The 72,089-nt window shown below is 48.2% G+C and overlaps 2 protein-coding genes and 1 non-coding gene across 7 annotated transcripts; all 3 read right to left on the minus strand.

The window, feature by feature from the left end:
* Positions 1-18,024: 18,024 nt before the first annotated feature.
* On the minus strand, positions 18,025-20,967 carry LOC124659750 (cysteine synthase-like). The gene is made up of 10 exons (XM_047197569.1): positions 20,716-20,967; positions 20,473-20,582; positions 20,312-20,369; positions 19,949-20,212; positions 19,677-19,814; positions 19,546-19,597; positions 19,388-19,467; positions 19,130-19,189; positions 18,332-18,412; positions 18,025-18,225 (listed from the first exon to the last, which is right to left on the minus strand). Exons 1-10 carry the CDS (start codon positions 20,950-20,952, stop codon positions 18,133-18,135), a joined length of 1,173 nt encoding a protein of 390 aa, XP_047053525.1. The 5' UTR covers positions 20,953-20,967; the 3' UTR covers positions 18,025-18,132.
* A 1,445-nt stretch (positions 20,968-22,412) lies between these two features.
* On the minus strand, positions 22,413-22,485 carry TRNAE-CUC. Its single transcript has one exon. It is a non-coding gene; the product is annotated as a tRNA-Glu (tRNA).
* Positions 22,486-22,922: 437 nt separating this feature from the next.
* Positions 22,923-30,715, minus strand: LOC124667083 (probable glycosyltransferase At3g07620). Of its 5 annotated transcripts, none has more exons than XM_047204406.1 (9): positions 30,443-30,715; positions 29,975-30,049; positions 27,843-27,917; positions 25,294-25,410; positions 24,952-24,990; positions 24,794-24,862; positions 24,570-24,700; positions 24,022-24,370; positions 22,923-23,897 (listed from the first exon to the last, which is right to left on the minus strand). In XM_047204406.1, exons 1-9 carry the CDS (start codon positions 30,713-30,715, stop codon positions 23,211-23,213), a joined length of 1,815 nt encoding a protein of 604 aa, XP_047060362.1. In that variant the 3' UTR covers positions 22,923-23,210. The 5 variants fall into 5 exon arrangements, with proteins under 5 accessions (XP_047060362.1, XP_047060361.1, XP_047060365.1 ...); XM_047204405.1 differs by having other exon boundaries at positions 24,570-24,703; XM_047204409.1 differs by having other exon boundaries at positions 24,570-24,703; positions 29,975-30,044; positions 30,443-30,568.
* Positions 30,716-72,089: the final 41,374 nt, after the last annotated feature.

Raw genomic sequence — 72,089 nt, forward strand, 5'->3', positions numbered from 1 at the left:
GATGATCGTGATACTTAACTATTATGCCTCGCAACAACAATATTCCTGGGATTGCAATGTACGGCATAATAGGCATTTGGACTTAAAAAACCGGGTGTTGACAGTGGTGTGCCCGGCTTCTCGGACATGGGGTTCCTACACTTAGGCGGATTCTCGCGCATGTATAGGGGGAACTCCTCGGAGGTGAACCGGAGAGAACCTTGGGATCATATGGGCTGATCCTTGTTTCCACATGTACCTATGACATAACCAAGCTCAAACGTAGGCATACGCCCACCGGGGGACCCCCGATGGGATGCGATCAAAGGGGTAGACGGCGTGGTCAACGAACTAGGGTTTCGTCGTAAATCGAGCATCGGACCTAGGGAATGGCCCCAAAAGTTGTGTGTGTCCACATGGCATGCACAAAAGTGATTTGAGATGGTTCTATATCCAATGCTACCCCTCCGGTGTGCCCGGCTTCTCGGACATGGGGTTCCTACACTTAGGCGGATCTCGCATGTATAGGGGGAACTCCCTCGGAGGTGAACCGGAGAGAACCTTGGGATCATAGGGTATGATCCTTGTTTCCACATGTACCTATGACCTAACCAAGCTCAAACGTAGGCATACGCCCACCGGGGACCCCGATGGGATGCGATCAAAGGGGTAGACTGGCGCGGTCAACGAACTAGGGTTTCGTCGGAAATCGAGCATCGGACCTAGGGAATGGCCCCAAAAGTTGTGTGTGTCCACATGGCGTGCACAATAGTGATTTGAGATGGTTCTATATCCAATGCTACCCCTCCGGGTGAGCCCGGCTTCTCGGACATGGGGTTCCTACACTTAGGCGTATTCTGCATGTATAGGGGGGAACTCCCTCGGAGTTGAACCGGAGAGAACCTTGGGATCATATGGGCTGATCCTTGTTTCCACATGTACCTATGACCTAACCAAGCTCAAACGTAGGCATACGCCCACCGGGGGACCCCCGATGGGATGCAGTCAAAGGGGTAGACGGCGCGGTCAACGGAACTAGGGTTTCGTCAGAAATCGAGCATCGGACCTAGGGAATGGCCCCAAAAGTTGTGTGTGTCCACATGGCATGCACAAAAGTGATTTGAGATGGTTCTATATCCAATGCTACCCCCTCCGGTGTGCCCGGTTTCTCGGACATTGGGTTCCTACACTTAGGCGTATTCTGCATGTATAGGTGGAACTCCCTCGAGGTGAACCGGAGAGAACCTTGGGATCATATGGGCTGATCCTTGTTTCCACATGTACCTATGACATAACCAAGCTCAAACGTAGGCATACGCCCACCGGGGACCCCCGATGGGATGCGACCAAAGGGGTAGACGGCGCGGTCAACGTAACTAGGGTTTCGTCGTAAATCGAGCATCGGACCTAGGGAATGGCCCCAAAAGTTGTGTGTGTCCACATGGCATGCACAATAGTGATTTTAGATGGTTCTATATCCAATGCTACCCCCTCCGGTGTGCCCGGCTTCTCGGACATGGGGTTCCTACACTTAGGCGATTCTCGCATGTATAGGGGGAACTCCCTCGAGGTGAACCGGAGAGAACCTTGGGATCATAGGGTATGATCCTTGTTTCCACATGTACCTATGACCTAACCAAGCTCAAACGTAGGCATACGCCCACCGGGGGACCCCGATGGGATGCGATCAAAGGGGTAGACTGCGCGGTCAACGAAACTAGGGTTTCTTCGTAAATCGAGCATCGGACCTAGGGAATGGCCCCAAAAGTTGTGTGTGTCCACATGGCATGCACAAAAGTGATTTGAGATGGTTCTATATCCAATGCTACCCCCTCCGGTGTGCCCGGCTTCTCGGACATGGGGTTCCTACACTTAGGCGATTCTCGCATGTATAGGGGGGAACTCCCTCGGAGGTGAACCGGAGAGAACCTTGGGATCATAGGGTATGATCCTTGTTTCCACATGTACCTATGACCTAACCAAGCTCAAACGTAGGCATACGCCCACCGGGGGACCCCCGATGGGATGCGGTCAAAGGGGTAGACGGCGCGGTCAACGTAACTAGGGTTTCGTCAAAAATCGAGCATCGGACCTAGGGAATGGCCCCAAAAGTTGTGTGTGTCCACATGGCATGCACAAAAGTGATTTGAGATGGTTCTATATCCAATGCTACCCCTCCGGTGTGCCCGCTTCTCGGACATGGGGTTCCTACACTTAGGCAGATTCTGCATGTATAGGTGGAACTCCCTCGAGGTGAACCGGAGAGAACCTTGGGATCATATGGGCTGATCCTTGTTTCCACATGTACCTATGACCTAACCAAGCTCAAACGTAGGCATACGCCCACCGGGGACCCCGATGGGATGCGATCAAAGGGGTAGACTGCGCGGTCACCGTAACTAGGGTTTCGTCGTAAATCGAGCATCGGACCTAGGGAATGGCCCCAAAAGTTGTGTGTGTCCACATGGCATGCACAATAGTGATTTGAGATGGTTCTATATCCAATGCTACCCCTCCGGTGTGCCCGGCTCTCGGACATGGGGTTCCTACACTTAGGCGGATTCTCGCATGTATAGGTGGAACTCCCTCGGAGGTGAACCGGAGAGAACCTTGGGATCATATGGGCTGATCCTTGTTTCCACATGTACCTATGACCTAACCAAGCTCAAACGTAGGCATACGCCCACCGGGGACCCCGATGGGACGCGATCAAAGGGGTAGACTGCGCGGTCACCGTAACTAGGGTTTCGTCGTAAATCGAGCATCGGACCTAGGGAATGGCCCCAAAAGTTGTGTGTGTCCACATGGCAAGCCCAATAGTGATCTGAGATGGTTCTATATCCAATGCTACCCCTCCGGTGTGCCCGGCTTCTCGGACATGGGGTTCCTACACTTAGGCGCATTCTCGCATGTATAAGGGGAACTCCCTCGGAGGTGAACCGGAGAGAACCTTGGGATCATATGGGCTGATCCTTGTTTCCACATGTACCTATGACATAACCAAGCTCAAACGTAGGCATACGCCCACCGGGGGAACCCCGATGGGATGCAGTCAAAGGGGTAGACGGCGCGGTCAACAGAACTAGGGTTTCGTCAGAAATCGAGCATCGGACCTAGGGAATGGCCCCAAAAGTTGTGTGTGTCCACATGGCATGCACAAAAGTGATTTGAGATGGTTCTATATCCAATGCTACCCCTCCGGTGTGCCCGCTTCTCGGACATGGGGTTCCTACACTTAGGCGAGTCTCGCATGTATAGTGGGAACTCCCTCGGAGGTGAACCGGAGAGAACCTTGGGATCATATGGGCTGATCCTTGTTTCCACAAGTACCTATGACCTAACCAAGCTCAAACGTAGGCATACGCCCACCGGGGACCCCGATGGGATGCGATCAAAGGGGTAGACTGGCGCGGTCAACGTAACTAGGGTTTCGTCGTAAATCGAGCATCGGACCTAGGGAATGGCCCCAAAAGTTGTGTGTGTCCACATGGCATGCACAAAAATGATTTGAGATGGTTCTATATCCAATGCTACCCCTCCGGTGTGCCCGCTTCTCGGACATGGGGTTCCTACACTTAGGCGATTCTCGCATGTATAGGGGGAACTCCCTCGGAGGTGAACCGGAGAGAACCTTGGGATCATATGGGCTGATCCTTGTTTCCACATGTACCTATGACCTAACCAAGCTCAAACGTAGGCATACGCCCACCGGGGACCCCGATGGGATGCGATCAAAGGGGTAGACTCGCGCGGTCAACGTAACTAGGGTTTCGTCGTAAATCGAGCATCGGACCTAGGGAATGGCCCCAAAAGTTGTGTGTGTCCACACGGCATGCACAAAAGTGATTTGATATGGTTCTATATCCACTCCTACCCCTCCGGTGTGCCCGGCTTCTGGACATGGGGTTCCTACACTTAGGCGGATTCTCGCATGTATAGGGGAACTCCCCGGAGGTGAACCGGAGAGAACCTTGGGATCATAGGGTATGATCCTTGTTTCCACATGTACCTATGACATAACCAAGCTCAAACGTAGGCATACGCCCACCGGGGGACCCCCGATGGGATGCAGTCAAAGGGGTAGACGGCGCGGTCAACAGAACTAGGGTTTCGTCAGAAATCGAGCATCGGACCTAGGGAATGGCCCCAAAAGTTGTGTGTGTCCACATGGCATGCACAAAAGTGATTTGAGATGGTTCTATATCCAATGCTACCCTCCGGTGTGCCCGGCTTCTCGGACATGGGGTTCCTACACTTAGGCAGTATTCTCGCATGTATAGGGGGAACTCTCTCGGAGGTGAACCGGAGAGAACCTTGGGATCATATGGGCTGATCCTTGTTTCCACATGTACCTATGACATAACCAAGCTCAAACGTAGGCATACGCCCACCGGGGGACCCCGATGGGATGCGAGTCAAAGGGGTAGACGGCGCGGTCAACGTAACTAGGGTTTCGTCGTAAATCGAGCATCGGACCTAGGGAATGGCCCCAAAAGTTGTGTGTGTCCACATGGCATGCACAAAAGTGATTTGAGATGGTTCTATATCCAATGCTACCCCCTCCGGTGTGCCCGGCTTCTCGGACATGGGGTTCCTACACTTAGGCGCAGTCTCGCATGTATAGGGGGAACTCCCTCGGAGGTGAACCGGAGAGAACCTTGGGATCATAGGGTATGATCCTTGTTTCCACATGTACCTATGACCTAACCAAGCTCAAACGTAGGCATACGCCCACCGGGGACCCCCGATGGGATGCAATCAAAGGGGTAGACGCGCGCGGTCAACAGAACTAGGGTTTCGTAAGAAATCGAGCATCGGACCTAGGGAATGGCCCCAAAAGTTGTGTGTGTCCACATGGCATGCACAAAAGTGATTTGAGATGGTTCTATATCCAATGCTACCCCTCCGGGTGTGCCCGGCTTCTCGGACATGGGGTTCCTACACTTAGGCGGATTCCCGCATGTATAGGGGGAACTCCCTCGGAGGTGAACCGGAGAGAACCTTGGGATCATATGGGCTGATCCTTGTTTCCACATGTACCTATGACCTAACCAAGCTCAAACGTAGGCATACGCCCACCGGGGGACCCCGATGGGATGCGATCAAAGGGGTAGACGGCGCGGTCAACAGAACTAGGGTTTCGTCAGAAATCGAGCATCGGACCTAGGGAATGGCCCCAAAAGTTGTGTGTGTCCACATGGCATGCACAATAGTGATTTGAGATGGTTCTATATCCAATGCTACCCCCTCCGGTGTGCCCGGCTTCTCGGACATGGGGTTCCTACACTTAGGCGGATTCGCATGTATAGGGGGAACTCCCTCGGAGGTGAACCGGAGAGAACCTTGGGATCATATGGGCTGATCCTTGTTTCCACATGTACCTATGACCTAACCAAGATCAAACGTAGGCATACGCCCACCGGGGACCCCCGATGGGATGCGATCAAAGGGGTAGACGGCGCGGTCAACGGAACTAGGGTTTCGTCGTAAATCGAGCATCGGACCTAGGGAATGGCCCCAAAAGTTGTGTGTGTCCACATGGCGTGCACAATAGTGATTTGAGATGGTTCTATATCCAATGCTACCCCTCCGGTGTGCCCGGCTTCTCGGACATGGGGTTCCTACACTTAGGCGGATTCCGCATGTATAGGGGAACTCCCTCGGAGGTGAACCGGAGAGAACCTTGGGATCATATGGGCTGATCCTTGTTTCCACATGTACCTATGACCTAACCAAGCTCAAACGTAGGCATACGCCCACCGGGGGACCCCGATGGGATGCGATCAAAGGGGTAGACGGCGCGGTCAACGGAACTAGGGTTTCGTCGTAAATCGAGCATCGGACCTAGGGAATGGCCCCAAAAGTTGTGTGTGTCCACATGGCATGCACAATAGTGCTTTGAGATGGTTCTATATCCAATGCTACCCCTCCGGGTGTGCCCGGCTTCTCGGACATGGGGTTCCTACACTTAGGCAGATTCTGCATGTATAGGGGGGAACTCCCTCGGAGGTGAACCGGAGAGAACCTTGGGATCATATGGGCTGATCCTTGTTTCCACATGTACCTATGACCTAACCAAGCTCAAACGTAGGCATACGCCCACCGGGGGACCCCCGATGGGATGCACTCAAAGGGGTAGATGGCGCGGTCAACAGAACTAGGGTTTCGTCGAAAATCGAGCATCGGATCTAGGGAATGGCCCCAAAAGTTGTGTGTGTCCACATGGCATGCACAAAAGTGATTTGAGATGGTTCTATATCCAATGCTACCCCCTCCGGCTGTGCCCGGCTTCTCGGACAGGGGGTTCCTACACTTAGGCGGATTCCGCATGTATGGGGGAACTCCCTCGGAGGTGAACCGGAGAGAACCTTGGGATCATATGGGCTGATCCTTGTTTCCACATGTACCTATGACATAACCAAGCTCAAACGTAGGCATACGCCCACCGGGGGACCCCCGATGGGATGCCGTCAAAGGGGTAGACGACGCGGTCAACAGAACTAGGGTTTCGTCAGAAATCGAGCATCGGACCTAGGGAATGGCCCCAAAAGTTGTGTGTGTCCACATGGCATGCACAAAAGTGATTTGAGATGGTTCTATATCCAATGCTACCCCCTCCGGGTGTGCCCGGCTTCTCGGACATGGGGTTCCTACACTTAGGCGGATTCCGCATGTATAGGGGGAACTCCTCGGAGGTGAACCGGAGAGAACCTTGGGATCATAGGGTATGATCCTTGTTTCCACATGTACCTATGACCTAACCAAGATCAAACGTAGGCATACGCCCACCGGGGACCCCCGATGGGATGCGATCAAAGGGGTAGACGGCGCGGTCAACGTAACTAGGGTTTCTTCGTAAATCGAGCATCGGACCTAGGGAATGGCCCCAAAAGTTGTGTGTGTCCACATGGCATGCACAAAAGTGATTTGAGATGGTTCTATATCCAATGCTACCCCTCCGGTGTGCCCGCTTCTCGGACATGGGGTTCCTACACTTAGGCGGATTCTCGCATGTATAGTGGGAACTCCCTCGGAGGTGAACCGGAGAGAACCTTGGGATCATAGGGTACGATCCTTGTTTCCACATGTACCAATGACCTAACCAAGCTCAAACGTAGGCATACGCCCACCGGGGACCCCCGATGGGATGCGATCAAAGGGGTAGACGCGCGGTCAACGTAACTAGGGTTTCGTCGGAAATCGAGCATCGGACCTAGGGAATGGCCCCAAAAGTTGTGTGTGTCCACATGGCATGCACAATAGTGATTTGAGATGATTCTATATCCAATTCTACCCCTCCGGTGTGCCCGGCTTCTCGGACATGGGGTTCCTACACTTAGGCAGATTCTGCATGTATAGGGGGAACTCCCTCGGAGGTGAACCGGAGAGAACCTTGGGATCATATGGGCTGATCCTTGTTTCCACATGTACCTATGACCTAACCAAGCTCAAACATAGGCATACGCCCACCGGGGACCCCCGATGGGATGCGATCAAAGGGGTAGACTGGCGCGGTCAACGTAACTAGGGTTTCGTCAGAAATCGAGCATCGGACCTAGGGAATGGCCCCAAAAGTTGTGTGTGTCCACATGGCGTGCACAATAGTGATTTGAGATGGTTCTATATCCAATGCTACCCCCTCCGGGTGTGCCCGGCTTCTCGGACATGGGGTTCCTACACTTAGGCAGATCTCGCATGTATAGGGGGAACTCCCTCGGAGGTGAACCGGAGAGAACCTTGGGATCATATGGGCTGATCCTTGTTTCCACATGTACCTATGACCTAACCAAGCTCAAACGTAGGCATACGCCCACCGGGGGACCCCGATGGGATGCGATCAAAGGGGTAGACGGCGCGGTCAACGTAACTAGGGTTTCGTCAAAAATCGAGCATCGGACCTAGGGAATGGCCCCAAAAGTTGTGTGTGTCCACATGGCATGCACAATAGTGATTTGAGATGGTTCTATATCCAATGCTACCCCCTCCGGGTGTGCCCGGCTTCTCGGACATGGGGTTCCTACACTTAGGCAGATTCTGCATGTATAAGGGGGAACTCCCTCGAGGTGAACCGGAGAGAACCTTGGGATCATATGGGCTGATCCTTGTTTCCACATGTACCTATGACATAACCAAGCTCAAACGTAGGCATACGCCCACCGGGGAACCCCGATGGGATGCGATCAAAGGGGTAGACGGCGCGGTCAACGTGAACTAGGGTTTCGTCGTAAATCGAGCATCGGACCTAGGAAATGACCCCAAAAGTTGTGTGTGTCCACATGGCATGCACATGTACCTATGACCTAACCGTCGGCACACTTTGAGGATGGACAAAGGAGGTCTAACTAGAAGACAACAAACATGCATAGATAGGAGTCCGCAACCATTTTTACATTACAAAGTGCGTTAGTCGGGGTTGAACTTGAGACCTCCCGACTCTTATATTATATTGAATTAATGCACTAGCTAATAATTCGAACGGTTACAAAGGACTAGGCTATATATTTTAGCGGGCGATAAATGAGCATGGATGAGCACCGAGGAGAAGAACATGTGCGGTGTAGCCGTAAACCCTAAACCTTGGTATTCTTGGCTTGAAGTTTTGATAAAAAAAACATGTATATACATATATGGATGCATACACACATCTATAATACAAATAGAAAAAGAGTCTAAAAAAAAAAGGTGTGCCGACGGTCACCGTCGGCACAATCGGGCCGTCGGCACAGAACCCCACTTAAGTGGGGTCGACGCGGGCCGGCAGGGCTGCCTCATCCCCAAACGCCCCCGCGCCCACGCCCTGCCCCCGCGCGCGCCGCCGCCGCCCTGCCCCCGCGCCGCCGCCGTCCTCCCGACCGCCGACGCCCCGTCGCCGCGCCGCCGCCGCCCGCCGCCGCGCGCGCCGCCGCCCTGCCGCACCCTCCCCCGGCCCACGCCCACGCCCTGCCCCCGCGCCGCCGCCGCCCTGCCCCGCGCCGCCGCCGTCCTCCCGGCCGCCGCCGCCCTGCCCCCGCGCCGTCCACGCCGCAGCCATCCGCCGCGCCGTCCCGGCAGCCCTGCCCCTGCCCCCGGTAAGATTTTTTTTTAGCTTTTTAGTTTTTGCAATTAGGTAGGTAATTCTAATTGTAATGTAATGTAAATTTGCAAATTGAAATTGAAATGAAGTAAAGAATTGAAAATAGAATTGTAATTGTAAATTTGCAAATTGAAATAGAATTTGCAAATTGAAATTGAAATTGAAATGAAGTAAAGAATTAGGAAATTGAAATTGAAATTGTAATGTAAATTGAAATGAAAATGAAGGAATAGAAATGGAAATTGAAATTTGCATTGACAAATTTTTATTATTTTAACTAGGTCCCGTAGTGAGCACCCCGCGTGACGACCCCGGATCTTGCGGCGCATAGCTACGGTCGTCGACATCGCCGGTTGTTCGACTACTTCCTCTACAGTCGAGGGTGAGCTGAATTGCCGACTCCCCCTCCGCATTTTTTATGTCATTAGATTTAATTTCTCCGTCAAGTCGCGTAACCTAGGTGTCAATTCCCATCCGCAAGCGTTACGCGGATAAATATGCATTAGTGGTCAGCATATTTTGAACCGTAACGCTTGTGGCATTTACGGGACAGTCGCCGGACCCGTAGTTGGGTACGTTTTCCATGTTGCTGCCGGGTGCGAGACAGATTTCGTCAGCGCCTCCCTGTTGTTCTCCGGATGCACATCCTCTCGGCTTTTTGCCGAGACGTGTATCGGGAGAGCAGCGGGGAGGTGCTGCCGAAATTCTGTCTCGCACCCGAGCAGAACGTGGAGAACGTACCCAACTACGGGTCCGGGGCTGCTAGGAGCCCACCTAGTAGAGATGTAGGTTGATGCACGCGTTTTCGCCGGTAGAAAAATAAAAATATGATGCATTCAATTTCATGCTACTATTTGTTGTTTGTCACGCAATAAAGCAGGATGGCTGATAATGAGTGGATGTACAGTGGCCGTGTTAGTTCGACTCAAGTGACAGATGAATGGAAATGGAAGACCGATTTGTTAGTGAAGGAGTTAGCTCGTGGTTCAAAGGGGATTGTTCGTCCCCGTTGCCCTCGCAATGTCCGCAGGAGGCGTCATCCTAAGGATATTCTAGAGATGACTAAACACCTTTGGTGGAATGGGTATATGCGTGACTACGACCCGCCGGTCGACTTTTCTCGGCACGAACGTGATAGAGGTGAGGTGATGCGGCAGCGGATCGATGGCAATGAGAACGATGGCATCTTAAACTTGCTAGATGATCTTCGGGATGCCGACATGCCGGAGTTACCATGGGACGAACAGTCCGAACCGGAGGAACCGCCCGAACCGGAGGGACCGCCACAACCGGAGGAACTTCTAGAGGAGGAACCCGAGCCAACCGCGAGGGCCTTCATTGATATGATGGCCTCAGCTAGGAGGCCTCTATACCCGGGTGCAAAAATGTCTCAACTTGATGGCATCACGCAGCTTGCTAGCCGACAAGTGCATGTTTGAGAGTACTCGAGCATCCTTTGAAAAGACTCGAACACGAGTAGGTAACATGTTGCCTCGAAGGTCATTGCTTGCCCAAGACCATGTACGAAACGAAGAAAATCTTGAAAGCATTGAAAATGGATTATGTAACATATGATGTCCGTCCAAAATTTTGCCTTTTGTTTTGGAAAGACTATGCGGATGACAAGTACTCGTGCCAAGTGTGGTCACTCTAGGTATCATGAGGTAGATGTAGGCAATGGTCGGAAGAGGCGGACAAAAGTAGCCATAAAGATTCTTCGTTATCTCCCATTCATCAAAAGAATCCAGCGGCTTTACATGTTCGAGGAGACCGCAAGCGGATGACATGGCATAAGACCGGGATAAGATTGCGGGACGAGAAGAAACGGGTACCCATGGTACATCCATCTGATGGTCAATCATGGAAGCACTTCGATGAAAAGCACCCAAATGAGGCAAGTGAGGCTCGGAATGTTAGAATTGCGATAGCAACCGATGGATTCAACCCATATGGTATGTCGACTTCCGCGTACAGCTGCTGGCCCGTGTTTGTTATTCCGCTCAATCTCCCTCCCGGAGTCGTAATGCAAAGGAAGAACATATTCTTGTCGATGATCCTTCCAGGGCCTGAATATCCAGGGAAGAAATTGAGTGTCTTAATGCAACCACTTGTGGATGATTTGCACCACTCGTGGCATCACGGTACATTGACATACGACCGAGCATCAAAGAGAAACTTCATCATGAAAGTTTGGTTCCACTATTCGATGCATGACCTACCCGGGTACGCCCTATTCTGTGGGCATAGTACAGCTGGTAAGTTTCCATGCCCGAGTGTGCGAGCACGAACTAGAATTCAGGCACCTAAAAGCTGGACACAAATATGTTGCCTTTGACAAACACCGCAAGTTCCTCGATCCAGGGCATCGGTTCGGATCCGACAAGAAAAACTTCACGAAAGGCGTAGTTGTGCTTGAACATAAAGAAATACCAAAGTTCAATGGTGCAACCGTTGATGCTGAGCTACGTGCTCTCCAGCCTAGTAAGGAACCCGGCCACCAATTTGAGGGATATGGTAAAACGCACAACTCGGACTCACATAGCGAGGCATAACAGAGCTCGAGTATTACAAGGACCTTGAACTTCCCCATAATATCGATATGATGCACACCGAAAAGAATTGTGGGGAGGCATTCCTTAACACCTGCTGCAACATACCAGGCAAGTCAAGGGATAATGTTTCAGCTAGAGTCGATATTGAGGAGATATGTGAAAGGGTGGCTCTACACATGCAGCCTCCTGAGGGCAATCGAAAAGGTTGGTTAAAGCCGCATGCCAAGTACTGTCTTGATAGCGCCGACAAGAAGGAGGCATTTACGTGGCTCAAATATGACGTGATGTTCCCTGATGGTTATTGTTCGAATATGAGTAAGGGAGTCAATCTTGCTACAGGAAAAATAAACGGGCTCAAGAGTCACGACTATCATATATGGATTGAGCGGCCGATGCCGGTGATGCTTCGAGGGTATCTCCCCGATCATGTCCGGCGAGTGCTTGCGGAGGTGAGCCATTTTTTCCGCACGATCCGTGCTAAGCGGATATGTACCGAGGTGATTGAGAAGCTGCAGGAGCAAGTGCCGGACATGCTATGCAAGTTAGAGATGATATTCCCCCGAGGCTTCTTCACTCCGATGTTACATCTCATCGTGCATCTCGCCAACGAGGCACTCTTGGGGGGACCGGTGCGGTATCGTTGGCAGTTTTGTATTGAGAGGGAGTTCAAATATATTCGGTACAAATGTGGAAACAAAAATAAGATTGAAGCATGCATAGCTGAGGCAACTCTCCTCCATGAGATGGCAGACGCCACGACAATGTACTATGCCAATGATGTGCCCACTAAGCATAACCCGGTCGCTCGGTACAATTCCGATGAGCCCAAGCGTGACCCAAAGCTCTTGCTCTTCAAATATCCCGGTGGCAAGGCCGGTGCCTCAAAAGTGGAGAACATTTCGCCAGAAGAGAAGGATTGCATAATGCTTTACGTGCTTATGAACATGGAGGAAGTGGTCGATTTCATGAGGTAAAATGATGAACCAATTACTTTGCAACCGGTAACTTGGTTTTGGTCTAATACGTATTTTCTCCTTTCAGCCAATTCCATGATGAAATGTGGTCGGGAAGAAATGGTCCCACTCCCACGCGAGTGGTACACTCTTCCGAAAGAGGGTGCCCCGCCCTTAAATAAAAGCTTCGTGAACTGGTTCCATGAAAAAGTAATTTCTCAAATGTTCCTCTTACTTTGCAATCCGTGACTTGTCTTATTACACGTAACTAATGCACTGAATAATCTGAACCGAACTTGTAGGGAGCTGATCCCAACGTTGAGATGACGAGATGAGTTGAGATGCGTTTCCCGGGGTTTTAACCGTAGAGTCCATACGCATGAGAAGTATGATGTAAATGGGTATCGCTTCCATACGGAGTTTCACCGGAAGAACCGGCCTAATGCAAAAACAATAAATACTGGGGTCTACACCCGCGGAGCCGATGATCTTGATTACTATGGAAGGTTACAAAAGGTATACGAGTTGACGTTCAACAACGCAAACATAGAACTCAAGCTCTTTGTGTTCAAATGCCATCTGGTTTGACCCACACGGTGGAATGAGAAGCACCCCCTCCATTGGTTTAGTTGAAGTTAGGCCTACAACCACCTACGAGCGGATCCGACGTCTATGTTGTGGCTCACCAAACCAAGCAAGTTTATTATTTGTCCTACCCATGTCGGAATGAGGAACTCATGGGCTGGGAAGTCGTGTTCCGGTATCGCCACATGGTAAGCTACCCATCCCCTCCGAGGACGATTACAACAACATTGACCCGGTAACATATGAGGGAATTTTCTATCAAGAGGAAGAGCAGTTCGGGGCTCTTCAAATAGACATAGGTCTTCAGGATCTCCACAACGATGTACAAATGCGTGGTGAGACCGTGGTGGACCTGAAGGACATAGCTATGCTCACCAAGCGCCATGCGAACAAAGACAACATTGTCGTGACTCAACCGGAACCCAATGCCGACCATGAATACTCATATGGTACTGATTTTGATAGTGACGCTGAGAACCCAATGCCTAGAGATGAGAGTGGTGATGAATGGTGAGGGTCTTTTATGCTTAGTACCTACATTATCATTATGCTTAATACATACATTTGTCATTATGCTTAGTACCTACATTATCATTATGCTTAATACATACATTTGTCATTATGCTTAATACCTACATTTTTCATTATGCTTAGTACCTATATTTGTCATTATGCTTAGTGTTTACTCATTTTCAACATGCTTATTAATTATTTTCTCTTTTCTTATGCGAGGTAATTGCCCAATATGAGCGGACGGAAGGCATCATCGAGCTCCTTGCTTGATCGGATGCATCGGCGGAAGCCGGGGCCGGGTGCTTCCGGACGGAGTGGAAGACCCATTGTTCCCACCCGGCGTTACGAAGACGCGGACGGGGGACGGGGAGGGACGAGGGGGAGGACGAGCTAGAGGGACGAGCCGGAGGACGAGGGGGAGGACGAGCCGGAGGACGAGGGGGAGGACGAGGCTGGAGGACGAGGGGGGATGCACGGCTCCTTCTAGGCGACATTCCCTGCGCTACGGCTCGGTGGCTTCACGGTCTATGGACGAGGAGGAGGACACTAGGGAGGAGGAGGAGGACACTAGGGAGGAGGAGGAGGAGTCTAGGGACGAGGAGGCTTCGACGGAGATGGCTCCGAAGAAGTTGCGGATTCGTGGGGAAGCGCAGGTTCCCGATGAGAGTAAGGAACCTGCTACGGAGGATGAGAAGTGGCTCCTTGTCCCGGGAAAGATAGAGTAAGTAGTAAGGTGATTTCATTTTCGTTATGACACTTAGCATTTTCTAATGTTTGATAATTGTGCAGGAATTTCACATACACGGGGAAGAATGTCCGCGTGCCGGGGAGTCCGATTGGAGCTGCTATTAGGAAGTACGGCCGGGGATGTACACTCCGGTCCTTGGGGGCGAGTCCAAGCTAGCCTACACTTGGGAAGACTTTGAGATAGCGCCTTACCCCGGCTTTACTTCCGCCGCCGACGCCGTGATCAAGAAGTTTTGGGTACGTAATGCATACTCTTTGGGTTTCGTTCATATGTAGTTGATAACCCCACCGTGATAACTCATGCCTCTCACACTTTCTGTTATGCTTGATTGCGGCGCAATTATAGGGTGGCGACTGAGCATAAGGAGAGGGCGGACGTGGTGCTCCGTAACATGTGTCGGAAGTTGACACGGCAGCAGTGGTACAACCAGAGGATCATGTGCATCGGCCACTTCTATGCTGAGCAGGGCGTAAGGTACACAAAACCTGAGATTGTGCAGGGACTCGCCCCGGCTATGACGATAGAGGACCTCATGTCGGTAAGTAATTGTCAATGCGATTCTATGTACTGCGGCTAACTTGCAATTATATTGTTTGTTCTTCAAATGAGTTTTGATTTTGCAGGTTATACCACATTGGGCTGATAATAATAAGAGGGCCGCCTTCATGGAGTTGGTCAAGAATTGGGTCGGCGAAAACCCCGATTTCAAGGCCGTGAGCGACCGGAACAAGGCCAACCGTGGGAATCGGGGAACACACGGTGCGGGAAGCAGCGAGCACCGATCGCTATCGGGAGCGTCTGGTACATATAAAAATGGAACAAGCTGCATTTTTTTGATTTTCGATGATATGCATAACATTTGTTTTGTGATGCAGGGGAAGAAGCTCGGGAGGGAACTTGGTGAGATGGAAGCGTGGACGCACATGAAGCTGGTGACGCCCCGTCCGAACGAGCCTCGGCCCGCGCCTGAGATGTACTACGGCAAGGCCAAAGAGAACAAGGAAAGATACTGCGAGGAGTACGCCAAGCTCCATCCGGAGGTGGAGGACCCTATGACCGAGCCGGTCGACGAGGTGGCGATGATGCCGACGGGGTCCGGCCAGCCGCATGGACGTCCCGCCCGCCTTGCTGGGGGTTTCAAGCCTCAGAGGAACTTCACGCAGATCAAGGCTACCCTCCCCTCCGGCAGCTACGCTACCTCCTCGCGGACTACATGCCGTTCTCGGGTAGAGGTAGATGTAAGTCATCCACACTTTCATCCTCTGTTTTGACTCTTGTTCCTGAATGGCTATGTTGATGAGACGCATTATTTCTGAAATTGTAGATTCAGCTCGAGGAGGCCTATGCAGTAGCTTACGAGGAGTATCTCGAGAAGATTAAGGAGCATGACCTTGTGAAAGATGCCTATGTCCGGTGGACGAGCAACCGAGATGGCGGTAAGTTTCAATCTCTATGGTTGCAAAACATCATAAGTCCCCATGTTTGAATCTGAGCTATCTCTCCCGTTTCTTGCGAGTTTCACTCGGTTCATGATGACTGGAGTGCGAGAGGAACCACTCCCAGAGCCACCTCATCCGGGGCCGACGCCGGTGTTCCCGTCCAAGGAGGAGTTCTATTGCATGTACAAGCGTCAGCGTCAGTTGACCCCGGTAAGTTGCTAACTTGGTGTGACATGGCTAAGTTGCTAACTCCCTCCAACATGTAGGGATTGGGAGAATCCGGGAACGACACTCCTTGTGGTACGCCGATGCACCCCGGTCGCCATTCTCCCGGTGCTTCGCCGAACCTCGGCATGGTTCCGCTTCCGGTGGCTCTCGTCGTGGTTCTACCTCCCCGAGCACCGTCGAAGTAGTGCGGCCTCGCTTCACCCGGTCGGAGCTAGATCAGTACTCGGGTCCGCCGGGTGGTGCACCACCATAGTTTCTACATTGTACTAGCACATGATGACACGCTCCATCTTTGTAGTGGATCCCGTGTATGTACCATGGTCTTGTATGCTATATTTGTGCTATTTGTGAGATTTGATGCTATATTTGTGAGATTTGGTGCTATACGGTGATATCTTTGTGCTATATGGTGCTATATATGTTACTGGATATTCAATGTTATAATATGTGCATTTTGTGCGATTTTCTGAGCAAATTGAGCCAAAATGGCAAAAATCTGAAAAAAAACTGGGCCGGCTGTGCCGACGGTGTCACCATCGGCACATGCCCATAGCTGCGCCAAATGGCAGGGTCTGTGCCGACGGTGACACCGTCGGCACAGCCGGCCCAGTTCGCGCGTTTTTTTCCAGCTCGAATGGCCACGTGTTTGGCGCCAAATCTGGAGAAAAAAAAGAAACGGTGCCGACGGTAACACCGTCGGCACAGCGTGGCAGCTAACGGCCGGAGCGTCACGGCGAGATGTCCTGTGCCGACGCCGGTAACGGCCGACGGCCACCGTCCAGCCGTCGGTACACGTGTGTGCCGACGGTGCCGTCCTGTGCCGACGGTGGGTGCCCCGTCCCCGACGCGAACTGTGCCGACGCTCAGACGCCGACGGTCACCGTCGGCAGAGAAGGTGCCGACGGTGGAAGAACCTGTGCCGACGGTGCGGGGCCGTCGGCCGACGGCGTCTCTCCCGTAGTGATGTAAAGAGGAGAGTGCATATTTTAATAGTAATCAGATTGTAAATCTGTTAGCAGCGCACCGTGACATATCAAAGTTGTAGTGCTAGTTATCCTTAAGAGGCTAGCTGATCTGTAAGTCCAAGCTGCATGGACTACTGAATCATTTATATACTGAATCACCTATATACTGCATGGTGCAAAACCACTACGGAAAACCTCACTGGATCTCCAGTACGAGAGGATGCAGGTACCGAACTGTGAAGAGATACTACGGAAAACCTCACTGACTCTCGAGTACAAAGGGATGCAGGTAAGGTACATTAGCCTATCAGTGTTGAACTATTTCCCAATGTCTCCCAAATCTAGATTTGAAGTTTGCATCGATGCTTAGTAGTTTACACCAAGGAAATTACAGGTGAACTTGCATGCAAAAGATGGCACCGATACACGGATTGTCTTTGCTCTCCGCCAAAGCAAGGAGATTTCTATAAATTATTGAAGCATATGTCTTTTACTCCTACCTTTTAAGGGCACTGGTCTTCAAGTGATCCGACCCAATGGCCGGGAGGTTGATGTTGTATTGATGGAAGCAGTCTGTATGTGCACTTGTTAGTGGTTGGTGCCAGATTACCTGCAACGACGACTGTGACAACGATTTGCATGATGGTGGTCTGTGATGATATATATGATCCATGGTGGTCGTAAAAACTTTTGCATCAGGTCGATTTTACATGAAACTATATATTTAAGGGCAAGATTCTCTAGGCTGCTCAAGAGGTGCTGATCATTACAGTAATGAGATTCCATCGGATACCAGAGCCATTACTAAAAAGTTCAATGTCATAGAAAAAGGATGAGCCTTTTTCTCTCGTGGGGTTCCGATTAACGATGCACACATGAGAGCCGATTTATTGTTTTTCAACTAATATTATTCAAAACCCCAACATAGCCAGCTTGTGCTGCCCGATTACTGCTTCTTTTTTAAAAGACCATTGCTCCTCCAATGGAAATGGACAAATAACTGTTTCCATACAAGCAATATAAAAAAAATCTGTGTGCAAGAGTTTCCATGCCGCCTTATTTATTCCAGCAAAAAACATGATACAGCAGTCTAAGTTCTATGCCTCAGCCTGCATCTGCTCGCACTCTTCTCTGATGGACTGGAACAGCACCGATGATAAGTACCGCTCGCCAAAGCTCGGGAAGATAACCTGGAATGTCGTCATCCACACGAAACAGCAGCGTCATTATTCAATGTTGCGAAAAAAATGTTCTAGCTCGTAAAAAAGTACACAATGTTGTTGCACGCTTAATTACCACTATCAGCTTCCCAGCGTTTTCTGGTCTCTTTGCGACCTTTATGGCGGCCGCAGCTGCTGCACCCGACGAGATTCCAACCTGCACAGCATCCATACATGCAACTTCAGCATTCATAAGGGACAATCAACAGGAGACCCATTCATAAGAAGGCTCCTACTGCTTAACCACTACAGATCATGAGAAATGCAATAGCCGTATATAACCATGGCTTTTAAGGCGGTAAGGCATCCTAAGACGCTGGAGGGGTGTTCTATCAAGGGCCTAGAGCAGACCTAAAGCAGGCAAAAATCTAATGCGCTGGGGGCGCTTCACCTAAACATTGCTTAATTGTCCTAAGGCGGACGCCTTAAAAGCAATGGTACATAACACACAGACTTGAGATTTTGCTAATATGAGATTACATGGTGATCTCCTACACCCTGGCATGTCTTGCATGAAGTAGTATGCCACTGAAGGTGAATATGATGCACCGTGACAAAATTGTACTGGAATGCATTGTAGATATAGCAGCATTGAGATGGGGAAATGGAGCAACTACACTGCCTCAAACATGGTGCCTACTTCATGTCAGTATATCTAGAAGATATATAAGGAAACCTGTGAGGTGCTTGCATTTAATAGAAAGCCAAGGGGGAAAACATGCATGGACTGGGATGATGTAAGTTATGATTCGCCTGCTTTTCTTTAAGCATATGCGCGTGTTTACAACGAAGTGACGATATATCAAATAGAACGCCACATCAATATAATGTATTCACCACACAAAAGAATGTATCAACATGTGAAATTACGTACCAGCAATCCTTCCTGGAGAGCCAACTGCTTTGCTGTCTCAACAGCCTCGTCGCTTGATATCTAGAACAAAAGCAGAACATAATCAGAGATAACCATAAGAAGAGAACGCCACAGTAATAATCCGAAGAAACTAGAACCACACAACAATACCAACAAATCTACAGTACCAACGAAAGCAAGAGGAGTGATTATTGTCTGATACAGAACCGAACACATAACTACACAGGTGGAATAGATAAGACTGGAATAAGCTCTGACCTCTATTACTTCGTTTAGAACGTCACTATCCAAGTTCCTTGGAACAAATCCAGCTCCAATGCCTTGAATCTTATGTGGGCCTGCACAAATGGGGTAACAGTTGTAAGGAAAAGAACATAAGTTTGACAAACTCAGAGGAAAACTGACAGCAAACATACCAGGTTTTCCACCAGAGAGAATGTTACTTTCAGTAGGCTCCACACCAATAACCTAGAAAAAGGTGGCTGTATGAGGACTACATATGTGGGGCAGACACAGTGCATTTTATTTGGGCAGAATTTGAAGAAACCTTGATATCAGGATTTTGCTCCTTGAGGAAACGACCAGCACCAGATATTGTCCCACCCGTTCCAATTCCACCAATGAATATATCCACCTTCCCTTTTGAATCCTCCCAGATTTCTGGCCCGGTAGTCTCATAATGTACCTGATTGAAAATTGGGCAAGCGGGTTAGACATTTCTAGAGGGCGTATAGATAGATTGAGAAATCTTTGTAGGTTAGACATGGCTAGAGGGCATATAGATGGATAGAGAAATTGCAGCTAGATGTCCTTTGTTACCTTTGGGTTGGCAGGGTTGTCAAACTGCTCGAGCATGTATGAGTTAGGTGTCTTATTCAAAATCTCTGTAGCTTTATCCAAGGCCCCTTTCATCCCCTTTGCGGCATCGGTAAGGACGAGCTCAGCACCAAAGGCTTTGAGCAGAACTCTCCTCTCCATGCTCATGGACGTGGGCATCGTCAGAATCAACTTGTATCCCCTGGAGGCAGCAATGAAAGCGAGACCGATGCCTGTGTTCCCACTCGTGGCTTCCACCAAAACACTCTGCGGATAGAACATGAAGCAATAATAATTATTAGCAAGAGAGATGCAGCATGAGAAAGCAAGCCAGCATAAAGGCAGAAGATGTGGCCAATCAATCACCTTCCCGGGTGTTATCAAGCCCTTCTCTTCGGCGTCGGATATCATGCTGATTCCAATCCTGAAACATAACCGGTCGGGAGCACGTTTAGCTGCTCGGTCTATCCATCAAAGGAATGAAATTGAAACGAGGAGGAGGAATATAAGAAGAATGTTGATGCAACCTGTCCTTGACACTGCAGCAGGGCTCCATGATCTCGAGCTTGGCGGCGACGTTGGCGACGCAGCCCTTGACGATCTTGTTGAGGTACACCATGGGCGTCTTGCCGATGAGCTGCCATCAAATCTAACAGAATTTACTTAGTCCATTCTAGGCTTGTGTCGTCAGTAACTGAGTTGACTAATCGAATCCTAGGTCTACGGCTGGGCGGCGGGGCGACTGGGGTGGGGCGGCCGGTGCTGGTTACCTGGGTGACGTCGTCGGCGATGTTGAGGCCCTCGACCTCGGTGGCCAGGGCGTGGCGCCTCCATGCCGGCGAGACGGGGGAGTTGGCGGCGGTGTTGACGGCGAGGAGGGGGATCCTGCGGGCGAGCGGCGGCGGCAGGAGGAGGGATTGCCGCGCGTGCGCCGGGCGGGCGGGCGAGAAGCCGAGCTGGGCCTGCGGGGCGGCGGCGGCGGCGACGGGAGGTGACCACGGCGCCATTCTCGGCTCTGGTGATAGTGGCGACTTGTGGGTCTCTGAGGGGATGGAGGAATCGAATTAGTGGGAATGTGGGATGGGATGTCACCTCCTTTTTATCTCGTGTTGTACGGAGTATTTTCTTTGTCGCGAGAAATACAAAAACAAAAGACGTTGATGGATGTATTGGGACCAAAGATTGGGCTTAATTCATTCATTCATCCCCCATGCAGAAAATACCTATATTCATGATTTGTTCTGTTTTTATATATGGAAAAAGACTCTTTAGCTACTACTGCCTTGGGTGATGCTAAGAGCATCTCCACGACGACCATGAATTTGTGCAGACAGTCCCAAATTATGCCCGTCCTCGAGGACGTACAAACACATACTTTGACATCTAGGAAGCTTTCAAGGCACAGAGATTTCGTGCATATTATAAAAAAATCATTCAAAAAGTGTAGATCTAAGTAGTCATTTTCAAATCTTCAAGACATTCCGGATTTTATCATTTTTATCTAGCACAAAATAAAAAAAAATTCGTGTTAAGATTTTGCAGGATTGTGGGATCTAACATTCACAATCTCCAGAATTATTTCCAAAATAAAAAAAAATTCAGGTGAAGATTTTCATCACGGAAGGTGCATCATAGCCTGGCTAATTAGTGAGGTCGTAGTGTCAGTTCGTTTTTAATCTTTTTTGCAGGACAAAAGTAAAAGTTGTGCTGAATTTGTGTCAAGGTAAGGTTATAGAGAGGGCCGACATGTTTGTGTATTGAGCTCTGTCATGTGTGGTACGTCCTTATGCTTCCAAACAATGCAATATAGATATTAGTACCAGGCGTGACCTTTTCCTAGGCTTCTTCTTCATTTGGTAATTTGAGTGTGACAAACCAGTTTTGGCACTACAAATAAACAAAGTTTGCACCGTGGTATAGTTAACTTGTGGTCTACCAGGCAGTAGCGGAGCTTGCCAAGGAATTATATAGCTCCGCCTCTGCTACCGGGGGAAATCCACTTTGGCTCATGGAAGCATATGACCCCGTTGTGTGATAATACATTTGAAAGTGTCAAAAAAAATTAAATTTTTTTTTTACATGTACATCCACGTATTTTATGTTGGTACACAAGTTTTCAGATTTTTTTTTTCTTTTTCTGTGCCTCCTGTAAAAAAGATAAATTTTGATGCTACAACATGACAACGTACATGCCATTTTTTTTTGTCTTTTTTATACATACCATATAAATATTGTTTTTCACGAAAACTTGTGTACGAATATAAAATGTCACGGTGTACATCATAAATTTTATGTTAGAATTTTTTAACATTTTTAAATTTTTTTCTAACTATTTTGCATTATAGGTGCAAATACTCCTATAAGCCATTACTTGATCCCATGGAGATCATGCGTTGTCCAGAAACAAAATGAAGGTCATGCAAGGGCTCTGACCAGCTGGCTGTACACCAGAGATGGCAGAAAAAAATTCCGTCGCCGGGACTTGAACCCGGGTCTCTCGGGTGAGAGCCGAGTATCCTAACCACCTAGACTACGACGGATTTGTGATAAAGTCACCTAGGAAGGTTTTAAATAGCATCTTCGACATATGAATGGCACGCTTCAGTTTTTCCTGAATTGTGCTGCGTTCTGTTGTGTTCATTTGACTATATAGGAAGAAAACTGGCCTGCCGAACGATAAAACGGACATAATTTTGTTAGACAGATAGGATTATCATGGTTCATTCACCTGTATTGCTATTGCTAAGTAACGGAGTACAACCTTAATCAAGCTTAGCTCTTTGTTCATTTTTTTTAGCTTAGCTCACAGTTATATTTTGGAAGCCTGGGTCATACTCCCTCCGTTCCATAATTCTTATTGTAGATTCAGATATATCTGTTCACAAAATATGTCTAGATGCATCCAAAATTTACAACAAGAATTATGAAATGGAGGAATACTACCTATCAAACCAGTCCCTGTTGTGAACTACTAATGTGAGGATCAATTATCAGACCAATAATAATGTCAAGGTTCCTGAAAATGTGTTACTCGACTTGACCTATACACATGTCGATGTTCTATTGGCATATTCAGTAATGTCAGGATCCCAACTCTTTCTTTTTTCCTTTTCGTTTTGAAGGCAAGGATCTCAACTCAGCACCTTCTCTGAGATCAAACCTGCACCTACTACACTAGTGTCCATAATCAGGTTACAGCTGCTCCTGCTGCCTTCAGACTAACAACACCTTACAAAAACGTGGACGACTAACTAGCTCTACACTGCTACTGTACTTGGAGCACTTGATTTACCCTGCTAAACCAAACCGAGTGCAGTATCATGTGGAAAATATCATACTTCACGGGCTTCGGATGCCACAGAAAGTGCCTCTGCACCTTCCTCACGTTGGACTGCATGGCCACGTACCGGCTCTCCGGAATCTCCAGCAGGATCTCCTTCAGTCTTGGCACGTCTCTCTCCGGCACCACCACGGAGAAGGCGCTCCAGTCGAGCACATCGTCGAAGGGTAGCACAAAGTTGTCGGCGATGATCACCGGTACACACTCGTAGTAGATCGCCTCGACGATCCGAGGGCTGTTCACCTCGTACCCCATCGGACAGATGCAGTACTTGGTCGATTTCATGTGCTGGACGTAGTTCATCCTCCTGGTGATCCGGCGTGGCAGCCGGCTGTATATTCTCATGTCTGCGTCGTCCTTGCCTCCCCAGTGCCGGAGAAGGATGGGCCGGACTCGGCCATGCATCTGCCCTGCGAAGAACGCGAGGATGGACCTCTTTGAGGCTGGTTTCCCACCAATGCCACCTAGAGGTTTCCTTGGAGATCTAACGAATGTTTCGGGAAGGGACACATCTCTTCCACGGATGAAAACTCCTTCCGAGAGGTCTGCATTGCAGAGAGCTTTGATGGCATTCTTCCGCAACTCGTCATGTAGTTTTGTCGTGTAAGGTCCCTGTCAAGAAGATCTCAAGTCAGTTACACAATGCTGGTTTCATATGTCATACAGTTTGCATCACCCAAATTCTTATTTTAGACGGTTGTTTGATTATTCAAATGCGCAGGCGAGAAAAACATACCCAGTCATGGCAAGCAACAAAGAAATGATCGGTGCCTTTCGTCCTATTCCAGTACGGAAACTTGGCAGAGATCATATCTATGTAATTCTTCACAAATATAGAGAGCGGTTCAAGTGTGTTTGATCCGGGCACATAAAGATTATGCTCCAGCTGACGAGAACTATATGGCAAATAGAACAGATGAGCTCTGTTTGGATCTCTCACAACAAAACTCTGATCCCCCTCAATTAATTTCATAAACCATCCCTCCGATGCATAAATGCCTTTCAAATATGGAGAATGAAAAATGGGCTTTGCTCCATCATGGTATATGTAAACCTTAAGAAGTCCTTCCATCAGCTCATAACTCCTGGAATCATGAGTTGAAAGCATTTAATAAGCCATCTTCTGAACTGAAGAAAACTAAGCATCATTTACTTTATGGACAAAATGGTAATAAAAGCGTCGTTTGCCACATATCCGGACAGTTAAGTCAATACTTAACAATTCATAGGCTGGCAAACCCCCATTTCTTGCTAGAGAATAATGGAGTAAGCCCAGCATCTTACCTCTTAAAGATAGACACATTTCGGAATAAAGGCGCATACAAGTCAGGTTGACCAGATACCAATGGTGCATTGGCAATCTCTTTCTTTGCATATATAAGATCTTCATCTGCTGCAGTTGACCAAAGTGGTATCTGCTAAATTGGCAATGCAACAAAGTTTTTCATCATATAGACTTTTAGATATCGAACATATCATTAGAGAGGTTACAAAGGTATATCATTAACCTCTGGGTCTGGAGGCAGCACTCTATCTGAGCTGACATCCGAGCTGCTTGTAGAATCACTGGACATAGGCTTCACAAGTATAGAAGTTAAATCCAGAAATGGACATAGGCTTCACAAGGTTATTCTAGCTACAAGTTCACCCAGCACTAGATATGTACCTCCTGGAGAAAAGGGGCAGATTCCTTTGGTGAATTTTCCTAATAAATAGTAACATTTCATTACAGGCCATAAAAAGAAATGGATACTCTATCTTTATAGAGAACAAAAGATAGCATGCAAATACTTCCTATTGTGCATTTACGTCCAACATAACTCAGTTACCAAAAAAAAACCATGCATACGTGTATACGATGGCTTCCATTTCTTTCCAGTAATGGAACAACAACACAGTTCAACAAGATTGAAGAAGTAAATAAGCAAGATGTCTAACAGAATTACAGAAACTAGAATAACCTGCAACATCTTACCCTAAGAAAGTAAATTTTCTCAGAGAGAAATACCTTTATATCTGGATGCTCAGGTTCCTCCATTGATCTATCATCAAAATTCTCCACCGGCGAAGATGCTGGTTCAAAAAACATGGAGGGGGATGGTGTAATCCTAGTTGAAAAAATAGCCTGCAAACAAAACAGATAATTTCATGCACTCAGATCCAACTATAGCACATTCTCCTACAATACATGAAAACTTAGCATGAGTCATCGTCAAATCACCCAAAATTTTCTTAGAATTCAGCACTACAACTATGAGAGAAGCGCAACTTCTGAAGATTTGACAAATTAGAGCATGGTAGTAAGTGAACAATGTATAGCATGGCATAGCCTACCTTGCCTTGTTTTTCACACGGTGGCTTCCACTAGTTTCCAATAATGGAACAACAACACAGTTCAAAAAGATAAAGTGAATTCTACAAAGAGAAATACTTTTATATCTAGATGCTTGGGTTCTGGTGCCCAAAACATGGAAGGGGCTGGTGGCAATCTTAGATGGAGAACTAGTCTGCAAAACAAACATATCAATTTGCGCACTCAGATCCAACTATAGCACATTCTCCTACTCCACATGCAAACTTAGTAGTAGTCCTTCCAATCACCGAAAAAATTCTTTACAGTTAATTCCTACTATAGCTATGAGAGCAGGCCATCAGGGAACACTTTAGAAGATTTGACAAATTAGAGCATGGTGGTACATTTCAACTTATCGGGATTGGCTGTGGGTTTGAACAAATTTAGCAATAGTCCAATTGTCCAAGTAGACAGAATTTGACCGCATTTCAACCGGTCTACTACCATCAATCAACTACCACATACAAAATCACGATGTTTTTTCAATTCTGCATTATGATCTTAGAGAGCATAGATCCATGCGGCGAAAACTCAGCACACACCTTGAAGGAAGGAGGCGGCGCTACAGCTGGCAGCAGCGAGGAACTCTCCGTGTAGCGCTTCGCTGCGGCCGCACGCAGCTCCTCATGAGGCCTCGAGGGTAGGGAATCACCCACCAGTAAGGCGCGGCTAGGGGGGCTCGGTGGTTGGAGCGGCTAGCAGAAGAATCGGGCTGCCGCAAGCACCGCGGCGGCGGTGCAAGCGACCACCGCAAGTTGCCGCTAGAGAAGCTTGTGCGGAAGAAGAGGGCGCACCGAGGACAGGTGGTGTGTCATTTCGGAGGAACTGGCCGCCGGAGACGTGGCCGGGTGCAGAGGAGGCAGCGGCGATGGGTGGGTAGTCAACCAGACCACGATGGTGACCGGTGGGCATGGAATTGACGGGTTTACCGTCCGTGACACATGGTCATTTATCAGTGATTTTTGTATTATCCTCCTATGAGTAGTTTGTAGCAATAGTTTGCTGAAAATAGGAAATATTTCCTGCTAGTTAATCATGATTTACCTTCATAGGGATACTGTGTACTTTATACATTCTCCACGCATTGAGATACCTCATACGTTCTCTACTATCCATGTCAAACCAATTGTTTGACCTCCCTTTTGTTTCAAGAACTAAAGTTTTGTTTTGAAACTATATGTGTGTGTATGATGTTTTATTCAAAAATATGTGTGTATACACTTCTAAACAGATACAGTTAGCCCACAGCTAAGGGACATCCCTATCTCTCTCGGCCATCCAAAAACCTGCATCTTCCTGTGGACACATTATTCTATATTTGCAACATTCTAGATTCAATAATGTCGCAAATCAACCATGTACAAAAACCTCTTCTCCGTCCCTAGCTCCCGACCCAACTGCCCCCACCTCCCCCTCTCTGTGTGCAGACCCTCCACTCGACCGCACAAGCTAACAAGTTTTACCCAAATGGAAAATCTTTGTTTTGAGAAAAAATGAGAATGAGCTACAGTAATTTATACTGAAGTAGAAATTGCTTTCTGTTACTACCTTTTTCACGTTAGCTCGAGCTTTCAATGTGAACTGCCTAGTGTGCACACCATATATTACTTAACAACATACCTATCATGATTCATGGCGTCGACCATATGGAAATAAATACATGCTGTACCAATTTCACATGTGTGAATAAATACTCTCACTTTATACAAAGTGCTCCAACTTCACCATATAAGTAGACATCGCGTTACATTATTTCATTTTGTTTTAGCTTTTGGGCAGCACTTATTTTGGTATATCATGTATAGGGTCTATCATGTAACAACAGGGAAGATATGTTAGATAAGAGCCTGAGAGTTTGAGAAAATATTTAGGAACATGAGGCTTCAGGAACATGAGCAACACTAGTATTCCCACTGTTGGATGAAGTTGACACAGAAGATGTAGCATGATCAGAAAGGAAGGCATATGCATACAAAAGGTTTTCCCGTTGGTCGAGAAAATTAGTTTTTGGCTACCTTGCATATATGTTCAACAGAATTCTGTGACAAAAACCCTCATGTGTAAGTGTAACTGAACAATGTATAGCATGACATAGCCTACCATGCCCATCTTTTCCTTTTTCGCACGGTTGCTTCCACTACTTTCCAATAATGGAACAATAACATAGTTCAAAAAGAGAAAGCAAATACTGCAAAGAGAAATACCTTTGTATCTAGATGCTCAGGTTCTGGTGCCGAAAGCATGGAAGGGACTGGTGCAATCTTAGATGGAAAACTACTCTGCAAAACAAACATAGTATCATTTTGCGCAGCAGAACCAACTGTAGCACATTCTCCTACCCCACATGCAAACTTAGTAGTAGTAGGTACTTCAAATCACCGGAAAAAAAAATTACAGCTAAGCCCTACCATAGCTATGAGAGCAGGGCACACTTTTGAAGATTTGACAAATTAGAGCACGGTGCTACATTTCAACTCATTAGGACTCTCTGTGAGTTTGAACAAATTTAGCAAGAGTTCAACTATCCAAGTAGACAGAATTTGACTGCATTTCAACCGGTCTACTACCATCAGTCAACTACCACATACGAAAGCACTATGCTTTTTCTAATCTGCGTTATGATCTTAGAGAGCATAGATCCGTGCGGCGGAAACAAAGCACACACCTTGAGGGAAGGAGGCGGCGCTTCGGCTGGCGGCAGCGAGGAACTCTCTGCGAATCGCTCAGCCGCGGCCGCATGCGGCTCCTCACGAGGCCTAGAGGGTAGGGAACCACCCACCAGTAAGGCGCGGCTAGGGGGCTCGGTGGTTGGAGCGGCTAGCAGAAGAATCGGGCTGCCGCGAACACCGCGACGGCGGCGCAGGCGACCACCGCGGGGCGCCGCTAGAGAAGCTTGTGCGGAAGAAGAGGGCGCACCAAGGACAGGTGGTTTGTCATTTCGGAGGAACTGGCCGCCGGAGACGTGGCCGGGACGCCGGGTGCAGAGGAGGCAGCGGCGATGGGTGGGTAGTCAACCAGACCAGGACATGGTGAGCAGTGGGCATGGAATTGACGGGTTTACCGTCCGTGACACATGGTCATTTATCAGTGATTTTTGTATTATCCTCCTATGAGTAGTTTGTAGCAATAGTTTGCTGAAAATAGGAAATATTTCCTGCTAGTTAATCGTGATTTACCTTCATAGGGATACTGTGTACTTTATACATTCTCCATGCATTGAGATACCTCATACGTTCTCTACTATCCATGTCAAACCAATTGTTTGACCTCCCTTTTGTTTCAAGAACTAAAGTTTTATTTTGAAACTATATGTGTGTGTATGATGTTTTATTCAAAAATATGTGTGTATACACTTCTAAACAAATACAGTTAGCCCACAGCCAAGGGACATCCCTATCTCTCTCGGCCATCCAAAAACCTGCATCTTCCTGTGGACACATTATTCTATATTTGCAACATTCTAGATTCAATAATGTCGCAAATCAACCATGTACAAAAACCTCTTCTCCGTCCCTAGCTCCCGACCCAACTGCCCCCACCTCCCCCTCTCTGTGTGCAGACCCTCCACTCGACCGCACAAGCTAACAAGTTTTACCCAAATGGAAAATCTTTGTTTTGAGAAAAAATGAGAATGAGCTACAGTAATTTATACTGAAGTAGAAATTGCTTTCTGTTACTACCTTTTTCACGTTAGCTCGAGCTTTCAATGTGAACTGCCTAGTGTGCACACCATATATTACTTAACAACATACCTATCATGATTCATGGCGTCGACCATATGGAAATAAATACATGCTGTACCAATTTCACATGTGTGAATAAATACTCTCACTTTATACAAAGTGCTCCAACTTCACCATATAAGTAGACATCGCGTTACATTATTTCATTTTGTTTTAGCTTTTGGGCAGCACTTATTTTGGTATATCATGTATAGGGTCTATCATGTAACAACAGGGAAGATATGTTAGATAAGAGCCAGAGAGTTTGAGAAAATATTTAGGAACATGAGGCTTCAGGAACATGAGCAAAACTAGTATTCCCACTGTTGGATGAAGTTGACACAGAAGATGTAGCATGATCAGAAAGGAAGGCATATGCATACAAAAGGTTTTCCCGTTGGTCGAGAAAATTAGTTTTTGGCTACCTTGCATATATGTTCAACAGAATTCTGTGACAAAAACCCTCATGTGTAAGTGTAACTGAACAATGTATAGCATGGCATAGCCTACCATGCCCATTTTTTCCTTTTTCGCACGGTGGCTTCCACTACTTTCCAATAATGGAACAATAACACAGTTCAAAAAGAGAAAGCAAATACTGCAAAGAGAAATACCTTTGTATCTAGATGTTCAGGTTCTGATGCCGAAAACATGGAAGGGACTGGTGCAATCTTAGATGGAAAACTACTCTGCAAAACAAAGTAACAAACAGAGTATCATTTTGCACAGTCATGACCAACTGTAGCACATTCTCCTACCCCACATGCAAACTTAGTAGTAGTAGTACTTCAAATCACCGAAAAAATTCTTACAGTTAAGCCCTACCATAGCTATGAGAGCAGGGCACACTTTTCAAGATTTGACAAATTAGAGCACGGTGCTACATTTCAACTCATTAGGATTCTCTGTGAGTTTGAACAAATTTAGCAAGAGTCCAACTATCCAAGTAGACAGAATTTGACCGTATTTCAACCGGTTTACTACCATCAGTCAACTACCACATACGAAAGCACTATGCTTTTTCTAATCTGCGTTATGATCTTAGAGAGCATAGATCCGTGCGGCGGAAACAAAGCACACACCTTGAGGGAAGGAGGCGGCGCTTCGGCTGGCGGCAGCGAGGAACTCTCCGCGAATCGCTCCGCCGCGGCCGCATGCGGCTCCTCACGAGGCCTAGAGGGTAGGGAACCACCGGCCAGTAAGGTCCGGCTGGGGGCCTCGGTGGTCGGCGCGGCTAGCAGCAGAATCGCGGCCGCCGCGAGCACCGCGACGGCGGCGCAGGCGACCACCGCGGGGCGCCGCTGGAGAATCTTGCGCGGAAGAAGAGGGCGCGGGGAGGATATGTGGTGCGGCATTTCGGAGGCGCCGGCCGCCGGAGACGCGGCGGAGCGGGAGGGGAGGCTGCGGCGGTGCAAAGAAGACGGCGATGGGTAGGTAGTCAACGAGACCTGGACAGCGGCGAGCGGTGGGCGCGGAATTGACGGGTTTGCCCTCCGTGACACATGGGTCATTTGTCAGTGATTTTTTTTGTATTATATCCTCCTGTGACTAGGATTTGTAACTGTAGTTAGCTGAAAAATAGGAAAGATTTTCAGCTAATTAGGTGGAGATACAGATACTGTGTACTTATACGTTCTCGACGCGCCGGAATACCTCGTATTTCTCTGCTCGCAACATATGCCAAACCATTTGACCTACTTTTGTTTTAAGAAGTAAAGTTATATTTTAAAACTATTCCCTCCATTTTAAAATAAGTGTCGCAACTTTTTTTAAATACTGTGTTTCAATCTAGACAAAACTATAACAGTTATTTTTAAATATATATGTATGCGCCTAAACTTATACACTTTGGGTGGAACATCCCCTCAACCTTTCTCGAACATCCAAAAGTATGCATCTGACAGTGAACACATTATTCTATATCAACAACATTTTAGCTTCAACATTGTTATTATTGATTGACAATCTCTTCTAGTTTCTTTTTTTATTAGGTTGTATATACTTTTGAGAAGTTAATAAAAGGCCGAGGGGGCTCCCCTAGAGTAGAAGTTTGGCATCAACCACATGAAAATAAATGAATACTCTACCAACTTTGACATGTGTAAATTACTTCTATCCTCAGATATAGTGCTCCAACTTAACTACATACAGCAGGTGTCATTCTATATCATGTATAGGTACTATCGTGCAATCCGGGAAGACTTGTTAGATAAGAAACAAAGAGTTGAAAAAACATGTAGGAACAGGAGACTTCAGGAAAATGGATAAAATTATGAGTTATAGTCATGGTTGGAGAGACACCCTAGGCAGGGCTATGGTGCAGGGTACGGTGATGGTGGGTAGGCCTATATGGGTCTTGCAGCGGTCCCTGTAGCACACTTGTAGCTATAGCGCATGAAGGTGTACCACTGCGAAGTGCTATGCTGCCTCCTCCCCTAGTAATACTGTCGGATGAAGTTGATCTAGAAGCTCCATCTTGATCACAAAGGAAGGAAAATGCGCAAAATATTCTTTCAGCCATCGTCTGAAATCGTGCACCTTTGGCTACCATGTGTTAGTTTTTTTTATTGTGATTCTGGATCAACATAGGGCAATTATCTTTAATATCATTGTATTTAAACCTAGTCGACCCCTAATGTTTCTATGAAACCATTGATTGGTTGCGGCAATCACAATGACGATGATGCTTCAGGTGATGTTCCCCTCTTCGGATGAGATGTTGAAGTCCATGCATCGTCCCCTCCTTCCCTACTCCTGAGTGAAAACCTTAAATCCCTCTTTCCAATCTCTATTAAAGTTGAACGTAATCCATTAAATTTAAGTGTACTCACTACAGATAATAGTTAAGGTGTCGAGCCATCGGCATATGCTATTTTGGTTGTCGGCATAGGCGAGTTTATCATCGGTGTAGCCGAGTTTACCGTTGGTGTAGGGTACCATCGGCATAGAGGTTAATGGTTGTTTGCCAGTTTTCATGAAAAAGAATTCACATTTTTCAAATTGTTTAACAGTTTAATCTCTAAGTATGCTTAACATCAAGTCGAAATACTTACTAATAGTCAAACTTCCCACTCGGTCATACATCCTTAAACTGCTCCCATCTCAGCACGATTAAGTTCTTCGTTCCTTCCGGATGAGCTTCCTGCAGAGAAGTTATACTCTGCTGACAATACACTAGTAGAAAAAGGGGCTTCGGTCCCGATTCGTAACGGGCTTTAGTCCCGGATTCGCAACCGGGACTAAATATGCGAGACTAAAAGCGCCCCCATTAGTCGCGGTTTCTTACGAACCGCGACTAAAGGCCCATCCACGTGGGCTACAGACGTGCGTTGGGGCGGAGTACCTTTAGTTCCGGTTGGTGTAACCAACTGAGACTAAAGGTCTCTGCAGGTTTAGGGTTTAAACCCCTAAGTCTGTTTTTATTTTGTTGTGTTTTCATTTCTTTTATATCTTTTTTGTGTTTTATTTTAATTTCAAAGAAGTTTCAGTACACATATTCTACGCTAGTATATACGTCACATGTTGATGCATATGAGTATACAATTCAAACAAGAAGAATTCAAGAAGAATATATATAATATTCAATCTCGGGTAACCATATATAACTTCAAATAAGTTTCCATATACAATTTACGGCATTAGAAGTTCTTCATCCTCGTAATAGTGTTATCCATTAGGATGGAGGAAGTCCCTCATCAAAAATCCTGCTAATTCCTCTTGAATTGGTCGGAAGCGAGCTTCAGGATTAAGCTTCTTCCCCAAGTTGATATCCTGAGGCCTCCGCTCAGAGGTGAGTCTCCGGATGAACTCACAAACATAGTATCCAAATAAATTGGTCCCCGGTGGCTGAGTTGGAACATTAGCTAACCTTCTTAATGTTAGCACCTCTTTGAGTTCACCGGTTACTTTCTTTTTGAACCGTTTCCAAACCCTGCAGGGCAAAGAAAATGAACAAGGGAGTTATTAGTTACTTAATATTAGGAAATGAAAAAAAGATGCCGATATAGTGCGCAAATGATTGAAAATAATTACTTTTGCAGCATTGCTCTTATGTCAGACCAATGCTTTGGGTCCATATTCAGAGAGTCCATGACTTCAACTCTAGAGTTGTCAAATTGAATTATTAGCAGAATCTAGTGGAACCTGCGGACACGTTACATGCACAGTCATGCATAACTCATTGATTAGACATAACATGGAGTAAACAAAAGAGAATGTTCACAAGACAGAAACACTCACCAAAAATGGTAAGGAAATAGAATTTTACTTTTGAGTTCCTAGTTTGTAAGAAACTTGTATAGGTCTCTCTCCATATCTTGGGTGTGATTTCGTAACACATATCCATTAATGATATGTGGTTCAATGAACCCAACATCATGGATGTTCCTTCTTTTGCATTCCCCAACCTTCATTCTGCATAATAGCATACACACGAATATAGTTATGATAATATAGTGCAGACAATGAACGAGACGAATAAAACCTGGTGATCAGGTGTATACGTGAGCACGCGCTGACTGACTGCCACGTGTATAACGGACGTTTGTTATCCGTGAGATTGAAAACCCAATCAGTGGTTTCACGTTTGCAACGTTACGAAGCAAAAGCTGAGCCCCACGTATAGTACAAGCCTTTTTTGCATTTACACATAAAACCTGCTATGTTCCAGCCCCCAATAATTCCCGGTCGCTCCAGCTAGCTAGCTGCTGGCCAGACTCCCGTGCTCGAGCCGGGGGGCCGACAGCCTCGCGCCGCCGGCGCCTCTCGCCACCGGCCGCTCGCCCATGCCTCTCGCCACCGGTATCCCGCCGAAGATCCTGCGCGGTGGGCTCCTCCGCTAGGCGAGCTCGCCCTGTTCAGGCCGAGGGAGGTCTCAAGCATTGCGTCTCCGGTCTTGTGCTTCCCTTCCACGCCTCTAGCCGCTGGACAATCTCTCGCGCCTCTTGCCGCCGGTCTCCTGCCGAAGCTCCTGCGCGCTGAGCTCCTCCGCGGGGCGAGCTCGCCCTGTTCCGACCGAAGGAGGTCTCGAGCAAGGCGATGGAGGCTAGAACCGGCCATGGGGTTCGCCTTTGGCGGCCTCTTCCTGATCAACGACGACTCCGGAGCTCCGAAGCTCTTCCGTGGTGAGCTCCAACTCTTTCCTTCGCCCAGGCCTCCGTCTCGGCCAGTTCTTGCTGAATGTCAACCATCTGCATATGATTTTAGCACAAGAAACATGGCTTTTAGCAGAACAATCATGTCAGTGCAGGAATGGTCTTTCACTATAAATCTGCTTGAGAATCTCTGACTGTAATATTCATACTGTAAAATTCCTTCAGAAATTCAGACTGCAAGTTTCAAATTAAGCAGAGACATACATTTTATTATGTCAGAGATAAAGAGAGACCATTTTATTATGATGCACACTAGTCACAGCAGTGTGATAATTGTGTAAAGACAGTTCACAACAGTGTGATAACAAAGGAGAATTTGATGCAGATGCAAGTTGTTCATATAAAGGGATGGTTGTATAAAACAAACCTGTCCTGTTTCAAAAATCTTCTACTCCTGCCATGGAGTATTTTATCCATAAGCCTGTCATTATCCTGAATAAGAGTAAAATTCACCACTTGATGCTGCTACGAGCAGGTAACCAAGCAAAGTCTCAGCCTGCAAATCACAAAACTGAAAATTAGTGACTCCAGAATTAATCTCAAGCACATGGTCCAGATTTCAGTAGAAGAGAGAGCACATACTGTTAACATGCAAAGCCTATTGCCTGAAATATGAGCAATTACACGAGAAGAACATGCAAGAAATAGATAAAGCATAATTCCCAGTGTGCCATGTTACAATCATATGCAAAGTCATATCTGAAGTACCGGATCAACACAGTAAGAAAAGCACACACTCAAAAGTATTGAGTAGCACAGTAGGATGGTGTTAGTATGGTTTAATCCTTGCAACCTTAGTCACTTCGCTGACAAAGTTGGCATGCATAAACCATTACAGTTGCAGATTGCCATTAACATTAGGAATCTATGAAGGGGATTCATAAATCTTCCTCCGAATATGATGTACTTAGCTGCAAGTGTAATTCAGAAATCTTCCTATTCATAATTTTGGAGATGCAATCAAGAGGGCTGGCCATGGCGACCCAAATTGAGTGCAACACCTGCTCGCATCTGGCCCACCGCTCCGTCGTCTCTCCAAATCGTCGGCGCGACGGCAGCCTAGGAGGTTTCTTCGGTGGGGAACTGGTGTCGCGGGCGCGGCCTTTGGAGGCGCGCGGGAGGCCAGTTCAGCCTGGAGCTCGTCGTGCAGCACCAGCTCGACGGGGGGTCGCCTGGATTCCACGCCACGGCCTGCAGAGCTTCCCAGTCCGGCCGATGCGCCCTCCTCCGGGAACGACGGGGCTCTCGAGACAACACAGCCCGGCACCCTCTGCCCATCTCTGGCCACGACGGCGCCCTCCGCCCAGTGTATTCCTCCGCACACCTGCAGTCTGTTCTTCCTTTCCGCTGGTGAGTGGCCGTCGTCACAGAGGGGCGTCGTCAGCGCCGGGCCCGGGCGGAGGTCGCCTTCACAGCAAGGCGGAGGGAGTCGTCGGCCCAGAGTGGAGGCCGTTGCAGCGTGCGGAGGGAGTCGCCAGGCCGGAAGATCCCACCGGAGCGGGCGGGCAGGAGGCTCTCGTCGGGGCGGGCGGAGGGTGCCGGCGGCAGGATCGTGCTCCCTTCCCCTTCCGCCTCCCCATCAACATCCGCGCGCCGCCACTGCGCCCAGCAACGCCCGCCGCCGCTTGCGCGGCACCCACCCACATGTAGGAGGCCCAAATTTGCATCTCTATTTGCTCTTTTCTCTCTCCCTGCTAGTATAGTAAATTGCGGTCCAGGACTAGTCAAGGGAGGAGGGGTCGGCCTCCTAGGCAACGAAAAAGTTACCAGCAGCTCGCCTTTTGAGAGAGAAATCGCTAAGAGCAAGTTTAATAGTATAGCCAGCTGCTGGCTATAAGCCATTTGCCATGTCATTTGTAGCTAACATAGAGCCAACATGTATAATAGTGAGCTATAATCATGTACTACTTTATCAATGGATGGCCCACATTTCACTCTCACAAAGTGCCTAGGAGCACGTGCTAGAGCTGGCTCTTGCATGAGAGCCCACTCCTCTTCTCTCTCCTCCTCTCTCTCCTCCAACTAAGCATGAATATATTATTTTAACATTTATAGCCAGCTGACTAGGACTTATTATACTTGCTCTAAGACTATGGGAGTAACTTCACTAGTAACTAAGTGTCCAACTCAGCAAATTTGCTTATGTGGCAGTGAGTTAATGAGGAGAGAGGAGAATGAAGTAACATAGCTAGTTACTGTAACATCACACTTCTCAAGATACAATGAGTCTATAAGCTAATTAATGAAGACATATATGATACTACTTTAATGTTACTAACCACTATGAAGGTAGTAACATAGAGTAGTAACATGTGCATGTTACTACTCTATGTTACTTCCCACTATGACTAGTCTAAGAGCAGAGTACCAGATGTTAGATAAAGCGTTCACGGAACCGTTAGTCGCCGTCTGTTCATAGGCTCAATCCAACGGTGCTATACAAGATCCAACGGTGATAAGCGCATACACACATATACACCTGATCACCAAATCCACTCTCATGAACGAGATGATGTAGAGATTTAATTATAGAAATAAATCACTTACAGAACGTAGCAACTCAGGAGAGATTTGTCGAGCTCGCGCAGATTGAACAACTAGAACAATTCACTCATATGAACTTGTGCATAGTATTGTTTGAAGTGATGCTCCTCTCTAACTATCGCATAAATATATTCTTTACCGGCCTTATTTTTTATGAAATCCTTTTACCATAGTAGCAGATTTCGCATTTGTGTTGGTAGAGTCGCTTCTTGTGCAGGCTCGACGAGTTGCCCATTCGGCACATATGTAAATGCTACCTCACTTATTGGCGCATCCTCAAGGCCTAACAATGCACAAAAAGTCACACCGAACTCGACCGCTTTTTCTTTGGCCGCCGTTACAGTCATTTGCTGTGCTCTAGCAGCTGCTAGGATAGCGGGGTCCAATAGTTTCATGTCCTTATCCATATCGGCTCTGAAGGACGTCGTAACGGAAGGACCGGCTTCCACTATGAGCGGGGGGGTCGATTGTTTTTTCTGTTCCCCGAGCTGGGGAACTTGTTTCCTGCATTTTTTACTTGTTGTTTTCTTCTCCGCCAAGACTTTTTCCAATAATGATTCTTGCCTAAGAAATTCACGTCCATAGTCGTCTGGCAGATTCTGCTGGATTTGGGACGGTGTCGTCAAAAACTCCTCAGCCCACTTCTTTTGTTTCTCAGTATATACCGGCTTGGGCTCAGGCTCTTTTTTCGCCTTGACTTCCGTCTTCCATTTCTCATGGTGAGCAGTCGCGGCCGCGTCATTTTCCTCGTCACTAACTTCCCAAGGTCTCGGGAGAAGAGGCTTCAGTGATGGCATTGGTACCCTTGTGTTCTTAGGTACATAAGGCTCCGGGTTACTAGGCTAGGAGGGGGTTGCCTTGCTGTCCTCCGTAACCCCCTGCTTCTGCTTCTTCGCTGGAGGTGGACTGGGTGGCGGCGTACCCGCCATAGGTGGACTAGAGGGGCGGCGGCTGCTTACCCGCCGGAGGAGGATTGGGGGGTGGCGTCAGCTGACGTGAAGGAGGTGTAGGTGCACCACCACCACCGGAGGGGGGTGAACTTGTTGGGTGATTCCTCGGGGTCGATGGCCTTGGCGCCGAGCCTGGAAACTTGATGTCCTTCTTTTGTGATCTCCAAGTCTCACATCCCCCTCAGGTGTAGCATAGTCAATCTCCAGGTCCTCATACCCTTCGACTACGCCATCTACCGTGACACGAGCATAGCCAGCTGGAATGAGATTACCGTGGTGGAGTGCTCCAAGTTTACAAGGTAAAGCGGTGCCGATCGCCACCTTCCAAGAAATGTTCCTCATTGGCTGATACAGCTCACATTCTTTTATATTGTCATGTATATCGTCCACGGGGTAGCGAGGCTCCAGTGCGCCATCGATCGTCGGTGCATTAGCACCACCCGGGGCCTCCGTAGAAGCCACGCTGCTTCTCCGCTGCTGGCTTCTGACATCCGCTGCATGATCTTCATGCAGCCCTTTCGATCTGTTTTTTGATAGTGCTTCACGCACCATCTGCTTCACATCAAATAGTTCCCTTTCCATCCTCCCCAGACGATCTGCATCCTGGTCCGTCTTTCTCTTACGGCTTTTGTAACTGTACGGGTCATTGTCCTGGGGAAACCCTTCTTTCCACGGAATGGCACATTTGCCTCGTACATGTCCTGGGTGTTCAGGATTCCCGAGGGCTATTGTCAGTGGGTCGTACTCTCTGTTGACCTTGATCTTCCCCGCTTGAGCTTCGGCCATTGCGGCAATAAGGGAGGCGGTGGGAGTAAACACTTTCTTCCGGTGAACACACCTCCCTATCTCCGGGTCTAGCGATCCTCCATGCCCGTACCACCAGCTTTTGGCCCTTGGGTCCCATCCCTCTGTACCTAGAGGGATTCCTCGCTCCCTCAGGCTGTTCTCCATCATCTCCCACTTAGGCTCCGAAGTGCGGGATCCTCCTGGGCCCATAATATGATTGTACTCTTTTTTAGCCGCATTTGCCTTATTTTTTCCCGATATGGCCTTGGCATGCTCCGATTCCTTTTGCTTCACAAATTCAGGCCACACATCTTTCAATTTCTCATATTGTCCTTTGAAATCCGGAGTCTTCTTCTTCGAGACATAGTCCCGGGCTAAATTTTTCTTGAAGTTCTGGAATGCTTCGCCTATCTTCTTAAGAGCGAATTCTTTGACTAGCCTTCTCCTCTCACGTCCACCCGGAATCACGTTACCCTCTTCATTGTGTTTGTTGTATTCCAGAGTTAGAACGAAATGTTCCATAAGTTTTCTCCACAATCCTTTTTCATTCTCTTGTCGACAAAAGTAAAACCAACATGTGCCTTCTTTGGCTCATTCCATTCCTGGAGGGTGATCGAGAGGTTGTCTCTAGAAACCACTATGCATTGGTTGATAAACTTTGTATAGTGCTTTTTGGGCTCCAACGGTTTGCCATGTTCATCGACAACATCGATGGTCAATGTTTCTCCAGGTTTCATCGTTTGGGTTTTTCCATGCGGCTTTGTACTCGATTTTCTCGACGATCCAGAGGGCTAAAAAAAGAAAGAGAGTCGCGTTAATACATATTTATTCAAATCAGTAATTTTGTATCACCAGAGGCTCAATGTATATATATACCTCGCCGGAGGTGGTTGCTTGCAATTTGAGATCGTTGTTTGTCGTTTGCCCTCCGGCAAACGTTTCAACAATGTCCATGCCTTCTTGACCTTCACCTTCGCCGTTAAGGTTTAGATAAGAAGAAACATCGCCTTCATCTTCTGGCGGCACATAAGGAATATCACCGTTTATGATGGCGTTTATATGTGCTTCATCTTCCGGATCATATTTTTCCAAAATCGGGTCTCTATCGGTATCGTCCGCCATATTTCACTCCTGAAGACATGTAGTATATATATGCAGTATAAGAACATCATTGTAACGAATGAATATACTCTGCTAAGTAAAGGAACATATTCTGTAAAAACTAATTCTATAAACATCTTGTAGTACTGTGGCATACGTGAGGACGCGCGCGGTGGCAGGAACTACTCCGAATGGTGGCGAAAGGTAATTAACGTGTGGCGTGAGGAGGCGGTGGTGGTGGCTCGCATCTATGTCTCGGTTTGCGTTGGGGACTGCCGAGATTGGTACGGCAATGTCGGGTAGGGTTAGTGCAAATACAGTGGCGTGGTGGTGGTGGCGGTGGCGGAAGTCCCTCCCTATCCCCTCTATTCATTGGCGGTGGCGGTGGCGCCGGTGACGATTGGGTGGCGGTGGCGGTGGGTGGCGGTGGCTGTGGCGGAATTTGCTCCCCTATCCCCTATTCCTTGGCGGTGGTGGTGGCGGTCGCGGTGGTGCGCGGAACAAATAATTAAAATTCTATTTTTATTTGTAATTAATTATAACATAACAACATATATAATCAATTTGTGATTAAAAAAATCACCCTACAAATATGCTGCTGCAAGCGAGGAGAGGGCGGCGGCGCGCTCTGCGACGCGGGCGACGACGTACGTACACGGATGTCGGCGACGACGTACGAACTGCGCGAGGGCTGCAAGGGCGGCGACTGCTGCAGAGAGGGCGGCGAGGGCGGCGACTGCTGCGGCGAACGCCGGTGACTGTTGCGGCTCTACAACAATAGAAAGATTTATTAACAATAAATCACCAAATATATTTTTACACAACAATAAATCTATTTTTATTTACAACAATTAAATAAAAAACTACTTTCATTATTTAAACAACAATCACCAAATGTCCGGGGATCTATTTTTATTTGTACAACAAATTTATTTTTAAGTTTACACCACAATAAATTTCTTTTTATTTTTAGAGTCTTCATTAAAATATACTTAGTATCGTTGCGAATTTTCCCGTGCAATATTGAACTAATTTTTTTACACCAAATGTACTTCTTTTATAAGTTGCAATATAGAACTAATTTTTTTTTCTAATTAGTTTCTCCCTAAAATTACAATATAGATTCATTTTTAGTTAAAAAAATAACCAAAAAGAAAAGGTCGGGCCGGTCGGGGCCTCTCTCTGGTTCTCTCTCTCCTCTCTCTCTCTGTCCGGCCTCTTCTTCTCTAGCGTCGAGGGCGGCGCGCGGCACCGGCGGCGAGGAACGGCCGGGAGGGCGGCGGCAAGGACGGCACTTGGCGAGGGGCGGCGTGACGGACGACGGCGAGGCGAGACGAGGCGAGCGGCGCCGCACGCGGCAGAGAGATGCGGAGCGTCCGGCCGAGGCAACAGGAAGGGTGCGCGCGGGAGGGCGTGGGAGGCGACGAACGGTGGCGACGTACGGGCGGTGTGACGGCTCCGGGCGGCGTGACGGCGACGTCTGCGAGAGCTCCGGGGCGGCGCGACGTCTCCAGTCGACGAAGTGATCGATGAAAAGAGCGGCGGTTCGCGCCTCCTATTTATATTTTCGGGGCTTTAAGCCTTTTTTCGCTTTTCGTTCCCCCTTTTTTCCATAACCTATTCAAAATATTCAGAAAAATAAAACTAATTCATTTCAAATCAGAAAAATACAAAAATTATATCAAAATATTCAGAAAAATAAGACTAATTTATTTCAAATCAGAAAAATACAAAAAATATATCAAAATATTCAGAAAAATGAAACTAATTCATTTCAAATCAGAAAAATACAAATAATACATCAAAATATTCAAAAATAAAACTAATTCATTTCAAATCAGAAAAATACAAATAATACATCAAAATATTCAAAAATAAAACTAATTCATTTCAAATCAGAAAAATACAAATAATATATCAAAATATTCAGAAAAATAAAAATAATTCATTTCAAATCAGAAAAATACGAATAATATATCAAAATATTCAGAAAATAAAACTAAATCATTTCAAATCAGAAAAATACAAATAATATATCAAAATTTCTCCCCCGCTTCCCGCCATTTCTTCCCGCCAATTCTTCCCACCATTGCTTTCCGCCTTGTTCTTCCCCCGCCTCCTGTCTTCCCTCCATTTCTCCCCCGCTTCCCGCCATTTTTTCCCGCCTCTGTCTCCCGCCTCCTGTCTTTCCGTCCCCATTTTTTCCCGACATTTCTCACTATATATAGGGATTTCTATTTTCGTGCCCTCGGGTCATTAGTTGTACTCAGTTTTCCCCAGCCCCTTAGTTTTTCCTCAGTTTTCCCCAAGTCTATGTTTGAAACTCGCAGAACGAGCTCAGACGGAAGGAATCCGTTTATTTGGACGTTCTGTGCTGACGTGTTGCGCCGCGTCGTCCGTGGGGCCGCGTCGTGTGGGGTCGCGTCGCGTGGGGCTGGTAGAAAGGGACCGCGTGGGACGGGACGAGAAGCGTTTGGTTGCACGTGAGCAGGAGCTGGGTTTTGTCTCTCTCGGCCCAAATTGGCATTTTTAAGAGCACCTTTTCCCGTCTTTCTCTCTCTGTCTTTTTCACCAAATTAGTATCAAATCTAGAGAAGCAGCAAATCTAGTAGCAAATCTCTGGGGTTATTTATGCCTTTTGGCCCTCGTTTTTTGCCCAATATGACAGCAAATCTAGAAGCTAGTATATGATAAATTCTCAACAGCATAATCAGAAAACTAAGTATAATACATAAACTGCATACAGCAGCCAAAAGCAGCCAATAACGTTGTTAATGTTCACGATAAACTAAGCTGAAAAATATACAAGACGCACGCAATGTATGGACAACAAGAAGATTAGGATACCCCAGGATGAATGAATTTGTTCTTCATTTCTCCTCATATATTTCTTCTTCCCCCTATCCGTGCATTACCCCAAGGAAATATGCATTGAACTCCTTCCGTCTGCAGTGTGAGGCCAATACATCCTCCAAACGGTATGGCCTGTGTTCATTTCTCATACCGTAGAGTCCTATTCTATCCACACGTAGTGGCCACTCATCCCAGGCCTTTGTATCATGAGAGTACTCTCTATATAACCCAAATCCGTGTAGTAGATGCTGCCAGGTCGAAGTGTCGGGTACACTCCGGTGTCGACGGAGATACACCGGATATAATTCACGAAGAAGGCATTACTGCCAATGTTACCGACCGGATGGAGAGAGCGGCTCGAGTGTCCACACGGTACACCAATGGTTTGCCCGCCAAAGCCTCGCCGACCAACAACACAAGCAGCAGATCACCATCCGACTTCACAAGGTAGAACTTCGACGTCCAAGTTCTGGAAATGAAATTAGTGTCTCCATCTTGACGGTGCTCGCTGCGCTGCACGCAACCGTACATTGGTGCACACTATTCTTCCGATCTCAAAATTGTCCGCAGCTACTGCATACAGTTCACCATTGAACGGGGTAATGCAACGCAGACAATGGTTCTTGATCGAAAATCTTGCTACTCCCCAATCTTCATTTATATCCTTAGTTGGAGTGCTCTCATCGACCCAACCAATTTCCGGCGGGTAATGTGCGGCAACGAAGACCATAGTCGGGGATTTGATAACGACGACCGATTTCGGAAAAACGAGATGGCATCTGCGCCTCAAACATAGTGTTCGATTTCTTTGTGAGTGGGTTCAGAAGCCGTATCTTGTGCGGCGGGTTCTTCTGGGCAAGCACGATGACGCCACGGCAAAAGCCGACGAAGTAGTATCTAAAATATATTGATGAAGATAACATTCAGCACTAAGATGTTTAAGATTGAAAATAAAAAGGTAGATATGGAGGAATTTGAACCTTGTATGAACTTCCGATAGATCTATGGTGACGTAGCGTGATGTGCCGAGTTGGAGGAAGGTGAACTCAGCGACGCGTGGAAGGGCGTGGTGTAGCATGATCCATTCGTCCAGGTGCACGTCGGGCTCAGGGCAAACCTGAGCGCCAATTTCTACGGACTTGCCTCATAGCAGAGTAGGTGTCGGCGTACTCCTCGTTCGCCGCAAGCATTCGCCGATCTTGTGAAGTGGTCCATCAGCCGAGAGAGAGGCCCGGTTCACGGAGGCGCCGCGCTTGGATGCGCCACCCTCGGCGGCGACGCGCTCGGCGGCGACGGGCTCGCGCGGCGACGGGCTCGGGAGGCGGCGACGGCCGCCGGCGCATTCTTCTTCTCCATCGCCGGCGGGGTAGCGTGCGTACGGCGGTTGGGGTTTTTTCGATTTGGAGAAGTTGATGGGACGTGAGAGGGGTGGTTTCGTGCGTGAGCGAGAATGAGACGACCGTGTGCGAGAGGGAGGAAGGGAGGGGCTTACGCGTCCTAAATGTGACCCGCGTCCTACGCGTCCACTATTTGCACGTCTGCACCGCGACACGCGTCAACAATGGCACGTCTTCCACTTCTGCACCGCAACACGCGTCCTCGGGTCTAACCCTGGAAATTTAGATATACTCAGGTATACCCTCGAGTCATATACTAGCATTTTTTGTGTGCTCGGTTTTCGCCTTGAGTGCTAATACCGGCTAGTGCAATATACTCGGTTTTACCCTCAAGTGGCTGGTCAACGGAGAGTCAACAAATGGGATTAACTAGTTAAATGAGTTATTTAATGTGCAAAAAAATCCGAAAAAGAGTGGCACTTACTCATTGAGTCTTTACCACAAATTGCCACTTCTCAAATCATAGATAAATCATAGATAAATCAAGTTTCACCACAAATTGCCACTTCTCAAATCATCTAGTAGCTATGAAGGTGCATGCTTTTCCATAATAAGCCCTACCCAAAACAGCTTTCCCCAAAACATACTTTGTCTGAATGAGGCCATAATTTTCACACTCATGTAGATTTGTATTGCAAATAGTTTGAGGTAGGCCAAGATGGGTTTCATTGTACAAAACACGCATTTTCCATTTTTTAAATCTCATATTTGAATCCCTTAGTATGTTTACGACTCACTTGCCCATGGTTTCTTGATACTACTCAGTTTTGCCCTCTCCCTTCACAAACTCTCACAGACGCCCAACATTGCCCTGATTGGTCTAGCCCATGTCACGCGGATCGTGCCCGCCGACCGTTGATCGTATGATCTAACAGGCAGGATAACCCCTATCTCTCTCTCGCGGTCGGGGCCACCACCCTCTCTCTCTCTCTGTCGTCGGTTGGCTTCACGCAAAGTTTGGTTTTCTGCATTATTTTTCACGAGCTAAATTATAAACTCTTTTTAGGCATTACTTTTCACGCAAAAAATGATAAACCAGCACCGATTTTGTTGTAGCCATTACTTTTCACGCAAAAAATGATAAACCATCACCGATTTTGTTGTAGCCATTACTTTTCACGCAAAAAAATGATAAACCATCACCATTTTGTTGTAGCCATTACTTTTCACGCAAAAAAATGATACACCATCACCCATTTCTTGTACCCATTACTTTTCACGCAAAAAACGATAAATCATCACCGATTTTGTTGTAGCCATTACTTTTGACGCAAAAAATGATACACCATCACCCATTTCTTGTAGCCATTACTTTTCACGCAAAAAATGATAAACCATCACCGATTTTGTTGTAGCCATTACTTTTCACGCAAAAAATGATACACCATCACCCATTTCTTGTAGCCATTACTTTTCACGCAAAAAACGATAAATCATCACCGACTTTGTTGTAGCCATTACTTTTGACGCAAAAAATGATACACCATCACCCATTTCTTGTAGCCATTACTTTTCACGCAAAAAATGATAAACCATCAACGATTTGTTGTAGCCATTACGGTAAATGATAAACTATCACGAATTACCATTTCTTTTAGGCATTACTTTTCACGGTAAAATGATAAACTATATCACGAAGTTCCATTTCCGTCAAGATAGTCCGCATTACTTTTTTGTTGAGATATATACCCCCACAACGGTCGTCTCCTCCTTAATTTATTGTGTAAACCCCCACAACGGTCATCTCCTCCTTAATTTATTGTGTAAACCCCCACCAACGTTCACCTCCTCCTTATTTTATTGTGTAAACCCCTACAACGGTCATCTCTCCCTTATAAACACCCACACGGCCATCCCTTGTGTCAATAGGTTCTGCCTCTCTCTTCTTCGTTCACATACACTTGATCCATTGCCATGGCTTCCACGTCTCGGACGCGGACCGGAAGGGGAAGGGGAAGGGGAAGGGGAAGGGGAAGGGGAAGGGGAAGTGGATCATCATCATTGCCACCACCACCGTCAACACTGCCATTGATCATAGAGGAGTTCTTCATCGTCGTCTATGAAGACCCTTTGGTCAAGAAGGTACGTACGCGTTCCCACATATATGATGCATGTGATTAATTATGGGCATGTTCTAAAAAACCTTTAATTTCAAACGATCGGCGCTCGATCTCTTTGCGAGGAACTCCCAAAAAAATTTGCGGACTATCTTGACGGCCGGGAGCCAGCTAAGGTGTATCTCGCGAGCAGCCGACTGCGGTCCTCGTCTCTGGACCGTGGAGGTCCTATTTGACGGACAAGGCCGGATGTACCTCGACAAGGGCTGGGAGAAATTCACCATCGCGCACGGTGTGGATTTCGGCTGCTACGTACACTTCAAATATGAAGGCGATGATGTGCTCACAGTGAAGGTGTTCGACGGAACAATGTGCAGGAAGTACTACTACTCGGACAACGAAGATACTGACGATGAAAGCGACGACGACGTGAAGCCATGCATCCATCCCCTTTAGATAAGGGGATTATGACCAAGAATATATATGTAGCTTCATATGCATCGATTTAGAGATCTAGCTATTTTCTATATATTATGCATGTAAAAAATAATATCGCATTTCCACTATTATTCGAGCACCACATCCTCCAAACGATGCCGATGCCGATGCCGATATCGACATGGTCGGAACGGCTATGCTCGCCGCCACTTGCTAGGTCAACGTCGGGATGCACAATGTTTAGCATAAGAGTCACTTTAGATTAAGCTGCGAAAATAGTCACCTGCCACAGCGGTCATTGGCTGCGGAGGCCCCACGGAGCGGCAATATATAATTTTCTATAAATAAATAGACGACCCACTGGTCATTGGCTGCGGCAGCCCCATAGAGCGGCCCCATTTGTCATTGGCAGCACCGCGTATACAATAAGGAAATAAAACAGCCCACGCGTCAGCGGTAGATGGATGGCTACCCGTCAGCACGAGACGATCAGAGAGGAACTGACCTGACGGTAACGGTAAGGCCTCTGACCTGACGGCAACCCGCGTCTTCGAGGGGTTTCAAACTAGAGGGAGGGGAAAGCTGAGGAAAAACTAATGAGCTGGCGAAAACTGAGTACAACTAACGAAGCAGGGGCACGAAAATAGAAATCCCCTATATATATAGCCCGACTTGGCCAGCATTATCACATCTCTACAATCTCTCATCACTCTATCATGGCTTCCACCGTACCCACTCTAACCTACCAGCAGGTGGAGGAGCTTTGCGCCTCGAACTACCCTTGCCCACTGGGCTACCGCGTCCCCGCCGGCTGGAGCCTAAGCGCCGGAGGCGTGCCGGTCCCTCCCGTCCCTCAGGGTACTGCGCGCCGGGCGGCCATCACAAACCACTACTACCTCGACCTCACGCCGGAGGAGCGGATGAATCCCCGCTGGCATCCCGACAACCAGCAGACTTAGGACGCCTTCTTCATCAATCGGCGTGAGAGGGCGCTCGCCAGGTATGAGGAGGACGGTCTGCCTCCTGGGAACTTCCACGAGGCCGGCCGTCGGCTATGGTGGGGCGGTCGGACTCTACAGAGCGTCATGGACTACATCACGGCCGGCGATATCCCCCACCTGCGCTACCCTCAGTACCAGTCGAGGTTCGAGCCACGAGCGCCGCTCGACGACAGCGACGACGACGATGACAACTTAGAAGGCGACGACTACCAGTACAACGGCGGCGACTACGAAGACTACGAGTATGCATATTATAGGCCTAAGCAGGAGTATGACTAAATCACTCCAACATTCCAAGATGTACTCCTAGGCTTAGACATGTCCTTCACATCATTGGCTGTAGTTCAAATTTCATGTATCATCAGTGGTATCTCGAATCAATCGAATCATTCGAAAATGGACACCAAATGCATCACAGATAATATAATTCACATGATCCATACAAAATTTGGAACAAATTTTCCTCAACAAAGTTTGGTATAATAAATTATTACACATCATTTCTTCCCTTGTGTCCCTTGCTTACGATTGTGTCGTAACCATGGAGCATCCTCATCATTTAACCTAATGCTTGGGTCAGTGTTCACTTTGAAGGGTGGAATTTCACCAAAATTATTATAATCTTCTGATATGTCTGTCTTGTCCTCCACTTTCACGATGTTTTTTTCCCTGAAAGAACTATGTGGCTCTTTGGATCATCGCATGATGTACTCGTTTTCTTATCTTTCCTTTTTCTCGGTTTGCTACTCATGTCCTTCACATAGAAAACTTGAGCGACATCTTTGGCTAGGACGAATGGTTCGTCAAGGTAACCAAGATTGTTGAAATCCACCATTGTCATTCCGTATTGCTCATCCACCTTTACCCTACCTCCTGTTAGCTTGAACCATTTGCACCGGAACAAAGGGACCTTAAAGAAGGGTCCATAGTCAATTTTTCATATCTCCTCTATGTAACCATAATATGTGACCTTTTGCCCGTTCTCGGTTGCTGCATCAAAGCGGACACCACTGTTTTGGTTGGTGCTCTTTTTATCTTGGGCGATCGTGTAAAATGTATTTCCATTTATATTGTACCCTTGGAAAGTCGATATAGTCGAAGATGGTGACTTGGCCAACATGTACAACTGATCTTCAACATCATTGTCACTCATTAAATGTTTTCGCAACCAACCGCCGAAATTCTCCATGTGGGCCTTTGTAATCCAGGATTCAGGCTTCCCCGGGTTGTTTGAGCGTAAAATATTTTTGTGTTCCTCGAAGTACGGAGCCACCAAGCTAGAATTTTGTAGAACTGTGTGGTGTGCTTCAGTCATTGGCCGTCCATACATATCGTTGATCTCCTTCCGATCCTGCCTTTTCCACTTAGTCTCCCCTCGTGCCGCAATTGAGGAAGACCAATTGGCTTAAGGTCAGGAACATAGTCAACAGAAAACTCAATTACCTCCTCATTTCCATAGCCCTTGGCGATGCTTCCTTCTGGCCTAGCACGGTTACGAACATATTTCTTTAATACTCCCATGAACCTCTCAAAGGGGAACATATTGTGTAGAAATATAGGACCGAGAATGGAAATCTGTTCGACTAGGTGAACCAGGAGGTGCGTCATAATATTGAAGAAGGATGATGGGAACACCAACTCGAAACTGACAAGACATTGGACCACATCATTCTGTAACCGTGGTAGATCTTCTGAATTGATTACCATCTGAGAGATTGCACTGAGGAATGCACATAGCTTCACAATGGCTACTCGAACATTTTCCGGTAGGAGCACCCTCAAAGCAATCGGAAGCAATTGCGTCATAATCACGTGGCAGTCGTGAGACTTCAGGTTTTGGAACTTTTTCTCCGCCATATTTATAATTCCCTTTATATTTGACGAGAAGCCAGACGGGACCTTCATACTGCTCAGCCATTCAAAAAAGATGACCTTGAAACCATTCCGGATGACGGTCTTCTAGGTCTTTCAAATGTTACTGGTCCTGTCGTGCTTCCTTTGTATCATTTGTCTTCCCATATACGCCCAAGAAGCTTAGAAGGTTCATGCAAATATTCTTTGTAACATGCATCACGTTGATTGCAGAGCGGATATCTAGGACTTTCCAATATTCTAGCTCCCAAAATATAGATTTCTTCTTCCACATGGGTGCGTGCCCGTCAACTCCCTGCGGAATTGATTGTCCGCCAGGACCCTTTCCAAAGATGACTTTCAAATCCTTGACCATATCAAATACATCATCACCAGTACGTTCCGTAGGCTTCGGCCGGTGATCTGCCTTGCCGTTGAAATGCTTGCCTTTCTTTCTTAAGTTATGATGTCGGGCAAGAAATTGACGATGCCCCAGGTACACATTCTTCTTACAATTATCCAAATATATACTTTCAGTATCATGTAAGCAGTGCGTGCATGCCTTGTATCACTTATTTGTCTGTTCCGAAAGGTTACTAAAAGCAGGCCAATCATTGATGGTTACGAAAAGCAATGCTCGTAGGTTAAATTCCTCTTCTTTGTGCTCATCCCACACACGTACACCAGGTCTGCCCCACAACTGTGAAAGTTCATCAACTAATGGTCTTAGGTACACATCGATGTCGTTGCCGGGTTGTTTCGAACCTTGGATGAGCACTGGCATCATAATGAACTTCCGCTTCATGCACAACCTCTGATCAGACCACGCCGCCGGCCGCCAGCTCCAGCTCCTCCGCCCCTGGCCTCGCCCAGAAGCGGCCGAAGCCAACCGCTGCAAGCCCCACCCTCCTCTCCGGCGGGGTCGCCGTCTCCTTACACTAGCTCGGGGTCAACGGCGATGTGAACCGGCCGGGGGGAGATTCAAAATCGCCCCGCATTCGCCCACACCCGTCCGTACCATCGCCTCACTCTCCAATACGAATCCAACGATAAAGATTACTTTAAATAGATAAAGATTGTTTATATAAAATTAATATCATTAAAAAGTGCTTTTCAATACGAATCCAACGATACTAATTACATATAATATAATCCAGATTTTGTTGCTCAATTTTTATGGTTAAAGTTCGTCTTGGGATGCGCGTGCACCTTATTCCTTGAAACGGAGGTAGTATGAGCTTGCCCTCGGGTTAAAGGCTATAACCAATAACTGAACTCGTACCCTGATGATCACGTGAGGCCTAGTGCCATGGCTTCACGTCGATCGGTGGATGACGCTCACCGACGCCTTCTGGAGCCACACGACCGAGGCTCTCCTGGTAGACATGGATCGTCGCTTCGAGATCGCCATGGAACGACTCATGGCTGGTGCTCACCACCTCGCCGCTTCTCAGGCTGTACACGCCGCAGCGTTTCTTATCTGAGGCCAGGATTACAGCGTCGCCGTCGTCGCTCACGTGGGCGAGCGTTGTGAAGAGAGGAGAGCCACCTTTGGGTTCCAAGAAGCCAACGTCGATGTTGTACCGAAAAGCCCACGCCTCCTCCTCGTAGCTCTCGAGCACACACACCTTGAGCAGCCCCTTAGACTCCACGAACACCGACGCGCCCAGCGTGCCGTCCAGCGCCACGAGCCTGCCGTGCATGCGGTCCATGCGAGCGTCGCCGTCCAGCGGGCCGCGCATCGGGCGGAACTCCTCCGAGATCATGTCGAACACCACCGCCCCTTTGCTGTAGAACCATGACATCCAGTGCAGGCAGCCGCGGTGGATCACTGGCAGATCGTCCAGCCTCGAGTTGATGCAGTCTGCGGACGTCCATACGTCGGTGGGCTCGAGCTTCCTGGCGCTCTGCTGGCCCGGCGCCGCCACGAGGTACTCGTAACGGTAACGATAACGATACCGGCCTATGGACGGCGGCGACCTGCCGCAGTTGTATCCGAGGACGCGGTACTCCGCCGTGGGCGCGTGCCAGTAGAAGCCCACGAAGCATACGAAGTCCTCGGAGTCGAGGTCGGCGGGAAGGCTGGCTATCTCCCGTGTCGCCGGATTGCACACGAAGTAGCGGTAGTAATTTCTTCCGGTACGGTGGCATCGCGCTCGCCAACCGGAAAGCGGCTCCACCGCAAGAGGAGCAAGCCGTCGCAGCACTCATAAAGGAACGTCTGCTGACAAGTGGTGCCGCAGTAGAGGGGCGCCGCCGTCGATTGGTCGGCGTAGGGGAACGGGCCGGGAGCGCGGAGATGGCGTCGCCGTTGTCGATGATCGGGTTGCTGCGTAGGATGGCGTGGGGTGCGCGTTGGTGGTGTTCGCGGACGAAGGCGGGGTCAGAGAGGAGAAGACGCCACGGCGTACAGACGGCGCGGAACCGGAGGACTGACTTGGCCGGCAGAGACAGAAAAATCTCCACAATGATGTCGTCTGGCAGCGGCGGCGCCGGCGGCGTGGTCGCGGTTGCGTCCGCGGACCGCGGGTGCCATTGACCGGCTGCTTGTGCTGTGGATGTTCCGATCCATGGAGCGCGTGTTATTGGGCGAGGGTTTCGTTCTTTTCGATCGGCGTCTGCCGTCTGCGGATGCTGCCGCGCCGCCAGGGTCCTGCGTCTCTGAAAGCAGAGGAGCCGACCTTGGTTTGTGTTTTGTCGGCCGTGTCTTGATGGTTTTCGAATCTTTCCGCTTCGCAATCTCTTTCCTTTTTTTCTAGTCCTATTAATTCTCGATCGTTAATAATTGGAGTTTGGTCGGCCTCGTGCACCTGTTGGGCGGACCGGTACATCTAAAGCCTGGCATTATTGTGCAAGCATGCATATAGCCCAAAATTCTTAAACTTAAACACAACTTTTTGTGGCGAAATATAGTATAAAGACATCTCCAACGGGCCGACGCATTTCGGACGTCCGCGTCAGCCCGCTGACGCCATGCGACCCAGGGCGACCGTTTGCGTCGGGTACCTCCAACGGTGCAGACGTATTTTTTTAGCGAGGAGCGTCAAGCTCGTTAATGGCGTTTTACGTCCCGTCGAGGACTGCCGCTGGCGATGAACTGTTCCCGCGCGACGACGGTCGTTCCCGCGCGTATCCAATACATTGGCAAGTTTCGCCGACATTTCACACGCGAGAAACGACCTGCGCGCCAACGCCATTTCCCGCCCTGCCGTGGCTATAAATGGTGGACGCCGGCGGGGGTGACGGCCACACCTCAAGCTAAACCCTACCATCTATCCATGGCCGACCAGAACCTTAGTTGGTAGCACGTTGTTCAGATGTGCCGCCACCTCCACCCGGAGGAGGAGGAGGAGGAGATAGTCGCCACCGGCGTTGAGGCCCAGCAGCTGGACCTGGAGGCGGCGGCGGAGGCGGCAGAGCGCGCCGAAGAGCGCCTCACAGCGACCAGGGCGGAGATCGCCAACGCCATGGCCAAGCTCGCCGACGCCAGGGCGGAGCTCGCGGAGGCGCGGGCGGCCCCTCCTGCGGCCCCACCAGCGGACGCCGTCATCCACGACATCGCGGACGACGACACCCCAATGCACGGCCGCTTCGAGTGCGCCGGCGACCAGTTCGTTCTGGTCGCGTCCTTCGAGACCCTCGCTGGGGACGCCCAGCGCCGCCAGGCTTGGTTGGCGGAGGAGGAAGCCAACAACTATGCAATCGCCATGGCTGGGGGTTACTGTGCTCCGACCTGGACTCGCTCCAGCGAAGGGGCCCTTCTCCCGCGCGGGTCGAGCAGGAGAACCGAGAGCTGGCGGTCTCCATCGCTGCTAGGGACGAAGCGGTGGCGGAGGTGGCTCGGGACAGGGCCCGTTTCGTCGCCCAGGTGGCGGGGTTGCAGGCGACGGCCCAGGCGAAGGAGGAGGCGGCGACGGCGGAGGAGGAGGCGGCCCAGGCGGTGGCGGCGGCGGAGGAGGCCAACTCTATGGCCAGGGCAGTCCTGTGGGACTCCTCTCTGGCCGAGGCCCTCGAACACCGCAGTCGGAAGGGGGTGGCCAATCTGCGGCATGCCCGGCGTGCAGAGTGCGCGAAGCGCTCGCGCTTCGACGACGGCACCGGCCCCTCCGGCGGCCAGTAGTAGGCCGCGCGACTGCGAGTAACCGAGGCCATTGTATGCCGCGCGACGGCGAGTAGGTACGACCGTTGTAGTTTTAGGTTAACTCGACTAACCATCTCCGTAAAGATGGCCCTTTTAGCCAATCAATAGTAATGAAAATATCTTTTTCTTACCTAGTCACTACCGATCGCGCCCAACGCGGACACTTTGCGCGACCGCGGAGACGCAAACCTGGCGCATATTTGGACCAGGTTTGCATCTCCGTGGACGACCCGGTCACTTTGCGTCGCCCCGCTAGAGCAGGGTCCAGACGCATTTCTGATCACGGCGGACGAAAACGGCCGCTCAGCGTCCGTTGCGTCGCGCCGCTGGTCTAAACACTCAGAAATAGTATCCCCGAGAATGATTCCCTTCGAGAAATCGACGGAAATGTAGCCTCCCAATGAATATTTTTTTATCTTTATGAGACAACAAAGTGTTAAATCTGGAATTTAATAACTACTGGGCACCGATTTTCTTGATTTCGACAGCCATGCATTGTAGTGGACGTTTCTTAAAGTGCATCTTAGGATGACGCGTCAAACAATGCATTTTAGCGATAGCCGATCGATGGACTTTATTAACATGTTAGCGGAAGAAACTTATTTTGCAATATTAAACGTCGCTAACAACAGCAGAATGATAAATACCGATCAACCAAGCTTGACACGAGAAAACCTGTCGGGTGTAGAGATGTATACAACCAATCTTACTTCACTGAATTTGGTAAAAACAAATGCCGCTAACATATCACGAGACATCGAGCGGACATTGACAGGCTCACACGGGTGCAAGAGAGATCGATGGAGAGTGTGTAGTACTGCCTCTATTTCAATAGATAAGGTGCACATATTTTAAGATTTTGTTTTGACCAAAAATTAGTCTAAATATATAAGAACTATTTGATAAAAAATTTGATATCATGTGAATGTGTTTTTTCAATACAAATCCAACATCTATATACAACATAAACAACATAACGTTGATCAAAACTCTCAACAATATCCATTTTCATGAGACATCGAGTGGACAACAACGCATGAGTCACACAAGCACAAGAGAGAACGATGGAGGGTGTGAAGTATGGTGCTAAAGTCTGTTTTGAATCCCGAAACTAGAAAACTGTCAATATTGCACCGTGAACTTTATCAAACCATTTAATTTAGACCCTCATCTCGTTTTTGAAAGTGGTTTTGTGTTTCAGAAATTGGAAAGATTCATATAGGTAGGGAATGTTACGAAATGATGATGGGGAAATTTCCTGAGCAAACTATTAACATTTATTAAATAAATGCAAAAACAAAAAACCATTCTTTCTGCTGGAATTTGGGACATTTGCCTTTGGCCCATGGCCCATTATCAAATTCTGAAACTCACATGGCCCATTCCAATAATCAGTGGCAGCATTAGTGGGAGCTAAAGTTTAGTCCCACATTGCTAGTTGGGAGAGAGTTGGAGTGGTATATAAGGTGGGCTGTTCTAGTCCTAGTAAGTGAGTGTGAAGAGGGAGAGCCCTCGCGCACTCCTCCTCCTCCGCCACCCGCCTCGTCACGACACGACACGACACGACACGACACGACACGGGAATCTCGCCGAGCCGAGCTTATCTTTTTGCTGTTTGGGAAATTAATTGTGTAATCAATTTCGAGTCATTAAGATCGCGGCTGGGACGTGGGCTGCGCCGCACGACCTTCCCGAACCGCACTATATAAGCGCGGATTCCAACCCTAATCTGTACAAGACGCATACGCTACTACATGTTTCCAGTTCATTGCGCCGCCGCCTTCATCTTCCTCATCCCGTCCGTCGGCGTGCACCGACTGCCGGGACAGTAGGCCTCCGGAACCCTGCCTCTCGTGAACCTGTACGGGTGAGGGGCCATCGGTTTTTGGGGAGCGCTCCGGCGCGACTACTGGCATCACGATGTCGTCATCGGACGACGAGTTCCTCCACACCGACAACTTCTTCCCGGACCTCAGCGACTTCTTCGGCAACCTCAACATAGGCGACAACGACGCTGCTGCAAAGTATGTGATCTTATCGTCTCTCTTTCAGTTTCTGTTAGAGTTTCTTCTTCTAGTTTGTGTGGTAGATACGATCAGTTTATCTTGTTTAGATGTGATCTGTTCATCTACCTTACTAGTCTGCATGATTAGTTTATTTTTTATTTTCGTAGTCATGATTTATCATTTACTTGTACGGATTATTTCATATGGATATTTGCTTATATTTTCAACAATCCAAAACCTGATTTTAGGCAAATCAATTCAAGCAGCGTTGCTGCCGCTACTCGACCTCCCCTCTTTGATGGTATGCATTACAAGAGGTGGCGCACAAAGGCAGTTCTATGGTTTACAAACCTAGGCTGTTTTAGCGCCACAGATGCTAGACCTGAGGGGCCTCTCTCTGCAGAGGAGCAGGAAAAGTTTGAGAAGGTCGACGCCATGTTTAAGGCGGCCTTGTTCAGCATTCTTGGGGACAATATTGTTGACCCGTACATGGCTTTCGACCATGGTAAAGATGCGTGGGATGCGCTCAAGGTCAAATTTGGGGTCTCGGACGCTGGCACTGAACTGTATGTCATGGAGCAATACTATGACTACAGGATGACTGATGAGCGCTCCGTGGTTGAGCAGGCTCATGAGATTCAGTCCCTTGCCAAAGAACTCGAGCAGTTTAAGTGTACCTTGTCGGACAAATTTGTGGCCGGTGGCATTATTGCCAAGCTTCCTCCTTCGTGGAGGAACTTTGCTACTTCTCTGAAACATAAGAGACAAGAGTTTTCCGTTTCGGATCTCATTGGCTCGCTTCATGTGGAAGAGAAGGCGAGAGCAAAGGACACACGCGCTCGTAGTTTTGAGGGAGGTTCTAGTGCCAATGTGGTACAGAAGAAGAACTTCCAATCTCACAAGTCTAAGAATAAGAACAATGGAAAAGGCAAGTTTGATGAGAAGAACAAAGCCTCCAACTCAACCAACTTCAAGAGGAAGACTCCTTATAAGAAGAAAGGGAACTGCCATGTTTGTGGCGCTCCTGGACATTGGGCTCCTGATTGCCCAGAACGCCATGATCGGCGTGAGAACAGCGGCAAGTCCGCAAATGTTGTTATTGGTGTTGATACTGAGATGAAGGACGTTGGGTACGGTACTTCTCCTACTGTCCTTTCAGTATGTAATTCTCCTGACTGGTGGATAGACACCGGAGCCAATACACATGTATGTTCTGCTGTCTCTATGTTTTCTTCTTATCAGGTCGCAAGGACTTCTTCCGTGCTGATGGGAAACGGCTCACATGCTTCTGTTCGTGGTGTTGGTACGGTGGATCTGAAGTTTACTTCGGGAAAAACCATCCAGCTGAAGAATGTGCAGCACGTTCCTTCCATTAATAAGAATCTCGTTAGAGGATCGCTTTTATGTCGAGATGTTTTTAAGTTGGTTTTTGAGTCCAATAAAGTTGTAATTTCCAAGTGTGGACAATTTGTTGGAAAGGGTTATGTGTGCGGAGGCTTGTTCCGCTTATCTTTGTCAGACTTATGTACCCAAATTATTAATCATGTTTGCAATGATAGTGAGTCCGATATTTGGCATTCATGACTTTGTCATATTAATTTTGGGTGCATGACGCGGCTAGCGAATATGAATATAATTCCGAAATTTGCTATTGTCAAGAAATCCAAGTGCCAAGTATGTGTGCAAGCTAAGCAACCACGTAAGTCTCACAAGACTGCGGAGGCAAGAGACTTGGCACCACTAGAGCTTATACATTCGGATCTTTGTGAAATGAATGGTGAATTGACAAAAGGAGGAAAAAGATACTTCATGACTTTAATTGATGACTCTACTCGATATTGTTATGTGTACCTGTTATCACCAGAATTTGACCAAGTCAGAGGTGGGCCGCGATCAAGATGGACTTGAAGAATATATATAGAAGAGCTACGTGAATCGGCCTTTTATACCAAATTGGGCTTAATTGCCCGTGTATCTGTAACATATTAGATCGCATCTTAGTTTAGAAGTTAGAATCTTACTCGTGCACGGTTTGGTGCACGCCCACATTAGAAAGTCCGCTGGACTATAAATATGTACCTAGGGTTTATGGAATAAACAACAACCAACGTTCAACCACAAACAAATCTCGGCGCATCGCCAACTCCTTCGTCTCGAGGGTTTCTACCGGTAAGCATCATGCTGCCTAGATCGCATCTTGCGATCTAGGCAGCACAAGCCTGCCCCGTTGTTCATGCGTTGCTCGTATCGAAGCCTTTTGATGGCGAGCAACGTAGTTATCTTAGACATGTTAGGGTTGGCACTGTTCTTCATGTTACATGCTTTCGTAGTGCAACCCTTGCTTGTCTAGCCGCCCTTACACCTATCTTAGGTGTAGGGGCGGCACCCCGCTTGATCATAGTTTAGTAGATCTGATCCGTTACGATTGCTCCTTGTTCTACAAGGATTAGTTTAATATCTGCAATAGTTAGGCTTTACAAGGGGCGGAGGATCCAGCGGCGTGTAGGGTGGCGTTTGCTAGTCCTAGAACGGATGTTCCGGGGATCAACCTCGTGTTGGTTTTTAGGCCCTGTCTAGGATCGGCTTACGGTCACCGTGCGCGAGCGCGAGGCCCGATCCCGAGTAGGATGATCCGATTATGCGGTGAAAACCCTAAATCGTCGTAGATCTCATTAGCTTTACCTTGATCAAGCGGGACCACCATATATTCGGACACCTCGTCCGAATCATGGGTGGATCGGCTCTTTGAGCCGATTCACAGGATAACCCGAGAGCCGATCGAGGCTCGTATTTAACGTTTACGTGTGTGCCCTGCAGGAAACTAAGCGAGGCATCATCCACACCTTCCCGACCAGGTATAGGTCAGGTGGCACGCCCTTGTGATAAACATCGGTGCGTGCGACCAGGAGGCTTTGCGGGCCGTCGCTCGGAGGGACTAGGGCCAGCCGCAGCCCTAGTTGTTCCCGGCTCTACGGTGTTGCCCGTCTCTGCCCGCCGGTGGGTTTCTGACGTCAACACATTCTGGCACGCCCGGTGGGACGAGTCGACGACATCCACGACATCGCCATCTACATCCGAGATGGCGGAAGACACTCCGGTCACGTATGCGGATCTGCTCGATGAGCTCAAGAAGAAACATGACGAGATCAAGGCAACCCTCGAAGCCGAACTCATCGGCTCCTTCCACCGAACCCGCTCCCATGGCGTCGGGTGGAAGGGTTTCACACCTGAAGGCGCGCTCGATGGAGTGGACCTGTCCGCTCCGTCGAAGAACGCACCAGGTCGCCGCGGCAGGAGATCAACTACATGGTGGCTCATTCGCTGCACCGCCACTCCGAGAGCCTCGGTGAACACTTTGGAGCGTGTCGCTCCGCGCGTCGTCCAGGAAATCATGAGCCACCGGTACTCTCCATCGGGACCAGCTCGGGGACTTTCAAGGGAGAGATGCCGCTCCAGCCCCAGCCATTCGCATGGGCAGCACCGGAACTGTCGAGCTCATCGGCATACGTCGTCTACAAGGATGGTGGTGGTCCTAGTGACTACCAATTCCTACCTGAGCCGCCTAAGGAGATCCCGCACGGATACACGTGCGCATACGTACCGGACTGCAACGCCTGGGCACTCTCGAACCAGGCTGCAATATCAGCGGCCTCTGGAACGGCAGGAGGAACGTCAGGAGCCGATCCTGAGAAGCAATCGTGGCTGGCTAAGTACGCCACCCCGACGAACCTCCAAGGCCCAGCTCCTGCAGTTGGCTTAGAACCGGAAAAGCAAGCATGGCTGGTTAAGTATGCCACCCCGGCGAATCTTCAGGGGTCGACACCTACGGCCATCACAGCGGATCAGATCTGTGCAATTCTGAAAGATCAGTTCGGTATGATGCCGAAAAGGAAGGCGTTCGGCTACACCAAGCCGTACCCCAACAGCTACGAACTGATCCCGCTGCCACCCAAATATCGGCTCCCGGACTTCACGAAGTTTAGTGGATCAGATGGTTCCAGCTCCATCGAGCATGTGAGCCGATATTTGGCACAGCTGGGCACGATCTCAGCGTCAGACGAGTTGCGCGTGAGGTTCTTCGCACGGTCCCTCACGAGATCGGCTTTCGGGTGGTACACATCGCTACCACCGAACTCCATCCGGACTTGGAAGCAGTTGGAAGAGCAATTCCATGAGCAATATCACTCGGAGGCTTCCGATGTTGGTTTTGCCGATCTAGCGCAAGTACGATAGAAGCGCGGGAGACAGTGGCGAATACGTCCAGCCGCTTCAGGACCATTAGGAACCGATGCTTTTCGGCTCGTATAAGTGAAAAAGAAGCAAGTCGAGCTGGCGGTGGTGGGTCTCTCATCATCAATCAAGGACGTGGCCTCCCAAGCGGACTACCCTTCGTTAGCGCACATGGTGCGAAGCTGACCGCATATGAACAGCGCCACCCAGATGTTTACCAGGACAAATTCAAGCGGGTGGTGACTGTGGTTGAGGCAGACGAAGACGAAGGTGCCATGGGAGATCAGGAGGTAGCAGTGGCTGAATGGACTCGAGCGACAGGCCCCGTGACCTGTAAATGGGTGAAGCCACAAGGCCCTCCGAAAGGATTCGACTTCGACGTGACCAAAACTGAGCAGATCTTTGATCTCTTACTCACGGAGAAGCATATAAAGGTACCCGAAGGCCACAAGTTCCCCACGGTGCAAGAGCTGAACGGAAGGCCATACTGCAAATGGCATAACACGTTCTCCCACACCACCAACGACTGCAGGGTGTGGCGGCAGCACATCCAAGCGGCGATAGAAAACGGGCGTCTAATTTTCAACCAGTACGCCATGAAGGTCGACACCCAGCCCTTCCCCGCCGTGAACATGGTGGAGTATGCTTGCCATGGAGGGTGCCAGCCGGGTTTCCTGTGCGAGATCAACATGGTAGATCTTGGACACCACGCTGGCAAGGATGGAGATGAGGGCAGCTGCTCTCATAGCAAAGATACAGAGGAAGCCGCTCCACGCGATCGGCTCCGCCAAGACGGCAAGCGCTACGTCAGAGGGAGAAGTGAAGAACATAAGATATCAGCGACCTCTCTCTGATCACCTCCTCAACAAGTATGTGAGTCAGTACGACCAACGCCGACGGTCCGGCAATGATGATGAAAGAGATCGTCTGGCTAGAAGACATCGTCGGCATAATCGTGATGAGGAGGAGCACGAGCGTTGTGCCAAAGGAAAGGCAAAGGAGCGAGACGACGAGGACAGGCACTGGGATTGTCCTTTCTTCAGGCACTGCTGGGATTCAGGAATGAGCCGATTGCCAACAATCGGCAATTGCCCAGAATGCAACCGGAAGAGGAAGGAGGCAGCCAACGTGTCTGTGTTCGAGCGCTTAGGACCTCTCCCGACACAGAGCAAACGAGCTGAGTCCCCTCGGTTGGAGGATCTCGAAGATTCAGAAGACGAGGGAGAAGAGGAAGACAGGTACCACCGGCCAAGGTGGTGCCCTGATGGACTCAGCCGTTCCCAGAAACGCAGGGTTCAACGATTGCGCGGCCTGGAAGAAGCCGAGAGGTTATACTTGCATACATTGAGGAAAGCAAGGCCTGATCTGGCTGCAAAGGTTCAGCGAACCCTGGATGAAGAGGGTCGTCCACGGAAGATGGAGTGGCGCCCCAAGCAAAAGAAAGCCGATGATGAAACATCGGCTGGCACAAACATGGTGCTCGTTCTTCCGACGAAGCTCGGTGCTCCACGATCACACGATGCATTCAAGGTGGACGACAGCAAGCGCACCAACATGATAAAGTCAGAGATTGGGCTGGTTTTGTCTACCGGCCTGAACGAGTAGCAAGAGCACGTCAATGAGCAAACATGGCGAGGCTGATCCTTGTGATCGGCCCCAAAAAATTTATGAAGGGACATTACAAAACCTTTCATCGAACAAGCAACATGGAGGCCGATTCCAGCAATCGGCCAAAATTATCCTCACCCACCATTCTGCCTGGGTTCAACATGTTGTCCAGCAGAGCCGATACCATCAATCCTCTTGACAGAATCGGCTCGGGGGGGCACCCAGGTGGATAAAATACGAGGATATGCAACAGAAGCATCTCATCTTTTGGTGATGGGTATTGAAATATGGGGGCCGATGCACTAGTCGGCCGTAAAAAATAAAAAAAATCTGAAAATTCGAAAATTTTCAAGCACAGTCGATGCAGCAGACATCGACTTAGGAAGAGCTCCTCAATGGAGTAGTCTAAGGGCTTAGGTCCTCTCTTCAAGAACAATGCCAGGAGCAGCCTGGACGTGCGGGTCAGGTCAGGGATGGATCGCATCAGATCCACTAAAGGAAAGAAGCCGATCTGGCCGGCAAGAACTGAAGAAGGCTCGGGGGGCAGCTCACCTTGAAGGCTCTCTGCTTTGAGAAGCCGATTTATGTTCAAATCGGCTGGCTCTGCATAAGAAGCTCCCTCAGACATGATCAAGCCAAGGGAGGAACTGGGAAGGAAAAGCCGTCGTCTGGTACGAGGTTTGGACCGTACTGGTGCTGCAAGAAAAGAAGAGATTGGTTCCTCAAAATTAGCCGATGAATAGTCATCGGCTGCAGGACTGCAAAACGCCACGGTCGAGAAAAACAATAATAACCCGATTCGTCACTATCGGTCTTGGTGTGGCAAGCGGAAGGATGGAAATTGGATTAATGAAAGGAGAAATTGGAAGAACAATTCTCATTAATTCAGAGGAGCAGCTTTACAAGAAGAGCCGATGGCTCTCAAAAGAGGGATCTAGTGCCTAGTGCACTGCTACTGCTAGTCCTATTCTACTAGTCGTCGCTGTCCTCATCGTTGCCGTCGTCGAGGTCGTCGGCGCTGCTCCCAGGAAGCTCCTCGCCGCTGCTGCCCCAGCCGTCGGCTGGGGCCTCCTCCTCCTCCTCGTCATCATCATCGTCCTCGCTATCCGCCCAGCCGCGGAAGCGCTTCGTTGGAGGATACCCAATGGAGGCGGAGGAATCATCTTCCTCCTCCTCATCTTCTTCTTCCTCGTCGTCATCGTCGTCCTCGCTGTCCGCCCACATGCGTGAGCGCTTCTTCGGCGGGAGCCCGGTGGAGGGGAGGCCTTGGTCTTCTCCGCTTCTCCTCCCTTCTTCTCCTTGTCGGAGGAGATGGGGTGCGCCCGGAGCGGAGATCGTCCTCTTCTTTGTTCTTCGGCAACGGTTGGAGAGAGGTGCCCGAAGCGGAGGAGGAAGAGGAAGACATGGCTGCAGGAGAGAAGGGTTTTTGGTTTGGTGAACGAGAGCGAGCAAGGCGATGGAGTGGTGAACCGTTTGGCACGAATAAATAAAGAGAGTGTAGTGGAGATTTAATGCCATGACGGTTCTCGAGGACGTGAGGCCGGAATTGACGATTCATACGAGAGAAGCCCGGGAGGCGAGGCGTAATGATGGAAGATTCTGCGGCGGTTCGCTCTCGCCACGACATGACCCGACGAAAGAAAGCGTAATGATTTTGGAAATGTCATTTCCAAAACCAGGGGGGCATGTGTTATCACCAGAATTTGACCAAGTCAGAGGTGGGCCGCGATCAAGATGGACTTGAAGAATATATATAGAAGAGCTACGTGAATCGGCCTTTTATACCAAATTGGGCTTAATTGCCCGTGTATCTGTAACATATTAGATCGCATCTTAGTTTAGAAGTTAGAATCTTACTCGTGCACGGTTTGGTGCACGCCCACATTAGAAAGTCCGCTGGACTATAAATATGTACCTAGGGTTTATGGAATAAACAACAACCAACGTTCAACCACAAACAAATCTCGGCGCATCGCCAACTCCTTCGTCTCAAGGGTTTCTACCGGTAAGCATCATGTTGCCTAGATCGCATCTTGCGATCTAGGCAGCACAAGCCTGCCCCGTTGTTCATGTGTTGCTCGTACTGAAGCCTTTTTGATGGCGAGCAACGTAGTTATCTTAGACATGTTAGGGTTGGCATTGTTCTTCATGTTACATGCTTTCGTAGTGCAACCCTTGCATGTCTAGCCGCCCTTACACCTATCTTAGGTGTAGGGGCGGCACCCCGCTTGATCATAGTTTAGTAGATCTGATCCGTTACGATTGCTCCTTGTTCTACAAGGATTAGTTTAATATCTCGCAATAGTTAGGCCTTACAAGGGGCGGAGGATCCAGCGGCGTGTAGGGTGGCGTTTGCTAGTCCTAGAACGGATGTTCCGGGGATCAACCTCGTGTTGGTTTTTAGGCCTCGTCTAGGATCGGCTTACGGTCACCGTGCGCGAGCGCGAGGCCCGATCCTGAGTAGGATGATCCGATTATGCGGTGAAAACCCTAAATCGTCGTAGATCTCATTAGCTTTACCTTGATCAAGCAGGACCACCATATATTCGGACACCTCGTCTGAATCATGGGTGGATCGGCTCTTTGAGCCGATTCACGAGATAACTCGAGAGCCGATCGAGGCTCGTATTTAACGTTTACGTGTGTGCCCTGCAGGAAACTAAGCGAGGCATCATCCACACCTTCCCGACCAGGTATAGGTCGGGTGGCACGCCCTTGTGATAAACATCGGTGCGTGCGACCAGGAGGCTTTGCGGGCCGTCGCTCAGAGGGACTAGGGCCAGCCGCAACCCTAGTTGTTCCCGGCTCTACGGTGTTGCCCGTCTCTGCCCGCCAGTGGGTTTCTGACGTCAACAGTACCTCCTCAAATCTAAAGATGAAGCTCTTAATCACTTCAAAATCTTTAAAGCTGAAGCAGAAAACCAACTTGATCGAAAGATCAAACGGCTAAGGTCCGATCGTGGTGGAGAGTATTTTTCCAACGAGTTTGATTCTTTTTGTGCGGAACATGGTATTATCCATGAGAGGACGCCTCCCTACTCACCTCGAGTCAAATGGGGTGGCCGAAAGAAAGAACCGGTACTCTAACTGATTTGGTTAACGCCATGTTAGATACATCGGGTCTATCCAAGGCATGGTGGAGGGAGGCGATATTGACTGCATGTCATGTCCTAAACCATGTCCCCACAAAGAACAAAACCATTACCCCTTTTGAGGAATGGGAAAGGAAAAGGTTGAAACTCTCTTACCTACGAACTTGGGGCTGTATGGCGAAAGTAAATGTGCCGATACCCAAGAAGCGCAAGCTTGGACCAAAAACCGTGGATTGTGTTCTTCTGGGATATGCATTTCATAGCATTGGCTACATATTTTTGATAGTAAAATAAGAGGTATCTGACATGCATGTTGGTACAATTATGGAGTCGAATGATGCGACTTTCTTTGAGGACATATTTCCTATGAAAGAAACGTCTAGCTCATCAATTCAGGAGATGCCCAGTTCATCTACTCAGGAATTATTTCCTGAACCTACCATGGCTATAGAACACTTTGATAATCCTGTGGAGGATGATAGTGAAGCTCCCAAAAGGAGCAAGAGACGAGAGGATCGCAAAGTCCTTTGGTCACGATTTCATTGTGTACCTCGTGGATGATACTCCCACTTCTATTTCAGAAGCCTATGCATCTCAGGATGCTGACTACTGGAAGGAAGCTGTCCGTAGCGAGATGGATTCCATCTTAGCTAATGGAACTTGGAAGGTTACTGATCGTCCTTATGGGTGCAAACTTGTAGGATGCAAGTGGGTGTTCAAGAAAAAGCTTAGGCCCGATGGTACTATTGAAAAGTACAAGGCACGTCTTGTAGCCAAGGGTTATACCCAGAAAGAAGGTGAAGATTTCTTTGATACATACTCACCTGTTGCCAGATTGACCACCATTCGAGTGATACTATCCTTGGCTGCCTCACATGGTCTTCTCGTTCATCAAATGGATGTTAAGACTGCTTTCCTAAATGGAGAGCTTGAATAGGAAATTTATATGGAGCAGCCTGATGGATTTATAGTAGATGGTCAAGAAGGAAAGGTGTGTAAATTACTGAAATCTTTATATGGGCTTAAGCAAGCGCCTAAGCAGTGGCATGAGAAGTTTGAAAGAACTTTAACCGCTGAAGGCTTTGTTGTAAACGAAGGCTGACAAGTGTGTATACTATCGCCATGGTGGGGGCGAGGGAGTTATTCTTTGTCTCTATGTCGATGACATATTAATATTCGGGACCAACCTTACTGTGATTAAGGAGGTCAAGGAGTTCCTATCTCGTTGTTTTGAGATGAAGGACTTGGGAGTAGCTGATGTGATCTTAAACATCAAGCTGCTGAAGGATGACGATGGTGGGATTACATTGCTTCAGTCCCACTATGTGGAAAAGATCCTAAGTCGCTTCGGGTATAGCGACTATAAATCTTCTCCAACGCCTTATGATCCTAGTGTGATACTTCGTAAGAATAAAAGAATTGCTAGAGATCAATTGCGATACTCGCAGACCATTGGCTCGCTTATGTATTTAGCCAGCGCCACGAGGCCTGACATCTCCTTTGCGGTAAGTAAACTCAGCCGTTTTGTGTCTAGACCCTGGAGATGTTCATTGGCATGCTCTTGAGAGAGTTTTGCGCTATTTGAAAGGCATCTGCGAGTTATGGCATTCACTATACTGGGTATCCAAGGGTACTTGAGGGTTATAGTGATGCAAATTGGATATCTGACGCTGATGAGACTAAGGCCACAAGTGGTTATTTGTTTACACTTGGAGGTGGCGCTGTTTCCTGGAAGTCTTGCAAGCAGACCATCATTACGAGGTCAACTATGGAAGCAGAATTCACAGCATTAGACACAGCCACTGTTGAAGCAGTGTTGCTTCGTGAGCTCTTGATGGACTTACCTGTGGTTGAGAAACCAATACCCGCTATTCCTATGAACTGTGATAATCAAACTGTGATCGTCAAAGTAAACAGTTCTAAGGATAATATGAAGTCATCAAGGCATGTGAAGAGGAGGCTGAAAACTGTCAGGAAAATGAGAAACTCCGGAGTTATAGCGTTGGATTATATCCATACGTCTAGAAACCTGGAAGACCCCTTCACAAAGGGACTATCACGAAATGTGATAGAAAATGCATCGAGGAAGATGGGTATGAGACCCACAGTATGAGCTGCCCACGGTGGTAACCCACTCTATGTGATCGGAGATCCCGTGAATTAGAGTCGGGAGACAAGGCTGTTGGTCGGCTAAGAGGAGAGTATATATCCCTATAGCAATTTTACCACTCCGTAAGATGCAATACTCTCCTAATCTGCATGGCAGGTTGATAATTATCTTAATGTGTTCTAAGTGGCTTATTTTAGCAAAGATGTTGTCCTGCGGAACATCTTTTGAAGAACACACCTATATGAGTCTGATTGTTAAACGTCGCAATCTATGAGAGTTGGGTGCTCTCTAGTAAACTCATGAAAGGCCACTGGAGTATGACGTATAAGCTCCAAACCGCGAGGAAGTCTCGCGGCAGCCTAGTATCGGTCTAGGCTTTGTATGAAGCTAGTGCGCATAAAACTTGTAGTTCAAGGCATAGTCCACTATCCAAGTTGCAATCTAATGTAATATGAAGCTTTAAGTGGAAGTTCAACTTAACAGTCCTCACGACATACCGGTATATAAAACAATGTTCTGGAAACTTATTGATGAGATGTGCCAATGAGAGTTTGTGGGGGATTGCTGGAATTTGGGGAATTTGGCCTTTGGCCCATGGCCCATTATCAAATTCTGAAACTCACATGGCCCATTTCAATAATCAGTGGCAGCACTAGTGGGAGCTAAAGTTTAGTCCCACATTGCTAGTTGGGAGAGAGTTGGAGTGGTATATAAGGTGGGCTGTTCTAGTCCTAGTAAGTGAGTGTGAAGAGGGAGAGCCCTCGCGCACTCCTCCTCCTCCGCCGCCCGCCTCGCCTCGCCTCGTCACGACACGTCGCGACGCGCCGCGGGTTGCGGGAATCTCGCCGAGCCGAGCTTATCTTTTTGCTGTTTGGGAAATTAATTGTGTAATCAATTTCGACCTTCCCGAACCGCACTATATAAGCGCGGATTCCGTCGGCGTGCACCGACTGCCGGGACAGTAGGCCTCCGGAACCCTGCCTCTCGTGAACCTGTACGGGTGAGGGGCAATCAGGTTTTTGGGGAGCGCTCCGGCGCGACTACTGGCATCACGACGTCGTCATCGGACGACGAGTTCCTCCACACCAACAACTTCTTCCCGGACCTCAGCGACTTCTTCGGCAACCTCAACATGGGCGACAACGACGCTGCTGCAAAGTATGTGATCTTGTCGTCTCTCTTTTGGGAAATTAATTGTGTAATCAATTTCGACCTTCCCGAACCGCACTATATAAGCGCGGATTCCGTCGGCGTGCACCGACTGCCGGGACAGTAGGCCTCCGGAACCCTGCCTCTCGTGAACCTGTACGGGTGAGGGGCAATCAGGTTTTTGGGGAGCACTCCGGCGCGACTACTTGCATTACGACGTCGTCATCGGACGACGAGTTCCTCCACACCAACAACTTCTTCCCGGACCTCAGCGACTTCTTCGGCAACCTCAACATGGGCGACAACGACGCTGCTGCAAAGTATGTGATCTTGTCGTCTCTCTTTCAGTTTCTGTTAGAGTTTCTTCTTCTAGTTTGTGTGGTAGATGCGATCAGTTTATCTTGTTTAGATGTAATCTGTTCATCTACCTTACTAGTCTGCATGATTAGTTTATTTGTTATTTTCGTAGTCATGATTTATCATTTACTTGTACGGATTATTTCATATGGATATTTGCTTATATTTTCAACACTTTCTACTTTATACTGTGCATAAAAATAATTTTTTTTTGTTGAAACCTTTGCAGGTTCCCTACCCATTAGCAGTTTTGTTACATTTTCTTAATATTTTCAAGATGCATAACCACAATAAAAAATAACACCGAAGAGGTTTGGGGATTATATAGTTTCGTCCTTATGTTCTTAAGCCACTATGGTTTTAGAAAGATAGAGTACAAGCAGAGCATTCAGCCCAATGCATGGCTTATAAGCCTGTAATTAAGGTGAAGAAAAAACCTCACCATACATAAGCATGGACAAATGGAGGCCAAGCTCTAGGGATCCACTTATTTTTTATAACCATATTTATAAGTTTTAAAAGAACTAAAAAATAAATGTAGTCAATGATGTAAAATACAGTCATATTAAATCTCAATGTGAAATTACTACTCCCACCTCCAGATTAGTTATCAGATTTGCCTAAATTATCATATATCTATACACTAAAATATGTCTAGATGCGTGTGTATTTAGACAACTACGTGAGAAATTATCTGGATAGGAGGGAGTAGTATTATAGGCTATATGGAATTAATAAAATGTGCCGCATTCGGGGTTTGGAAATTTTGTATTATTCACTACAGTCTGATCACACTTCAGTCATTTTTTGTAGGCTAGGCAACAAAGTATTTCGCCTCTGAGGTTTTGCGTGGTTGTAATATTGTTATCACCAAGATTTGACCGAGTCGGAGGTGGGCCGCAGTCGAGATGGGTTTAAAGAAATATACGTGGAGAATTACATGAATCGGCCTGTTATACCAAGTTGGGCTTAATTGCCCGTGTATCTGTAACTTATTAGATCTATTTTAGTTTAGAGGTAGAATCTTACTCGTGCACGGTTTAGTGCACGTCCTCATTAGAAAGTCCCCTGGACTATAAATATGTACCTAGCACTACTAGGAAAAGGCCTAGCCGTAAGACTGCCATCAGTGGCGCACCATGGCTGCCGTGCGCCACTACTACTTAGCAGTGGCGCACCACAAAACGGTGGGCCACTGTTACAAAAGTAGTAGTGGCGCACCTTGATTCCAGTGCGCCATAAGTAAGTGGTGACAGGAGGCCGGATCCTCCCCCAACCTAGTAGTGGCGCACGTCTCCGGGGTGCGCCACCGCTACATTCCTTACCTATGGCGCACGTTGCGGAGGTGCGCCACCGCTAGGAGGTGTCCGGAGACCGTTTAGAGATGATAGGCTTAGCAATGGCGCACCGCCGTGGTGCGCCACTCGCTACATAGGTTACCTATGGCGCATGTCATTAGGTGCGCCATCTGCTAGGGGTGGCCGAGCCCCTTTTTAGAGATGAGAGGCGTGGCGGTGGCGCACCACTTAGTAGTGCGCCATTGCTATGTCTTAGCTTAATAGGTAAGTAATGGTGAAGCTTTCTTAGCTTAATACCCTACTCAATCTCAACTTTTTACATCATCCAACACTCTAGGTCTCGCCGTATCGGTAACTTTGTTGGTTTTATGCTTTGTGTGTGACCGGTTCCGATCGTCTTGCACACACACGTATGTGCGCATGCGCGAAAAGCGTCTCGATCACGTGCATGTGTGTTGTACATATGCGAAGCCTCCACATGTGTTGTATATGCAAAGCCTCCGATCCACACATGTGTTGCATGTGTTTGTTTGCAGGGATTTGAAATGCAAAGGTCACCGCGAAATATGAGCCATGGGTACTAGCTTCCCAAGTGGACCAATGCTTCTTCATTACCGACCCGCAAAAGCCCAGCCGTACGTGTTGTCGTGAGGAGAGGCAAAAGGAGCATCATCGGAATGGATGGAGCCGCCAACGAGCTAGACTTTGACCAGTACGGCGATCCGAAGATGGAAGATGACGACGACGATGATGAAGAACCATACACAACAAGAAGAAGCAGGACCACCCTACCTAAAGGCCGTCCATTCAAGAGAAGAAGTCTATAGGAGTTCCGGGGCTAAATTATTCAACCGCGAGAAAGAAGGGCAAGAAGATTGTGAAAAGATAATATGTATCATTTTCTTGTATGAATAATGGATGTCATATTGTTAATCTACACATTGTACCGATCAAAATAGACATATAATTTATATTTTTGGATATTTTCTAGATTCTATAGTATTTTAAATATTCTACATAATTATAATTATTTATGCCTTTTATTTTGGTGTATTATGCTATTTATTACTGCTGGGTTAAATCATTTTAAAAAAAGTTAAAAAAATTTGGGGCCGCCGTGGTTCGAACTCGGCTGGCCGGGGAAACCAAACAGGGGACGGATAGCTAGCCATTGCGGTACGGTGCGGATCTTGTCAAGGTACCATCCATTTTGTTTTTGACCCTATCCTAAAGTCGTAGTGGCGCACCCCTAGTGGTGCGCCATTGCTAAGAGTCACTGTGGCGCACCCCGAGCAGGTGCGCCATTGCTTAGGGGGTCGGGGACTTAGCCAAATTAAAACCCCTATTCTCTTCTTCTCCCCATCCCCATTCCCCAATCCTCTCCGACGCCGGCGGCCGCCCCTCCCTCGATCTGCCTCGCGACGCTGCCCCGTCCGTCTATCTGCCTCGCGACGCCGCCTACCGGTGGCCGCCACCCCTCCACCGCTCCTCTACCGCTTGTCGTGCCCCCGGAGCAGGAGTAGAAGCAGCACGCCGCGGAGCAGGAGCCCCTGAGCACGCCGCGGAGCAGGAGCCCCACCCTCCCACCGGCGCCCCTCTCCACCGTCGCACTCATCTCCCCTCGGCGCCCACGTCTCCAGCCAGGTAATCCCCTCCTCTCCCGCTCGAGCCTTTCTCCTCTCCCCGCATTGGCACGAACCCTAACCCTAACCCCGCCTGGTCCCTTTTCTCGTCGCCATTGATCGCTGCTCGCCTCGCGGCATGTCTATCTCTAGAAGGGAAGCAACCAAGTGCTCGAGCCCATTTGAACTTACTCGCTCGCTGCTCCCCTCCTTTGCCTCGTTTGTGAATCCGTTAATTATCTCGCTATCTTGTTCATGTGCTGGTGAGAAGCAAGTGTTGATTCACCTAAGTGTTGATGGAGTAGTACATCAGCCACAAGCTTTTAATTCATCATGATTTGTTTAGTTGATCATGTCCCGACGCAATGTGCTTATATTTTGTTTGGGTTAGTGTTGTTTTCTTGATTTAACATGTTTAAATAGCTGATTCACCTAAGTGTTTGTATCTCGTTGTGTCATTGGACATCCTATGGATATACGCATAAACAGTAGAAAAATAGCTCGGAGCAACATGCCAAGTTTAACTCCGTAGGATAGTTCTTATCTTGTCCCTCTCCTCATTTTGTTGACACGGCGACCCGGTCGGAAAACAATCAAAGCAGCATAGGCATAGCTATATTTAGCTTATTTATCAACATCTACTAAAATTTTAGACTAGATAGATTAATTGTAATCCTACTTATTTGATTTATGTGACACTAGATAGCTTAATTGTCTTCCTACTTATGTGATTTATGTCACTCGCATGTGTTCTTTCTCTGAATTTGGAAAGCTGCACACTGTTAGGCAGCTTGTATCTGTTAGGCACAGAAAGTTTGGCAACAATCCAAATCAGAAAATACACAATCTTGTTTCTAAAGTCTATTGAGTTTCTATGGTGTGCTTCATTTGAATCCATTAAAAATGCAACGTATTATGTTCTAACTTTGGATTATCACCCGCCTCACGGTCTCTCCCCCAAGCAGATCCTCTCAAGCTCGCCGCG

This window comes from Lolium rigidum, chromosome 6 (genome assembly GCF_022539505.1).
Source record: "Lolium rigidum isolate FL_2022 chromosome 6, APGP_CSIRO_Lrig_0.1, whole genome shotgun sequence".
NCBI classification, from domain to species: domain Eukaryota; kingdom Viridiplantae; phylum Streptophyta; class Magnoliopsida; order Poales; family Poaceae; genus Lolium; species Lolium rigidum.

Bases quoted from the DNA above. Each gene is read 5' to 3' on its own strand.
- LOC124659750 (XM_047197569.1), bottom strand. From the start codon at position 20,952: ATGGCGCCGTGGTCACCTCCCGTCGCCGCCGCCGCCGCCCCGCAGGCC. The intron at 20,370-20,472 runs GTTGCATCAACA...GTTATGTTTCAG, and splicing joins TGCTGCAGTGTCAAGGACAG to GATTGGAATCAGCATGATAT. The intron at 19,468-19,545 runs GTATGTTTGCTG...CCATTTGTGCAG, and splicing joins TCTCTCTGGTGGAAAACCTG to GCCCACATAAGATTCAAGGC.
- LOC124667083 (XM_047204405.1), bottom strand. From the start codon at position 30,715: ATGCCGCACCACATATCCTCCCCGCGCCCTCTTCTTCCGCGCAAGATT. The intron at 27,918-29,974 runs GTATTTCTCTTT...TTTGTTTTGCAG, and splicing joins CTGAACATCTAGATACAAAG to AGTAGTTTTCCATCTAAGAT. The intron at 24,704-24,793 runs GTTAATGATATA...TTGCCAATTTAG, and splicing joins TGCTGCCTCCAGACCCAGAG to CAGATACCACTTTGGTCAAC.